The following is a 72,089-nucleotide window of genomic DNA, read 5'->3' on the forward strand; positions in this document are numbered from 1 at the left end:
GAAAAAACGCTGTAGAAATTTAATTTTTAGGAATTATATCTTCAGCATTCGCTTATAATCAGATAAGAGTGTATAGATCACGTTGGCCATGCTTCACTGTCAATTTTTCGTAAATTTGGAAAAATGTCGTCGAACGAAAAAGAGCGTCGTGAATTAATCCTGTGCACTCATTTCGAGAATCCGGAGTTGTCACATCGGGACATCGGTAAGATGCTGGGAATCGACCAATCCACGGTCAGCAGAGTACTAAAACGATACTTCGAGAACCTAACCATCGACCGGAAGGTGAAGAACGGCAAAAATGGATGCTCCGTCAGTGAAAAAGATCACAAGCGCGTAGTTAAGCAGTTTAGACGTGATCCGAGAAGTTCGGTCCGGGATGTCGCCAATAAGCTGAATTTGTCAAGTTCATTCGTCCAGCGGACCAAGCAGCGGGAGGGTCTGCATACATACAAGATTCAGAAGGCTCCTAACCGCGACGAAAGGCAAAACATGGTGGGGAAGACGCGAGCCCGGAAGCTGTACACCGAAATGCTGACGAAGCCGCATTCCCTGGTAATGGACGACGAAACCTACGTGAAAGCGGACTTTCGTCAGCTGCCGGGCCTGTTGTTCTTCTCCGCAGAGGACAAATTCAACGTTCCGGAGGAGATTCGCAAGCAGAAACTATCCAAGTTTGCCAAAAAGTACATGGTGTGGCAAGCGATCTGCTCTTGCGGAAAGCGGAGCTCCACCTTCGTGATGACCGACACGGTAAACGGGCAGGTTTACCTTATGGAGTGCCTACAGAAGCGCTTACTACCACTATTGAAGCAGCACGAGGGCCCGACCATCTTCTGGCCGGATCTCGCTTCGTGCCACTATTCAAAGGACGTGTTGGAGTGGTACGAAGCCAACGGGGTCACCTTCGTGCCAAAGGAAATGAACCCGCCCAACGCGCCGGAGCTTCGCCCAATAGTGAAATATTGGGCGATTATGAAGCAGGCCCTCCGGAAGAACCCAAAAGTTGTCAAATCGGAGGCGGACTTCAAGAGAAAATGGATTTCTGTTAAAAAAAAACAACAACCTGACGTTGTACAGAACCTTATGGACGGGGTAAAGAGGAAGGTGCGAGCATACGGGCTTGGGCTCGAAGTATGAATAAAAAGAAAATACCAAAAGTTGTTTAATAGTTTTTATTTTACTGTCTAAAATTTTCAAAAGGATCGGTCTACTGGGCGAATTTCTACAGCGTTTTTTCCGTGATGCAATTTGATGTGACACACCCTTTATAAAGCTACATACAGTACACTTTGAATCTGTGAACGAATTATTATTTTTGTAATAGTAGCGGCTCTTGTGGTTAGTTCTGGAGTGTTTTTGACATCATTCTGTTCATGAAGTTTCTCACTCTCAACACAGCTTACAAAATTGAGGTGGATGAAAAAGGAAAATGATACAATTCATCTTATACACCAGCGTAGTATCTAAAATTCTAACAACTCTAAAAATCGCAGAAACACTGCAATTTTCCAAATCTACAGCGTCAAAATGTTCCCGCAAACTGATAAGCAAGTCCCAACCCGACCGAAGTAAGACTCAAAGTGAAATATACTATCGGTAGTTGAACAGGAAGGTGTTAAGAACAATGAACGCAAACCCAGAATTATCAGATCGGCATATCGTCAGAAAATACGGTGCCACTTGAAGATGATATCTGTACCCACAATTATGAAAGAGGTCTAGGTCATTTTTTTTAAATGGGTTTATCAGTTATCTTACAGTGCATTTTTCTAAACTAAATTTATTCGATGTAATTTTCACCACATCATCGAAAATGAACAAATAGATGGTGTTGGAGTTTCAAAATTATATGGAATTTATTTAGAGTTAATTATGAAAGTTGTCCAAGTCAAAAGTTTAAAAAATGTAAAATAATATTCCAGGGAATATTATAGATTCTCATTCGATTTGAAAAAAGCTTTTCCGTATCCTAAACTTTGTGTTTTATTAGCTTATGATGAAGGAAATATGTAGGGGAAAAATCTCTAAATTGCAACGGCCATTCATCAGACAAAATTCTCGTTTTTTGGTAACTTCGGCATTGAAAAGAATACTATAACTCTTGAACTATGTTTTATACTGGTCGGTGTGTTTCATGAGCGCTAAAAAGGGGAAAACAGAGGCCGAAATGAAAGTCTCATTTTGCGACGCCTTCAAAAATGTTGGTCTAAACCGACCTCCCAAAGGTTCTGAACCGGCTTTCGTTTTTTTCAGCGATCCTACCCCCATTTGCCCGGAAATAACATGCACCCCTCATTATATAGGAATGGATGAAAGTAACAGCGAGCGGAAAAAGAATATGGGCTTGTTTAGACTTCCGGTTTGCTGATAATGATGATGACCAAGGCCCGAAATTTTCGAAGGTGAAAAATGAAGACCGACTCTATTCTCAGTAGCTTCGCTTCGACTAGAACAGCTTCTCCAGTCGCCGTCAACAAAAATTGTTAGTGGTTGTATCTAGGACACGACCGCATATTTTCGACGTAGAACTACGCAATTATATTATGCAACCTACTTGTTTACCACTTCGGATATTATTTTAGAATGCATCGAGATTTTTATAATAGATTATGTTCTTCGTTTCAAATAAATTTGATGACCGTCCTTTTACGTTTGACATGATGCCTAGGACTACCAAAATATGTGATCGGAAGAATTTTCAAACGATCATTGTATTTTACATTTCCCTCTGAAATTATTGCACATTTCATGTTTACGTAGTTCTCGAACTGCGAAAGTTTATTCAGCTCTAGTATCTGAAATGACGATTTTCCCAGGCTTCTCAGTTCAAAGTACGTTTTCGGGACACATATTCCGGTCTGCACAACGACAAGCGAGTACAAAAGTACTCAACACCAAAAAATACCCCCGACTTGCATGTATTTGCAAAACGAATTCCCCCAGGCACAATAATTTTGAAGTCTGTGTTGGGGAAACCGTAAATCGGGCCAATCAAAACTTAGCAGTTGGGACGTTTAGACAACGCTTGACATTTTACAGTCATTCAATTGTTCATCTCATGAAAAATAACATTTTATTAGCTGTGATAGACAAGATTAAATATTTCCTATCAATTGGATCAATCAATTGAAATCTTTCCGATTTGTTAAGAAATGTTCGAGTTATAACCATTCGAAATACGGGTAGGGTTAACACACAAATCGGCAGAACAAATGTATGGGAAAAAGGATGTTCTCCAAGTTTTCATGAATTTAAACCGTTTAAAGATTAGCGAATTGTAATGTATATCATATCAAAGAAATCTTACAGAATTTCTGATTCGATTGGTGTGCAAATCATGAGAATTTGTTCACAGTGAAAATAGCTTTATTTCATAACAACGTTTATTTCATAACAACCTGTTTTCTGATTTGGCACCCGTCCTTAAAGACGTAGTCCTACGGCAAAAATGAATTGATTAGAAAATGAATTGACTAGCGTTGACTAGCGAGAATGACTGATGAACTAGTGCAGTCAGTGGTTATTCTAACTGACGCGACTAATGAATGCAAATCTGCCTCTTCATTCAGCTGATTTTAATCCACATTCCAACCCCCCTAGGAACAAAATTTATACCCACGTACGCAATCTTATTTTTACGTCCATATTAAGAGGAACGAACACTTGTTTTCTGATGCAAAAAAGAAGTAACCCCATCAATGGACGGTTTATTGTCTACCCATCGCGAACAAAAAACAAACGAACTTTGACAATTATCAGGTATGCTGCAAAGGTCCTCGCGTTAGTATTAGTAAATAGCGTACAAAATAGCGCACACGCACGCTATTTTATACGTGTGAGTAATTTTCGTATACGATACAAAAAAATCTAGCTCACCTGTAGCGTATGTCAAACCACGTTGAACTCAAACATTGATGCATGCATACATAATACATGGGAGGGAGAAAGAGAGAAAGAGAGAAAGAGAGAGAAGAGAGAGATACTGAGAGAGAGAATTTGTTTTAGGGGGAAGTCTCTTCAAATACAATGAAGACAATTTTACTGGGAAGAATGAAATGAGATATCCGAGTCGTAGAGGGAGAAAGTAACTAACTGTTTAGTCGTTTTGGCGGAGAAACTGCGTGAAGAAGCCAAAAGTCATTCCCGACTGAATACGGATATAGTCAGCCAGATAGTCAGATGACTATCCTTAGTTGACTATGACTATGCCGAGCCCTGATAATGACCAACAATGATAGATACCGCCAAGTATATGGGTATTGGGTGAAAGGAAAGTCGAATATCGTATTCTGATGCCATTTTGGAAACGAACATGGCGGCTCCCGGTTAGTTGAAAACGGCACTAATAGACCGGAAATTAAGTTGAAGGGGTTAGTTAGACAAGTGTTAAAGCGAGAAAAAGAAAGTTTTAGAGCGAAATGGCGGTAGTAAAAAAACACATGCACAAACGGAAACGGAACCGGAAACCAGAATCCGGAAACCGGAAACAGGAAATCGGAAACAGGAAACCGAAAACCGAAAACCGGAAACCGGAAACCGGAAACCGGAAACTAGAAACCGGAAACCGGAAACCGGAAACTGAAAGCCGGAAACCAGAACCAGAAACGAAACCCACAACCGGAAACGGAAACGGAAACGGAAACGGGAACGGAAACGGAAACGGAAACGGAAACGGAAACGGAAACGGAAACGGAAACGGAAACGGAAACGGAAATGGAAACGGAAACGGAAACGGAAACGGAAACGGAAACGGAAACGGAAACGGAAACGGAAACGGAAACGGAAACGGAAACGGAAACGGAAACGGAAACGGAAACGGAAACGGAAACGGAAACGGAAACGGAAACGGAAACGGAAACGGAAACGGAAACGGAAACGGAATCGGAAACGGAAACGGAAACGGAAACGGAAACGGAAACGGAAACGGAAACGGAAACGGAAACGGAAACGGAAACGGAAACGGAAACGGAAACGGAAACGGAAACGGAAACGGAAACGGAAACGGAAACGGAATCGGAAACGGAAACGGAAACGGAAACGGAAACGGAAACGGAAACGGAAACGGAAACGGAAACGGAAACGGAAACGGAAACGGAAACGGAAACGGAAACGGAAACGGAAACGGAAACGGAAACGGAAACGGAAACGGAAACGGAAACGGAAACGGAAACGGAAACGGAAACGGAAACGGAAACGGAAACGGAAACGGAAACGGAAACGGAAACGGAAACGGAAACGGAAACGGAAACGGAAACGGAAACGGAAACGGAAACGGAAACGGAAACGGAAACGGAAACGGAAACGGAAACGGAAACGGAAACGGAAACGGAAACGGAAACGGAAACGGAAACGGAAACGGAAACGGAAACGGAAACGGAAACGGAAACGGAAACGGAAACGGAAACGGAAACGGAAACGGAAACGGAAACGGAAACGGAAACGGAAACGGAAACGGAAACGGAAACGGAAACGGAAACGGAAACGGAAACGGAAACGGAAACGGAAACGGAAACGGAAACGGAAACGGAAACGGAAACGGAAACGGAAACGGAAACGGAAACGGAAACGGAAACGGAAACGGAAACGGAAACGGAAACGGAAACGGAAACGGAAACGGAAACGGAAACGGAAACGGAAACGGAAACGGAAACGGAAACGGAAACGGAAACGGAAACGGAAACGGAAACGGAAACAAATACTACGACAACGCTCTACACTCAACGGTCAACACGCAAACACGAACGCCACACATAGCAGACACAAAGGATCGATTTACGACCACCTTGGCTTGTTTTAATTAACGGCATGCCGTGTACTACAGGTAACAGGTAAATTTTATTTATAAATCTTGTTTCAATCAGCAGACCAGAAGCAATTGAAATTGCCTAGTTTAGTTATTTTTCGACATCTACGAGAATATTTAACTCATTTTCCGTACAAAAATCTACCTTTCCTTTTTTTTAACATTGAAAACTCAAAACGCCAGAATGAAGGGAGCTGCAAAAAGGTCAACATATAACCATATTGTCAGTGTAGTGACACCTTTCATTTGACACTACTAAAAATTCGGTAGGTAGTACCATTCCCGAGATCCAAGCGGTGGTCGGTTCAGGGCCACCGAACGGATTAGGGCAACCTTCCCCTACGTATAAAACTTGGGTTTCCATATTTTCTAAGATTACAATGCCATATGGGATGAACCGAAAGCTTCAGGATGAGCACAGGAAGTAACATCATGCGTTTTAGTGCATATGGAGGATATAACTACATAAAAACGCGTAATAGCTAACAGTGGCACTTGTTAAGGACAAAATCGTAACATTTAGTCAGCATTGACATGGACGCAAAATGTTCGGTTTTCAAATAATAATATTGAAACAATAGACAGCACTTTATTGGTATCGAGTCATTCCTTTCTACCGAATGATAAATAAATAAATTACTTATACAACCCTGAAAATTACTGTGAACTGATAGAAAAGTGTAGAAGAAGTAATACATTTTTATTTCAACGAAATCACTAGACGAGTCAACAACAAGAAGAGAAAAAAATCCGCAGGCAAATCTGTCTCTTGACTGCAAGCACAATGGATGATATTCGTGAAAAATGAACCGCATAAAATGGTCTATAAAACTTCGTTAGATGCTCATGATTTCTACGTTTGGATCTTGCACCTAAAAGAGTAAGACACAAAATATACAGAAATATTGAGCTACCTCCTTTATACACCACCACTAGACCAGTATCGGAAGAAAAACACAAAAATATTATGTGTTTACTACCATACATTGCATCAGTTTTTCAGGAACATTTTCAAAATCTTAAAAACTCAAAGTGATGAAAATGAATTACTATTTTAGAATCAAAATCTTCAAATCTTTATTATTTCATTATTGTGTCTCATATTTCCCCCACTTTAAGTTATTCATCGGGATTTCAGTTGATTTTGAAAATGGCCTAAGTCAATTCAAACTTCAAACAACTTCATATATACTTCTGTTAATCAAGACTATTAAAATTCTAAATTAAAAGTCGCATAATGTCGAGATATTTTTGACGTAAGATTATGTCTTTCGGGAATGCGGGAACATATTGGGGGTACAAATAGAAAAATCAAAATCGGTCGCATCGTAAAAAATGTCGAATTTCAAACGCTTTTTGCTCATTTATTTCATGATGGATTGATGAGATTTTTGCGTCAATCGATTTCGACACTCCATAACAATTTTCTACATTGAATAAAATAATATATATCATGAAACTAACTATCGAACAGTTGAAAAACCTCAACCTCTATCCTAATGAAAATACCCAGTTCTAATTGGTCGAAATTGACGGCGGCTCATGTAAAGGGTCTTTCAGATTCCACGCTCACGCAACAAATTGTAATAACTTCTACAAAAGTGAACCGATTATAATTTTTTTAAACGAAAATAAAGCCTATTTTAGGACATTTTCGATGTGACCCCCTCTTTTTTAGAAAACGCGTTTTAACGGTGAACAAATTTTTTCATGCATAACTCTAACATTACGACTTCGATGCTGTTGAAAATTCGAGTTATTTCTTCTTTAAGTTCCTCCCCCAGAGGAAGTATTCGAGAGATGTTGAAATTCTTACCATAAGAGGACAAAGTTTCATTAAGGTTTCGGTTGCTCGAGTAATACGATTTCACTAAAAATAAACGTTCTTATAATTGTACATCTTGACACTAAAAACCATCCGATCAGACTGAACGAGGAGCCGAATATTATCGTCTCGAAGTGGGGAATGCCATTACCATTGACGGAGCGAAAACATTTTTTATAAGCAGATCTTCGATTTTTTTGCGTGAGCATTTAATCTGAAAGACCCTGTATATTGGCGACCAGAGTGTTGCGACAACATTTTAACTTACATAGGGACGCGTCCAGAATTTTGTTGATTGGTAGCGCTCACACGCGAAGGAAACTGCATTAAGGTTCAATGCCAATCTGGGACAGCATCATTGCAAACAGTTTGTACTCCCACTTTCTTCACTTCACTGTATTCCCAGCGTGTGTCCTGTTGACCTCATTGAGTATCCTAATCCTGGTCGCGTGTGTCGTTCGGTTTTTTATCAATCAAAAATCGATTCCCTCCATTGACTGTCTCTGTTCCGGAAACGATTTCTCTCCCTCTCTAAAAGATATGCGAAAAATAACATATAGAACAACAACGAAAAAAATCATGAGCATAATTTATTACACGCATGACGGTATTGTCAATTGACACTATGCAAACGGAACTTCTTGTTAACGCCATCAAACACGGTTGGTTCGGTTAATGGTTCTGGCACTCTCCGTCTCGTCAAATATCAAATCAAATTCGAATCGCAGGAACGCAGGAAGTGATGGGAAAATGAGTAAAAAAGGCGACAATTCCGACGATTGACGGACACATGCAGCGGCCGGCGGTCGCCCGTGGCGGACATGGGACAGACGACTCATAATTGTTGTCTGTTCGTCCCCCGCTCCTCTTCAGCTGCTGCTGGTTGATGATTTGGACGATTATTTGATTAACCGGAGTCGAGTGCGTTTATTAGATTGATTGATTCAGCTTCCGCGTGTTGATGGTTTGTGTTTTTTTTTCTCTTTGAGGGGTGCTACAAGGCACTAGATCTATCGATAGTGGTGATTTTTTATTGGCAAGTTTTAGGAAACGTTTTGAAAAATTAAAATGAATTCTGTGAAAATTACGAAGAAGTGGTTTGTTCGATTTTGTTCTAGACATTTTGATGTTGAAGAGCTTCCTTTCTTTGGTTGGCCAGTTACTGAAACAGTCGAAGAAATCTTGCAACCGGTCCAGCAAGACCGAATTGCAAGCTGTCAGGAGAAAGCCAATGTACTAATAATTAACCATGGGACAGTTTGGAATAGCTTGAAAAGGGCCGGGTATGCAAAATGAATCTCGATGTTTGGAAGAATTTTACATGGATGGAAATATTAAGTTACCAGAAAAACGGCGAGATGTTAGAGTTAATAATGGTCAATATATTAAACTTGAAATTTAAAATTGATTATCAATCGAAAAAAAAGTTGATGGGTTTGAGCCTAGGGGCACGGACGGAATCTTGACATAGGACTGTGATTGTGTGTAGTAATTGCATTTGAATTGAGTTTTTTCATTGTTCAAAAATTTTTCTCTCTTGATACATCAAATGGATGTCCTGGAAAAACTGTTACCTGTATCCTGCTTGTATACTTCAAAGGGTTAGATGGGATAACATGGTAGAATCCGTAACCACATTTTGCTCAAAAATGTACACAAAAAAACCGTCAAAGCCATTACTACTCTTTTCTTCTTTTTATTCAATTATGCAGAAGAAGACCAAGAGTCATCGTGTATCATTTTTAAACACAGGTCTAAATAGTTAAGATTTACATAAATATCATTTACATTATCATTTACATATTTACATAAATATCAGTCAAATAAATCTATGACTACAAAAATATATTATAGACAAAAATAGCATTTTCTCATTCGTCGCCACGTTGTCCGGAACACTGTTTGTAATAACTTTATAGCCCGGTGATGTATATTGAGTATTCTATGGTCATGAGCAGTGATGCCAACCTTCCTGATTTTTCAGGATTTCCCAGACTTTTTGGCTCGTATCCTGATATCCTGACAACCACTCAATTTTGCCTAATTTTTCGGGAATGATCCTGATTTATCCTGATTTTTGAGTTTTTTTTTTTACTTTATCTCAATAAAAATTATCCGTAATAAATATACCGGGATTCCTGTCAAAGTTTGCCTGGTTGAAAATAAGAACTGTCAAATACCCTAAATAAAAAAGGTCTCCGATCCTGACTTGTATGATGATTGGTCTTTCTTTCGTTATCCCGAGGCGGTTCCCGTTATCGAAAGTACAGTGTCCATACTTATTAAACTTTGAAAATAACGTGAAAGAAACATTCTTTATCAGATTGGTACACTCTAATGCAGTTTCATATTTTTATATTTTGAAAGAAAATAATGACTTGGTATTTTTTGAATGCTCAAAGCACGGGGTGCATTTATTCCACGAAAATCCATTATGATTTTTGCTTCACTATGACAGAAAATGAAGCTCAATGATGTCAACGCAAATTGAATAAAAGAACATTGAGGATAATTTTGCGAGACCTTTTTTCTCTCACTCCAAAACCCAGTTCGTGCCGCCACTGATCCACCGTTGATGAGCATCTGGTGAAGATTGTCCACGTAAATCTTTACGATATGTAAGTTCCACAGAATTTGATTGAAATACCTTCAATGGATTGTATTTCAATCTGCGACTCGCTTCAAAAACGCAACGAAAATGCCGTTTTGAAGAGTTTACAACAAATTTGTTCGGCAAAAAAACAAGATATACGCAAAATAAACAACCTTAAGCTAACCAAAAAGTCTATCTTCAGCCGAAGAAAGTCATGCTCTGTGTCTGGTGCGATTGGAAAAGAATTCTGTATAATAAGCATCTATCAAGTAACATGCCGGTAAAATCCCATAAGTACTACTAGCAACTGGACAATTGAAGGTAGCAATCCAGGACAAACATCGTAAATTAGTCTATGTTATAGGCATAATCTTTCCATCAGGCCAACGCAAAGCTTCATGTCTCGATAAATTACACAATAAAATATTTTGGAGTCTGGCTGGGAGATCGTATCTCACCAGCTAAATTAACCAACATCGGATTATCACAGGATCAGGTCTCTGCAAAATTCTTTTAAGGACAAGAAGTTCAATTCTATGGACGGTATAAAAAATACCTTGGACAGTTTTCGACGAGAAAGCAAACATGATCTGGTAGGATAGATTTTTTAAGCTGTGTGAAAGATGATGAAAGATTGTGGAGCAAAACTGTGCATATAAAATTATATAATCGTGGGTCTGCCTATGAAAATTGTGCTTTTATTCTCCAAAAAATCGACACAAACTATCCAATACCTATCCTGTTTTATTCCTGATTTTAATTTATATTTTCTCTGATTTTTTCAAAATATGGTTGGCAACCCTGGTCATGAGTGCTCTCTTGGGAAGATCGTGTAGCTGCTGTAGTGAATTGATCTCATTGGGTGCTAAGTTCTGCTTATGTATAGGAAAGGGAAAGGAAAATGGGCATGCGCATTCGAGGAAGTGAAGCGGGTTTCTTAGGAAGACATATATGGGTAGCATAATATTACGATCGCGACTACTCAAGCTATCATAATCTAATATGCGTGAGTATATCCTTTCGAAATTCTATATCAGGAACCAGTTAAATTCATTAATTGTATTTTTACATAACCACACAACATGCTCGATATTATGATATCCTGGATCACAATTACATAAATTGTTAGTAACAAGACCCACACGATAAAAACGTGAATTGAGCACGAATTGATTGGACAACACACAACATAATAACTGATAAATGCCTATTATCGATAAATGGAGAATAATTCATTATACACCCAGGTTTTTTTTACGCGGTTTTTTTACGAGGTTTTTTTACGCGGATTTTCGAATTAACGCGGTTTTTTTAACGCGGTCACCGCGTAAAAAAAACTGAGCAATATCAAATCTGTCCCTCATGCTTCCTGAGACCATATGACGGAACTTAGTGCTATTGACGGATATAAGTGCCGCACCTATGTGCCAGGTTCGATGCATCTGTAGCGAACACAGATTCAATTTGCCCGCGTTGTTCACCACCGCCTATGCCAGTTTCGATGAGAACGACCACGTCAAGTCGGAGGACAGATTTTGCAACGCAAATGCCTGACAGAACAGAAAGAATTAGACCAGAAGCAGTTAGAGTTGGAACAGAGGCAATTAGCGCTGCAGAGAAAGCATTTCCAGGAGAAATACAAGCTGTGTCGCCAGCTGATGAATCTGCAAGTGCAAGAAGAAGTATCTCGAGATAGCATAAAGCTTGTGCAAGAATGGGTTGATGAGCACACCACTGCGAAGCAGAAATCCTCCGTACGACCTTCGTGTGCAACGAAGTTTCATCCAACCCCACATAACGGCTGGGGGAAGAAAGATTCATGTACATGTATTTAAGTCCGCTCCTCGAGAGCCACACACAATGAAATTCATGCATAGCATCAATCCCATTTAGGAATGAAATAAGCGCGATTTTTGCGCGTAAACCTGAGCAACATCACTTTTCTCTCTCAGTTCATATCTCTCCCTTTCAAGCTCCCTCAGAGCGTATGCCGCACCCCATCTAGATTCTCAAGAGGATTTTTATGTGACCTTTTTTTCTTTACGGGGAGTTTCCAATTAACGCGGATTTTCCAATGAACACGGTTTTTTTTACGCGGATTTTAGAATTAACGCGGTTTTTTTACGCGGATTTTCCAATTAAGGCGGTTTTTTTTACGCGGTTTTTTTTACGAGGTACGTATCCCCCGCGTAAAAAAAAACCTGGGTGTACAGCAATTCCAAATGAAATCGTCCTAAAAATGCAGATTTTAAAAACTTGTATTTTTGATTCCAATGAAAGTGTGTATTCCGTTTGGGTTGGAGGAAATATGAGTTTTTCACAGCAATTGGGAATTTTTTGACTCAAGCGTAACTTTTGAAAATGGCGTATCGATTTGAGTAAGAGAAATCTTTGATAATTTATATCTCATAAAATATGAGTTGTACCTAAATATGTAGTGTGTTAGAAAGAGTTATAGAGTATTGTTGGCTTAATTTGAAAAAAATATACACTGAGCAGAAAAATTAGTACTCTTTTTTTATTTACAAAATAAAATTTTAATTTGCGATATCAAAAAATATATATTTTTTATATTTTTTTCTATTTCTTCATATAAAATAGAAGTCATGCAGAAAGTTTAAAAAATGGGCCCAAGATGGTAAAGCTATTTTTGACAAACTTTGTGGAACATTGAATTTTTAAGAATTTTCAAAACTTCGAGTTTTTGTTAGCAGTTATTTTCAATCACAAATTATGAATCCTGATGTTATTTAAAACAAAAAAGGTTTTTATCAATCTCCTTCTAAATGTAGCCATTCTCGAGATATTTAAAAAAATATTTGTAATTTATTGTCTTTTTAATAGTAAATAGGCCCTTTAAATATGTTCGTCGCGTTATACCATCATGTTCATGAGATTTTATGAATTCGCCTATAATTTCCAACAACTTTTCCAAATAAATCGTTATGGTAAAGACATATGTTTAGGAGTTACGTTACGAAACATTCGAACACATGTGGGTTAATACAAAACGTAGCGAAACTAAAAAATCTTTTTTATCTTAATACAAACTTCAATCAATCAAAAAAATTTTTGGAAATTATAAAAAAATTCATAAAATTTCATGAACATGACGGTATAACACGACAAACATATTAAAAGAGATTTTTTACTATAAAAATGATTATAAATTAGAAATATTTTTTTAAATATCTCGAGAATGGTTGCATTTGGAAGGAGATTGATAATAACTTTTTTTGTTTTAAATCACATCAGAATTCATAATTTGTGGCTAAGAATGATTTCTAACATACAAAAATTCGAAGTTTCGAAAATTCCTAAAAATTCAATGTTCCACAAATTTCGTCAAAAATAGTTTTACCCTCTTGGGCCCATTTTTTCAATTTTCTACATGACTTCTTTTTTATATGAAAAAATTGAAAAAAATATAAAAAATACATATTTTTTTATATCGCAAATTAAAATTTTATTTTGTAAATAAAAAAATAGTACTAATTTTTCTTCTCAGTGTATATTTTTTTCAAATTAAGCCAACAATACTCTATAACTCTTTCTAACACACTATTTAGGTACGACTCATATTTTTTGAGATATAAATTATCAAAGACTTCTCTTACTCAAATCGATACGCCCTTTTCAAAAGTTACGCTTGACTCAAAAAATTCCCAATTGCTGTGAAAAACTCATATTTCCTCCAACCCAAACGGAATACACACTTTCATGTGAATCAAAAATACTCATGTTTTGTCATTTGTCGATTTCATTTGGAATTATACGCATCAACTCACATTGTGAACTAACGCCCAAATTTAGTCAAAAAGATTGCTTGTTGCGTCGGGGAGGGAAGCGAGTGGTTAGTGCAATCGAAAGAAAACATATCCAATTTAACCGTCAAATTGTTAACTTTTTTTTATCTTGTTCACTGCTCATGTTTTGAGCAAAAAAAATGCTGGATAAATTTCCTATTTAATGATATATAACACAACATATGTCGCAATAACGATTTTATGCAATATGCGTTTGAAAACTCTTAATGATTCGTTACATTTTTCGTAGAGTGACCTTCCTATATAGAAATCAAAGACATAGTCCCAATGTCCTGGAAAAAAGGTAATGAAGATAGTCGGATTTCGAGCGACATAGCATGCGCTGCCATAACTATTTCGCAAATAGTGACGTCAGTCGTTGTGTTTATCCATGTAAAAATGCTATTTTCAGGAAGTAACTCATCAATTAAAAACGTACACTTTTGTAGAGCTTCCGTTGAAGATGAGGCTAATGTGATAGCGTGGAGTGAATACTTGTGAAATCACGTCGAAAAAGACGGATAAAAGTGATATTTCCATGTGCCATTTTCACTCCCCCACGTTCAAAGAAACAAACGAAGTTCATTATTTTACCGTTATGAAGTTGATGTTTCGAAAGCTCTCAGTGTCAATGTGTATGTTGTGAGATAATAATCGCCAATTAATCGAAATTTCACCGAAAATGTTACTGCTTTCGAGAACTAAGCATATGACTGCTCTCTGGACCTTTTTATCAAATGAATAATCGAAATAAGCCACGATATAATTGTCATCTGGTAAAAAACAACCAGTTGACTGATTTCATTAGAATTTTGGCTCAAAGTATCATGCAACCGTGAGTACTTTCAACATTGTTTTGTTTCTTCCATATACATTCCATATTGAATGCAAATAATTACGACACGATATTTTGCTTGCCAATACATATACACTGCGCCTACTGCTTCACCTCTATATGTACTTCATTGACATAGTCCTATGTCAAAATCATTTGAAAACTGAGCAAGAAACTGCGAATACGTTTTCCATGACTCTATATCAAGTTCGACTCCGCCAAGCTTGAGCTTGTTGAAAAATCAAATCTTCAAGCTAACATACTACTTCAAGTGTCATGAGTCGACCACTCGCCAAATCTGTTCCTTCCATGTCGCAGAGCAATTTATCGTCAGTTTATCGAACAGTTTCCCCTGTACGTGAACTCCGTCTTTTTTTTGCTCTCTGTTCCTTACTTCTGACACATGACCCACTAACTGTTGTTTATTGACTCGCATAATTCTCCGATCGAGATAAAGCCTGCATTTTCCCCCGAAAACCTCACAATAAAATATGATTGGCGCACACGGAAGTCGTCAGCAGTGTGGCCCAGAGGCGGGGGAGTAGCGCAGCAGCATGGGCCAGCAGAAGGCGAAACAAAAAAAAATGAACCGAAAATCTTTATCTCCGCCAGCAGATGATGAAGTAATAAAAAATGGCACAACAAACTCACATTTGATCGATTGATAGCGACAGCCCGGGCTGTGGGTCCATAATCTAATATCGTATCTAATTTTTCTCCCGGTTCCAGCATAGGAAAGAAAGGAAAAACGCCACTCGATTTGTTTGTTTGTGCAATTTCCGTTTGTACGCCCGTTATCGTCTAGTGGCGAGGGGATCAATTTATTCTGCGAATAAATATAATTTATTTTTATTTGCATTTTTATCAATCCGATCTCGTTCTTTGGGTGTTGTTCGGTTTCCTCAACTGCAGGAAGAAAACTGCTGCCTCTTGTTTCACTATTGGGCTTTTCCGCCGTCGTAGAAATCTGCATATCGCGAGAATCTGCACAGAAGCCATCCCAGCCGGAAGGAAGCGAACTGTTTTATTTTATAACCTCGGAAACTCACACTTTACGCGAGATGCCTTTGTGCTCTCTTGGTAATTCTCGCTGGAGTCAAACGGTGCTGCGAAATGACTTCCGAACGCAACACACGGCTGCAGATTTTTTTTTGTTGCGAAAACGCGGCGCCAAAAGTAACCCAACTCGGGAAATCGGCCCATTCGCATTGGCCAACGCATAAAATCCTTCAGTCAAAACGGGAAGGTCGGAATCGAGCGCGACGGGGTGCTCTCACGCTGATGTTCCTTCTGATGAGCGATTGAAGCTTCTGCTGACACACGTTCGTTTGATTGCTCATAAATATTTAATTTTTGACAGATAGTACACTTCAGTGATGCGTTTAGAGCCATTGTTTTTCCCCCGTTTCAGCCCAAAACTGAATCCCTGGCACTCGCATTCGATTGCGATATGTGCAACCGCATAGGCGCTCTAATCGGGAGGAGTTTCGAGAGTGCCATTTTTGAGGTTGATTGACTGTGTCGCACACACACATTTTTGGCATATCCTTGTCGCGCTTTGGCTTTTGCTGCTCTGGAAGCCGGTTCCGGTGGAAGGGTGCACTTATATGTATGTATACCGGCGATATTAAAAATCGAAGATGTAAATATTTTTAGGATTGATTTTATTGTTATGGTTATTGTCAGAGGCTGTCGAGTTTGGTCGAGCATGGTATGGGAGCATGGGAAGAGGGCACCGCGCACCGGAGAATAATTTATTGCTATCGAGCAAGGAATATATGCACGTTGGGATATTTTTAGGAGTTTTGCATATGCTCAGCTAAGCGATTTGATGTGTTCCAACGGAAATTGTGAACTGTTATTGCTGGTTGTAAATTAAGTTTATAACGAACAAGCTGTCGACAGTGGATCTTTTGCAGTGGTCATCGCGTTTAATGTAGCGAGTGAGTATTCCACGAGTAAATATTGTGGTTTCTAAAATCATACTAAATGTGTATATATTTGGAAAACACCCTGGCATAGAAATACAGTCAACTCTCCCTAACTCGATGTTCTGTATCTCGATATTTTCCCTAACTCGATGGATTTCATGGCACCTTCGATTTTACAAGCATTCTTCTCTCCATAACACGATACCTCCCTTACTCGATGCCTCTCTTACTCGATGTGTTTTGATTCATTTTTCCATGGATTTTCACCTCCCTAACTCTATTTTTCGCGTACATGTTTTTGTGCGTTATTACCTCAGATTTCAATTGCCCTTGAAAGTGAAGACGGAGTGTTCGTGTCATCAAACAATTTCTTTTCAAGTATGGAAAACCACGAGAAACCTTTCAAGCGAACAATCAAAACGCTAACCATTGCGCAAGGTTTGAGCATCATCGAGCAGGTCGAAAAATATGGACGGAAGGGGTCTGAAGCTGCAAATAATTTCAGTATTGCACAAAGTGCGGTATCAACACTACTCAAACTAAAGTAAAAATGGAATCGGAATGGAAAATTGTATCTAGACCAAAAGCATATAAGGTTGGTCAGAATCGAGAAGCTGGAGCGGTCAATGAATTTTTGTCTTGTCAAGCTAGACAAAATAATTTACCCCTCTTCTATTCTTCGGCTTGAGAATTTGTCCAGAAACTGGGAAATACCTAACTTTAAAGCACAACCAACATGGACGGGAGTGATATTCCGCTGGCATAATAAATGTGTCGTGAGCGATGTCGACGGTACAATACCGTTCGATTGCTCAATGTCTTTTAATAATTAGTGCAAAAAGGACCAAAACGTGATTTGCTGTGATCTGATGCCAGATACCGATATACTAGAAAGTGTTGAAAAACCTGAGAAAAACGCTGAAGATAGTAGTTCTATTGAGATGTTAATTCGAACGTTAAATCAAACCTGAAGAATATGTCCGGAATATTGAAATCAACTGAAAAAGTTCCTGTGAAACTATTCGAACATTTCTTTGTGATTGAACAGTTCCTGCGTGATCGTTACAATTCAGTTTGAGTAACATACTTAATCAATATTTTCTTTGTTAACCTAGTGCCTCGTGCAAGTCGGACTCGATTATATACAAACTCGATGAAATACAAACTCGATTATATATGATTCGATTATGTAAAATTTAGGACTCGATTGTATACAGTTTGAAAAAAAAAGGTTTTTTTTATAATTCAAATATGAATAATTTCAAGAAAAAAAATTAACCTTTCAGCATTAAGGTGAAATTTAAGTGGCTTTTATAAGTACAGTGGGTTAAAAATCGCGATTTTTAAAGATTTCGATTGAATCTTCATCAGGAATTGTTTATATCGATATTGCAGCGAAATTAAGAGAGATAGAAGTTGGGCGTCAATGAACAAATTGTAGAGAGGTTAGAGAGCTTTAATTTAATTGATAGAAACAATCAAGTTTAGTATGAATGTTTAGGATAAAATAAATAATTACAAATAAAAAAAAACTTTTAAATTTTCCACTTCAAAAATGTTTAATCCACTAATTTAGATGTTCCACTACTATCTCCTGTACTAAATTTTCTCATATTTCAAATGAAAGCAACAAAATCGGATTACGTAGCATACTTTTCAATGTAGAGTCAGTTTGAGCCAACAGAATCCGAAACAAAGAAAAAGTTCTATAAGTCTGTCATCGTTGAAATTCTAACATATGCGTAGAAGGATTTTTTTCGTGAAATATAACCGTCTATCACCTCCTGAAAGATTCTGGAAAAAATATTTTTTTTATATGAGAAAGGTGTTTTTTCACTTTAAGGGAATGAATCAAAAATTCAAATTCATACCATAATTGGGACACTTACCCTAATATATGACAATTTAAAAAAAAATTAGGAAAAAATGTTCTGTATCTCGATATCTCCCTAACTCGATGGTCCCTTTGGATATCGAGTTAGGGAGAGTTGACTGTACCTTCGGAACTACTTTGAAAAAAATTCAGTCACTTCGATCACTCATTGCTCAAAAGAATGATAGTATAATTGTTCGTTTTCATAATACGCTCATAAGGGTACCAATGAATGTATGTGTGCAATTCCAAATGAAAAAGAAACTAAAAACGCAGATTTTAAAAACATATATTATTGATTCGAACGAACGTTTGTATTCCGTTTGGGTTGGAGGAAATATGAGTTTTCCACAGCGATTGGGATTTTTTTACTCAAGTGTAATTTTTGAAAAGGTTGTATCGATTTTAGTAAAAGAAATATTTGATAATTTATATCTCAAAAACTATGAGTCGTATCGAAATAGTGTCTTAGAAAGAGTTACAGGGAAACTTCGATATAACGTACATTTTACCTCGATATAACGTACACATTTCCAAAGTGTAAAGAATTTTTTTTTAATATTCTTTTTCTGAAAGAACAATTATTATCTGTATTGTGATGCTAAAACATGGTTTGTACCTTTGATCAACCCCGAAATACAGCTGGTTTAGTGATTCCGGATTCTAAATTAATCAAGCTTTAATCAACAGTACGAAGCGAAATTTCATGAGAAAGGCTAGCTTCGTCTTCTAAATGAATTTATACATTATCTTTGCTTAAACAACAACACAATAATGTATTATAGGCTACGTTTTTGAGTTCTTTGTTACGCTTCGATATAACGTACAATTCGATACAGCGTACAATTCTGAAAGTGAAATGTACGTTATATCGAAGTTACCCTATATACACCAGTGGTGGTTAGGTAGAACCATGACGCGCGCCGCATCAGGTTTTTCATCATAGCCGCGGACCGCAATGATTTTTTCCCACTGCTGTTTCTTTTTTTTTTTTTTTTATATTACCCTCCACTGACCCCACACCAATGGGCTCAGCAGAGCCCACTGGTAGTGGACACTTACTATCATTTATAAAAAAAAAACGCGGAGAGTATAATTACAGACAAAGAAACAGTAAAATCCAAGTGGAACATAGTTCCTTTGAAGGGATTCACGAAAAAATACAAAACAAAATTTAACAATTATAACGTTTGACAAAAACTAAAACATAGGAGAGAAAAAAAAATAACTTCATGGTTGGATGATTGGCACACTTAAAGGAAATATTCGCTTACGTTCCTCTTTATATATTGTTTAAGCTTACTTTTAAAAATATTGCTGTTAGTTATGGACTTCAAGTCGTTAGGAAGTGTATTAAACTTTGATGGACCGTAGTTTATAATACGTGTAAGACCCAAGTTCGTGCATGCTCTGCTTCTCATTACTTCATTGGCATTTCTAGTATTGTGATGGTTAACTCGAGTCGAAAAATTTATGTTGTGGTGAAATTTGCTATTGTGTAAGGTATTATGTACAAACATGATTGTTTGTGAATCACACAAGCCTAAAATTGGAATGATTCTGTGTTGTATACTAGTATAGAGCGGATCTGTCGGATGTAAGAAATGTAGATTAAAGATTATTTTTACACATCTATTCTGCAATGTTTGTATTTTTTTAAGTTTTGACTTAGCAGCATGACCCCAGACAATTATTAGATATTGAAGAATGGAATGAATACATGCGTAATAAAATCGCAACAACGCATCTTTGGGAACGAAACATCGTACTCTTTTCATGAGACCACATAAAGTTGAAACTTTACTCGATACGTGGTTTATGTGGGTGTCCCAAGAGAGACGTGAGTCTAGATGTAGCCCTAAGTATTTGAATGATGCGGCTTTTTCAATTGTAAAGCTACAGACAGACGGATCAGGATGTTGGAAGATTTTTTTGCGTGGCGAATGAAAAACCATATACTTTGTTTTGGTAAGATTGATAGTAAGATAATTACCGTTGAAGTATTCAATTAGTAACGCTAAATCTGCTTCCATGTCTGCTACTATGGATTGAGTATTATGGCGAGGATAGAATAAAGCCGAATCATCCGCAAATAGTCTTGGTGTACCATGAAGCTTTAGGTTTCCTAGGTCATTGATATAGATTAAGAAAAGCAAAGGACCTATGTTACTTCCCTGGGGAACTCCTATGTCAATTGGGCGCAAGCTACTGCGAACACCGTTGATTATAACGGATTGTTTTAGATCACATAGATAGCTTTTTATCAGATCATTGGCAACTCCTCTAATTCCGTATTGATACAGTTTTTTCAGAAGAACTTCATGGTTCAGGGTGTCGAAAGCTTTTTTAAGATCGATGAATAAGCCCCCTACGATCTTCTTTTGATCAAATTCCCTTATCAATTCATCAACAAGCTCAGTGATAGCGGTCACTGAGCTTGTTGCCACAGCCTTCCCGGAAACCGTACTGATATTTGTACAAAGCATTGTTGGCAGACAAAAAATTAACAAGCCGACTTGTTAAAAGTTTTTCCAAAATTTTATTGAGGACCGATAATGTAGAAATAGGTCGGTAATTCGAAGGATCACAGGTGTCCCCGAATTTGAACACTGGCGAAACTTTGGCGACTTTTAAAGCATTTGGATAATTTCCAGTAATGATTATTTTATTGAAAATTTCAGAGATAATTTCAGAAAACCGACTTATGTTAGCTTTGATTAAATATGCTGGGAAATTATTGTAACCTTTACTTTTCTTAGAGTCCAACTGACTTATCAAGATTTTTACTTCGTTAACGCTAGCGGGCCTCAGAAAGATGGAGCTACTCATACTTTTGACAGATTTGAAATAATCGTAAGTATTGATAGATAATTTACTTGCCAAATTACTACCAATGCTAGTAAAATGACAATTGAACTCTTCGGCAACATCAAAGTTTGAATCTAAAATTTTTCCATCAGTTCTCAATTTAATTTGCTCCCTAGGTTTAGAGCGACCAAAGATTCCATTCAACTTTTTCCACACATTCGAATGACTAGAGCTATTGAGTATATTTTCATAATGTTCTTTTTTACATTTTGTCTTCAGAGTTTTGACTTTTTTTGATACATAAACTAACATTTCCCTTATAACTACATCATTGGGTTTGAGTTTCGCTTTTTTGAGATAGTTGTTTTTAATCTGTATCAACTTCCAAAGATTGTAAGTCATCCATGGACAGTGCTCATTTTTCAGGGTGTTTTAGTGAATGTTCTGGTACACTCAGTTAACATGTTATTATAATTGGAGATGAGAGTATCTAAAGTGACATCGACGTCATCAGTTACATCAAAATCGTTCAAAAAATACTTTCCACGTTTGATACTTTCCACGTTCCACAAAATTCGGCCGCAAAGCGAAAAGCCGTATAAGGAACCAATTATTCTAATACAAATTCAATCAGATCGGTTCCAAATTTGTTAAATATGTAACATGTATAAATATAAAACTACTTCTTTCTTTCTGTTCGAGAGGCACAACCGTCCATGTCCCTGGCTGACGATCGACTCCCCGATTTTATTTTTCTATCTTATCCTAATCCTTCACTGAGGATATACATCTCTCTAAAAAACTAAAACTATGATATTTGCTACCTTCTCCAGTTTTGGAATTTTCCATTAGTATGGAAAATTTCAACAATCCTATTCGAAAATCGTTGGTTGGGTTTTCCCCTATCTCTGGTTGGAATCTTTCCCATTAAAATAATCAATTCTTATTAAACTATATCTTAAGGCTTCTGTCGTAAAAATCTACCTCGGGAGAACAATACCCGCCTGTCGTTATGAGGGCACTGCAACATGGTTTATCATTCAAAATGCATTTTATCTTTTTATTTTTATTTCATTTTAATCAAAAATTTGATTCATTCAAATCAAAAATACATACGTAACATAAACAAAAAACATACAATACATACAACATACATACATAAAAACCGACAATAATCGTCAAAACAAAAGTGAAACAACTTCATGTTACATGGAAGATGTGTATGTATATGTATACATACCTAATTTGTATATTGCATAAGTTATTGTCTCGCAAATATTTTTTCACTTCTGTACGAAAGTGATGTTTGAACCAATCCTCGATTTTTTTTGCCGTTATAACGAACAATTTTAGGCCGTAAATCGAAAATGTGCCTGATTTGAAGAGGGCCGTTATAGCGAAATGCCGTATAAAGAGCGGTCGTATAGCGAGGTATGGGTGTATACAGATTTAACGGTTTTTTTCTGTGGCTCACTACAGCATTTAAATGAGAAACTATTCTGTTTTATAATATGATCACGGATAAATTGGGTGTTCTTTAATCATTAAAAAAAAATTACAATATTTATTAATTTATTTCAATATAGAAAATGCTGAAGTACAAACATACTCTCGGGGAGGTCTCCGTAGCCACATTGGTTGCGCATTCGCTTAGTAAGCTTAGTAAGCGATCGTGAGTTCAAAACGCAGGGCCCTCATTGACCATTTTTGTGTTGTTACAGAATAACTACGTCCACGCAACAATCATCAGCGATGGAGATCGATTCATCTATACAACTGCTCTGCTCTGCAAGACACATCGGGCTGCTGTTCTATAAATAACTTAACAATGATCAATCAACTGTCTAACTGGATAATGGAAGAACAGAAGGAAAACTCTTACGCCTAAATGGATACTCAGTAAATGTGTATCATATGCAATGTGGTATAAAAGGGAATACTCTAACGCCGAAAAATGGCAACTGTGTAATGTGCTACTTATAGATATGATAAACATGTGACATGTACACGATTAAAATTCGGCTCTGTTACAGTTAAAATGCTAATGAGCCTAAAATAAACAAAAGGGGTAAAAAAAACATACTCTTATGTCGTTTCGATTTTCCCTAGACAACTTTTTTGAGCCAGCTGACTGGACGTTATGCGAAGCGAATTTTCCAAATGATCGCCAATCATTTGGAATGGAATAGAAAAAGTTCCGAGGAATCTTTCTTGTGCTTTGAAGTTCCCAAATCTGTGAGAAAAATCAGCCTTCATCGCCTGGGGTGCGTCAACGTATTTCCTAGTTGACGATCTTTTTCTGTAGGAGCCTTGAACCACAGAGGCCATTAGTTTGATCCATTGAAGTGATCACCTAGTTTACGATACTTTTTAAATTCTCAGTGTCACAAAATTGGCACAATCAAATTTTCCCATTTTTTTTTTCGAACAAAAATAATTTGCTTTCGTTTTTTTTTATTTGATTGAGATGTGAATCGATTTACCTCGCAGGCCCAAGTTCAAATTGTTCAGATGCCTTGTAATGTTCGGTTATTGTCCGCTAAACTGATATGGTCTGCCTTCTTTTAAAAAATTCTCGAACGGTTTTAAGTGAATGGATGGAATGTTACCATACTGTGCGTCCACATCATCATGAAAAGCTTGGAACTCACTTTGATTCAATGCGTGTGATTTGATGTAGTTCACGATTTGAAATATGGAAAATGTAATCAAAATTTAATTTACCTCACAAATCAGAACTGCACCGGGAATTTTCTTCAACAATGGATCGAATTTCTGCTGAACTTTATTTATTTATTTATTTATTCATTTCGTCAAACAAATGTAGACTACACACATATACACTAATGTTACAATGTTTTCTTAGGTTAAATATTATTTTTGCGGTACATGTTTCTTTTTAGCTGTTTTTTATTCATTGTTGTGTCAATTATTTCGCAGTGCTGATTTTATATATGCATCATGCGATTGATAGGGGCGTTATTTGCATAATTTGTTCTGGATGTTTTGGTTAGAAACAAATTTGGTGTTCTTAGTTGACGCCCACGTACATAGAAATTTAGTTTTTCTAGTAATTCAGCTGACTGTACTCGTTGCGAAATTAGGTCATTAACAAAAGAAAGCATTGCAAATTCACGGCGTTCTTTTAGTGTTTGGATGTTTATGAGGATGCAGCGTGCTTCATATGAAGGAAGTGGAAATGAGGTCCAGTTGAGTTTACGAAGTGCAAATAGAAGAAACTGTTTCTGGACTGACTCAATGCGTTCTCCATGTACGACCATATACGGGTTCCAAACGATGTTAGAGTATTCCAGAATAGGCCTTACATATGTAATATATAAAAGCTTTAGTGTGTATGGGTTCTGGAAGTTATGTGTGAAGCGTTTGACAAAACTTAACACACTTTTCGCCTTATTTATTACAGAGATGTAGTGTTCTATGAATGTGAGTTTACAGTCCAGAACGACGCCTAGATCTCTAACTATTTCACATTTTTCTACATTTTGATTTCCAAGACATATTACAATATTTGGTACATATTTTTTTCTGCTAAATGTTATAGAGGGCCTGATTCTCGAATACACTACGAATACACTTCACGGTGGAAACGGAATGAAACGTATTGGCGTTGAAAACGGTACGGTGTCGACATCTGGATACGAGATTAGTTTCCCACTAAACTTATCATTATAATATCAAATTATCTTCAGGTGAAATTTTTGTATGAAATTATTATACCACATGAAGAAAACAAAGTTTTCCACTCACATTGAATACCAGTTTGATACGAAGAAGTTAATTTTCATTAATGATTTTTTATTTGAAAAGTGCTCATTCTGCCTGAAAACTCATCATTATCTTCGACACTTCACTAACTCGTAAAACGTAGTTCAATGGCGTGCCGTTCATTTCGTTTCCTCCGTGAAGTGTATTCGAGAATCAGGGCCAGAGTTGCACGGGGTGCGAAGATATCGATGCCTTTTGTCGTTCCTTTCTTAGGAAAAGGCAAATCAATTCTTCCGCCACTTCAAATTCATAGGATATGTCCCGAAAAAACAATACTAATTGGTTGGTTGGCGGTCGACTCGGATTGCGTCACCTGCGCTTTGGGTCCACCTTGGTTCCTTATCTTCGTTGGATGAGGACTTCAATGATCAGCTTCAAACATTCACGTTTTTTTACTAAGCGCAAGTTCATGAGTACAATCGCAGAACTGTTGATTGGTTGATCTTCTAATCGACCCCGTTGAATTTACCTTTTACTAGAAAAATTCCTAGCACTTCTACCAAAACTCATCATTACAATATCAGATTATTTTCAGACACAATTCTCGTTCAAAATTTTTCAACCTCACGAAAATAACAATTTTCTCCACTACATGGAATGAATGTTTGATACAGAAAATATGATAGAATAAAGACAGACCCCTCCCCTCTTATTCCCTTACAGAGGGGGGAGGAGTGTCTTTTCACCACAGAAAAGTTTCGTGTCCCCTAAAACCTTCGCATGCCAAATTTGGCATTTTCTTGATTAGTTTTCGAGTTATGCAGAAATTTGTCTTTCATTTGTATGGCAGCTCCCCCTTCGAGAGGGGGTGGAGTGTCTAACCACCGTAAAAACATTTATTGCACCCTAAAACCTCCATATACCTAATTTGGTTTCGTTTGCTTGATTAATTCTCGAGTAATGCAGAATTTTGCGTTTCATTTGTATGGCAGCCCCCCTCAAGAGAGGGGGAGGAGTATCTAACCACCATAAAATCATTTATTGTACCCTAAAACCTTCAACCTTAGAGAGGGGGGAGGAGTCTCAAACTATCATGAAAACCTTCCCCAGCCCCAAATAGGGGGCATACCAATTTTCATATCGATCGGTTCAGTAGTTTCCGAGTCCAATATAGATAGGATCTTTTAATATGTTTGTTGTGTTATACCGTCATATTCATGAAATTTTATGAATGTGTTTAAAATTTTCAACAATTTTTCCAAATACATCATTATCGTAAAAAATATATGTTTAGGAGTTACGCTGAAAAACATTTGTAGACATGTGGGTTAATACAAAACGTAGCGATTATGTTTTTCAACGTAACTCCTAAACATATACTTTTACCATAATGATGTATTTGAAAAAGTTGTTGAAAATTATAAGAAAATTCATAAAATTTCATGAATATTACAGTATAACACGACAGACGAATTAAAAGAACCTACTTTCTATAAAAAATACAATAAATTAGAAATATTTTTTTAGATATCTCGAGAATGGTTGCATTCAGAAGGAGATTGATAAAGAGCCTTTTTGTTTTAAATCACATCAGAATTCATAATTTGTTCACATACAAAAATTAGAAGTGTCGAAAATTCATAAAAATTCGATGTTCCACAAAGTTCGTCAGAAATAGTTTTACCATGTTGGACTCAATTTTTTAACATTCTACATGACTTCTTTTTTATATGAAAAAAAGATATAAAAAATACATATATAAATTTAAAAAAAAATCAAAAATGACAATAAATTAGGCATATTTTTTCAAATATGTATCTCAAGAATGGTTGCATTTATAAGGAGATTGATTTAGAGTTTTATTTTATTTTAAATCACATCAGGATTCATAATTTGTGGCTAGAAATGATTGTTAATATACAAAAATTCGAAGTTTCAAAGATTCACAAAGAATTGAATTCCACAAAGTTCGTCAAAAATAGTTTTACCATGTGGTGCTCATTTTTCAAATTTTCTACATGACTTCTATTTTATATAAACAAATTAAAAAAATCCTCCAATCCAAGCAGATTACAAATTATTACATTCGAATCAAAAAATTTTGTTTTTTTAATCTGCATTATTAGGACGATCTCATTTGGAATGACTCTATAGCCAAAATTCTTTAAAAAAACAATATCTTTATCTTATTCATACGAAATTCTTACTAATTATTTCCAATCTCATAAATAAACTGATATTAAAGGCAGTTAATATCAAGTGTAATTAATAATTATTAATACAGATTACAACAATAATACTTTCTACTAATATATTAGTTATTCTTATAACAAGTTGGTTCACTTATACAGTATCTTGAAAGGTTTAAATAAGAACTTGTGTTAATTGATAGGGGTATTTATAGATCTGGTCGACCACCAAAATGAGTTCCCGTTTATGTCGACCCCTGGGAAACTAATATCGACCCCAAGGGGTCGATATGGATTGCTTTGAGATCCCCTGGCTTAGATAAACGACAACAAAGATTCTCAGACGATAATATTGGAGCATGTTTTGTTGTCTACTCAATATTAGTTTTTTATTAGGAATTTATAATGATCCAAAAACCTCGAAACCAAACTCTTGAAATCGAATCCAGAACAAAAAACATTTCTTTCAATAAATGAAAAATGTCGATACATACTATGTTACGTATTGTTTTATTTATTTCAATTTATACTAAAATATTCGCTACAGTTGTGTAATGTCAACCTCATTTGCTTGCTTATCTTATCCCCAACTGGATACACCTCCGCTAACCGAGCGTCTTGCAAGTCAGAACAGGATTAGCCCACACTCTTGACCATAGGTTCCTCAAGACTATGCTGACGGTTCCACTGCTGGAATCTGTAGCGAAATAAACAAATAAACGGAAACAAAAAATTAGTATCACATTCACGAAGCATCACTGCATTTGCTGCAAACAACAAACTTACCGTCACTTCTTTCACAGGAACGCTGCATCATTTGGTGGCGCACGCCAAAGCGGTTCTCGCGCCAGACTTCGGCTTGTGCCACACGCATTTCCGCATCCAGAAAACAAATAAACTTCACTTTATTTTTTCGGAGCACAGTTAGTACGGGTTTTAAGTTTGAATGGGTGAAACTGATCACACTTCAATACACTTTGCGTAAGAGGTAGTACAGCTTGTTGCACAGCAAACAGCGGGTTCGCGTTGGATTATCTGTTGGTGATAGAAATAAAGCAAGAACTTCGATAAGCCACCTGGTCGCGGAGCAATATTGCTTATTTGCTTTGCAAAACTTACTTTCTTGGGCGTGACGGAACAGCATCTCGTGGAAGGCTTGCACCAAATGATAGCGGTTGTGGTGAACGCTAACTTGGGTCATCGTCGGAGTTAGCGGTGGAGTTGGCGGGATCGACTCCGCTGAGGATGTAGGACTTGTAGGACTCGGTGGAGGCGAAAATTGTTGCTGCTGCTGATTGATGATTTGCATCATTTGCTGCTGATGTTGCCTTGCGATTGCGTCGTCAATCGCTGGGATATAGAAAGCGATGGCCATTTTTGGTGCACTCTTTTCGAGATTTGTTCACTTCACTACACAAAGTATTGGCTGAGCGTTAATACCGAGGCGAGAGTTTTTCACTCGATTGTTGTAATTGCACAATTAAGTTGTTAGCTGTCAGAAAACACGTCCGTTCGCAAGGAGCGCTAATGTTCAACTGCTCTCCTGGAGGCGCAGTCGTTCTATAAGTCTAGAAGGGATACGAAAAAGCGAGGGAAAACGACGCCTATCGGCGATCTCAGCGCTGGATAGGGTACCTAGTGGGTAGAGTGGTAGTGGTTTCCCTAGCGAGGTTTCCATGATCCATGAAAGGGGCACATTTTGTGTTTGTGTGTATGTATGTTTTGATCCATTAGGCACAAGTGAGAAAGAACTTCTGTGGACGCAACATATCGCGCGTCGCGTACAAGCGTAGCCGTTTGTTTACATCGGAACCAGGTCTGCTTTTTTACTTTATTTTGTTGCTTTCTTTCGTTTATTATGATATGTTCCTTCTTGTGATTTCTAGTTTTCTTTTTTTTCGGTTTGGGTTCGGAAACCAAACACCAGATTGAGGTGTTTCACATGATTCGTACTGATTGCGAGTTGTGGCATTGGTTTTTTTTCCCCTATTTTCGGTTGCAGGGAGCACCTGAGCTCTTCTATTGACATCAGTTGAAATATTGCCGAGGATTTGTTCATTTTCTCCAGATTGATGAATAATAAATTTTTGGAGACAGTTCCACTTTTATAATGCTGTTTTTGTTTTGTTTCAGATAACCAGAAAGGCTGAAATCATGCCGCACAGAGAACTGTTTTAATTTTAAATTGTTCAATAGTTTGTTTTAAAAAATATAAAATTTTCTTTATTGTAATAAGTGGTAGAAACATTTCCGTTCAATTGATGCAAAGGTGTTATAATTGTTAAAAATTGTTACCTTTTTCTGTAAATGTGTGAATATGTTTCTTTTTTTTGTCATTTTACACTTTATACCTTCCTGTTGAACTTAGTCCTACGTTAAATTATGACAAGCTTTTTTTTTTTGAGATTTCAAGTATGCATTTCTCACAAAGTTTCACTGCAATCTGAGATGATGCGGCCAATGGCCAGTCGAGTTGGCATGAAATCCGTAAGGTGTCAACTTGTCGATATGTCTAGTGACGAATATGCAACAACATTTCACAATTATTAAAAAATATGTAATTTCTTTTGAGTATCAGCACATTCGATATGTGAAGTAAACGCAATGTAAATGTCACTCAGATAAGAGGTTTTCGTTCAAGTTTTATTATTTTAAAATTGGCTTCGTGCCTGATAGAGATTATAAACCCAAATTACGGGCCCAAATTAAAAGTCGCCACCAGTCGACAACACTGTACCACTGTCAATGACCTTCGGGTTGAAATCCCTTTGAATACAAGAACTGAACAGAATACAAAATTCAGTCGCACTTTAGCCAGCAATGAGCTAACATGAGAGTTTATTTGGAAATATAATTGCTGTACCTATCGCTCGCGCCGCTCAGTGAAGAATCGATTTCACACTTGTCACGATGCATCGCGATTAATATATTAGGTTGGGTAAAAAGTTATCCTTTATTTTGGGTGAGATTCAAAACTATTTTTAATATGCTTCTGATTGTCGGATTTGGGTCTAATATACACCGTTTTGTTGCAAAATTTGTTGCCATTTTAAAGGTAGCTTAATAATGTCTCTATTGTAGAAGTTGGCTCTATTGGCGAAAAACTGTATCAACACATTTTTACTATCTTTTCTTGATTCCAATTTCTTATCACTCTGGTGGTAGCCGCTTGGTGCCAGGCCCGGACTGTATGGTGGATGCATTAAAACATCCCAATCAAGCTCTCGGAATTGTGTGCCCTTGCGTTGTCCTGATGGAACACAACGTCTCGTTACATTATTATTTATTATTATTTATTCATCTGACTTTTTGTTGTCTTAATGAATTAAGATGGGGAAAAACCAAAAAGAGAAGGCCAAAACCCCATATCTTTTCATTCACATGCAAAACATATATAAGTATAAAAAAGTAGCACATTTTGAACACAACAAATATAAAAAAGTAAATAATAATAGGCGTCAACTGTGGTCAAATCATAAAAAAATTACAAAAAACTGATTGGGAACTGGGCCCTTGTCCATAGTTAATGTCGTTGTCAGTGGTTCATCCTATTCAGTTCTGTGAGTCTGTGTTTGAATGCGGACGCAGTAGGGCCAAAATCAAAGTGAGCGAAAACTTCATTGAAACTTGCCGACAGAAATGCACAGGGTCATGGAGGCCGTACAAAGTATTTCGGGGCTCAAGAAGCAGAAAGTTTCGTTGGCGAAGCAGTCGTTCAGGAGCGTAGATGTTAAGTTGTCCTAATAATTCCGGTGCGTCAGCTTCTCCGTTGAAAATTTTTGCAACAAACACAGCTTGGTCAATACTCCTTCTCTGTTCCAGTGTCTGCAGTCCCAGCAATCTGCATCGATCTTCGTATCGGGAAAGGTTCAATGCTTCTCGCCACGGAAGACGTCGGAGGACATATCTAACGAATTTCCTCTGTATTGCTTCGACTCCTGCGGTCCATGTTGACTGGTATGGGCACCAAACTACAGAGTTAAATTCCAGAATCGATCGCACCAGAGTGCAGTATAGAGACCGGAGGCAAAGTGGGTCGTTAAACTCTTGGGATATTTTAAACATGAATCTCAGCTGGCGGTTAGCTCTAGAAATAATGTCGTTGTAGTGTGATCGGAAGGTGAATGCTGAGTCTAGGATGATCCCGAGATCATGAACTTGATATACACGATCGAGAGACTGTCCATCAATTGCGTAATCGTATTCTGTCGGATTGAGCTTGCGGTGGAACGTGATAACGTTGCATTTATGAATGCTTAGCGTTAGCATGTTCCGTGTACACCATTCAGTGAAACGATTCAGCAGCCGTTGTATAGCGTAACAGTCCTCAATACTCCTCATGACCATGTAGATTTTGACGTCTTCAGCGTAAAACAGTCGATAGTTACTGAAAAATCTTGAACGAGAATTGTGTCTGAAAATAATTATGTATTGTAATGCCGAGTTTTGGTAGAAGTGCTAGGAAATTTATAGTAAAAGAAAATTGTAAAGGATCAATTAGAACATCAACCAATGAACAGCTCTGCGATTGGACCCACGAACGTTCGTAAGAAAACGTGAATGTTCGAAGGTATTGATAACAAAAAAAAAACATTTTGGGCGGGACGAAGTTTGCCGGGTCAGCTAGTCGGAATAAATAAATAACGTTGCATTTATGAATGCTTAGCGTTAGCATGTTCCGTGTACACCATTCAGTGAAACGATTCAGCAGCCGTTGTAAAGCGTAACAGTCCTCAATACTCCTCATGACCATGTAGATTTTGACGTCGTCAGCGTAAAACAGTCGATAGCCCGGTGGTAGTATGGAAGATAGCTCATTAATAAATATTGAAAATAGCAAGGGACCCAGATTGCTCCCTTGTGGCACGCCAGATAAATTCGAGAAATGTTCCGAAGCTACCGACCCAATGCTAACAGTGAGCCTACGATTTAAGAGGTATGATTTGAACCAGCTGATAATATCCGCGGAGATACCGATTCTCCCTAATCGTTCCAACAGTATTCCATGATCAACTCTATCGAAGGCAGATTTCAAGTCTGTGTAGACGGTGTCGACTTGGGCACCAGCATCAATGTTTTTTATACAAAAAGAGGCGAACTGAACTAGGTTCGTGGTAGTTGACCTTTTCGGATAAAACCCGTGCTGATCCATGGCAATGTAATTCTTGCAAGAGTCGAAAAGTAGGTCGTTCATAAGAATTTCGAAAACCTTGGAACAGGCGCAAAGCGAAGTTATTCCTCTGTAGTTCTCAACATTCTGCCGATTCCCTTTTTTAAACACAGGAAACATGATAGACGTCTTCCAGCTTGTGGGAAAGCAGCGTTGCCTTAATGACAGATTAAAGATGGACGTGAGTGGAGAAACCAACTCGTCACAACATTTTTTAAGGATGTAGGTAGGTATTCCATCAGGACTGGATATTGAGCATCTCAATTTGTTTATGGCGAATTTCACTTGATTCGGTGTGATCTCGAGGTTTCCCAGATGGCACACATCTCTTGGATTATCTCTACAAGCATCCAAGATTCTTGACGAAATCGTGTCGTTGAATGCGTTGAATGAACAACCTCGTTGCCCAGAAATATTTCCGCCGGCAACCCATTGTTATCCTTCCGTTTTGACTTCACGAATTTCCAAAAATGTGCAGGGTGTCTACGTAAATCTTCTTGAGTCCGTATGCTGTAGCGTTTGTATAAATAGCGGTTTTATATTCGGTAACTGTCACTAGCCCGCGCGAAATGTTGCTTGGTATATAAGCACCGGGATCGGCAATAAACTCGAAGCGCCTTCGATCTTAGACATTTTAGATGTCTTAGGTGTGCATTTCCCCAGGGTGGCTTAGGAGACGGTCTGCGCAGTGGGATGAAATCAACCAAATGACTTTTAAGCAAGCTTGTAAAGCAATCAACTGCAACGTTTATATCGTCAGCGGATTCTAAGAAATGCCTATCAGTTTGGCGAAGGGCTTCTAGTAAGCCTTCAGTATTGGTTCGATGAAAGTCAAGTCCAGGTTCATCCGGAATGTTTACAAGTACGATGGACTGTGAGAGACTTACTGTCAACTCCAAAGCAGGATGGTTGGAGTCAAGAACGGAGAGCGGTTCGGCTGCTTCTTCGAGAAGGCATCGTGAGAGCGTAGCTTCATTCACCAGGGCAAAATCCAAAATTCGTGCATTCTGATTGGTAATATGGTTGATTTGAGATAAACCATGCAAACTGAAACCGTCTAGTAACGAAGCACAAGCGACAGAAATGCTAGATTGCAAGGCATCAACGGAAGGACGATCGTTTCTTGGAGTGTTCCAGACAAGTCCCGACTGATTGTAGTCACCAAGCAAAATGGCAAGATCATTATCTCCAAGGCGGGAATAGACCGCTGCAATTGACTCAATATGATCACTAACGCTTGCTAAATCATTTTTGCGGTCAGGTGGTAGATAAATAGCACCGATACTCATTGAGCAATATTGCAGCTTCACCTTGACCCAAACCTGTTCGAGTGTAATATTTACAGATGTGGGATCGATGTATCCGTTGAGGTTATTTGAAATAGCAATCAACACTCCACCGCCAGTTGATTTGCGACTGTTGACTTTGCTGCGATCTGTTCTAAGAACTGTGTACGAATCTCCAAAAACTTGCGATGAAAAAATTTTATCGTCGAACCAAGTTTCCGTCAGCATAATTACATCATAATGGCAGGATGAAATGGCCAAGAAAACGTCGTCAATTTTTGTTCGCATTCCCCGACCATTCTGGTAATAAACCGTTAATTCCCCAGAAACAATCAGCGGAGACGGTGATGAAAGATGTTCTGTTTCGATGATTGGTGACCGACAAGCAGCAGAATCGACGGATATGTGCAATATTTTTTTTGGTACTAAAATTTTTGATGAAATTTTTTTTTTGATAATTTTTCTTGATACACCGTAGTAAGATGCACATTCAGTATTTTTTTCAAATTTTTATCTCGGATCTTTTGAGGATGGCGTGAAATAAACGAAAAAGTACGTTTTTAACTATAGATTTTACGTCAAACCACATAGGGGTTTAAATAAACCGCCAAAATTTCTTATTTAATATCCTTTACAATATTTGCCATACAGCTAGTGATTTGGTTTGGGGGCACTTTTTACACCCTTACCCGGCCAGGCCCTTTGTTTCATTTGCTTGGTTAATTCTCAAATAATTCAGAAATTTATGTTTCATTTGTATGGCAGCCCCACAAGAAAGTCACCCCCCGCCCCTTTAGAGAGGGGGGAGGGGTCTATAAAAACGGATCGCCAAATGTATTGGTAAGCGCAAAACTCGATGAAGGAATACTCTTTTTTTGAGAAGTCATCTTTTTATTATATTTTCTGTATCAAACATGTATTCCATGTAACGAAGAAACATGTTATTTGCAAGTTACTGAACAATCTTGAACGAGAATTGTGTCTGAAAATAATTATGTATTGTAATGCCGAGTTTTGGTAGAAGTGCTAGGAAATTTATAGTAAAAGAAAATTGTAAAGGATCAATTAGAACATCAACCAATGAACAGCTCTGCGATTGGACCCACGAACGTTCGCTTAGTAAGAAAACGTGAATGTTCGAAGGTATTGATAACAAAAAAAAACATTTTGGGCGGGACGAAGTTTGCCGGGTCAGCTAGTCGGAATAAATAAATAATTTGGGCTTTTGATATACTCCGTGTTTGGCCGGGTGTTGAGATTAGTTACATTGTCTAGATAACGGATATTTACCTGATATCCGTTTCATTTCAGGTTAGACCACAAAACAAATCAATGATAGTGGACTCTATACTCGAACGATTTTAAATTACATTATTTTCACTAAACGTGAAATGTTTTGCCTCGCGGTATGCACATAGTAGCGTGATTTGTTCGACATGTTTGCAAAACATTCCGTGAAAATAACTCTTTGTGGATCGTATAAAATCGTAAATGAAAAACGAATTTCTATTTTCGCCACAAACGAGCCATTAAATTTCGGTAACTGTTTCGCACCAAACTAAGATTCGAATCACTCCACGTGCTGCCAGCCTTCGCAATTGCCAAGATTTGATGCGTTTGCGGTGAACAATCTCGTAAACAAAAAAAACCCAAACGTAACCTTCCCCATTATAGCACCCAGTTGCGCTAATCATGGGCGTGAGGCCACGAAGGGCACACGCCAAGAACCCGCTAATCCGCCGGGCCGTTTTCCTGCTATACCACATTTGAGTGCGCTGAAGAAATCGCAAGCCCCCGCTTTGCTCGCTTTAATTACTCTTGGCTCCCCCAACGGGGAAGAAACAGTAACACACTTGAAAATAATGAGTACTACGGAGAGAGTAGTTAATCTATCATACGCCTATCATGGGGAACCCGATGCGATGCGAGGTTGCAAACAGAAATAGAATCATAAATCGAAAACGCATGTTGGGCCGCGGCTAAAGAGGCGAGAGCTCAAGAAAACACGACGAAGGCAGAAAGTGGGTCTTTGGCCCGGCTGCCCTTCCGAGTCCCGTTTGGTTGGTCGGTCGGTCGGCGGTCGGTTCGCGTCGTCCACGCAGGAACAAGGAGCAAGTCAAGACAATTGTAAACAAATTAACGTTTATAAATAAATTTGTAGCGCTGAGCTGCTCGAGCCAGAACTGGTTCTAGAACTAAGTCAACCGCTCCGTTAGAGTGCCGTTCGTGGCGCAAACTGATGGGGACTGGCTCTGGAGATTGGAGCATTGGATGCGTAGAGATAAATAAAGGACGATAATTGCTACTAGCGCACATAAAATTGTGTCGTCTGTACGGCCCACACTCCGGTCGTTTGCCGAGCGGAAGATTAGAGGGGCTGATGCAGATGTGGAGTCTATTAATTCTGGACTAAGTGCAACTAGAGAGCTGCAGGGCATGAAAATGTGATTAAAATTGCACGTTATGAACGAGCAGGATTATACAAAGAAGTCGAAAGCTTACAATCTAAGGAATTGCAAAGCCGATACGATTTGAGCGCACATCACGTTATTGACCTTCCCCCATGCGAGCTGTTAGAAATTAATGCAAGCAATCAATCTAGGAGAAAAATTTCATTTTTCGATGTGCCAATCGAAGCTCAGTCCTCGTCACACAAACGTTGGGATCCCTTCGTGTGGAAAGTGCACCAGCGCACGAGTCCGCTGGCCTCAATCAAACGATTAAATAATAAGACGCAGTTTGCAATCGCGCCCTCGTCGTCCAACAAACCGGTTTAACACTTGGAAGATTGTCTTTATGACCCTCTTCTCCTTCTCTCTGTCTCTCGTCTTTCGATCTCGGACTCTCGTTCGATAAACTGGACTCATTGCGCGAACTGGCGTATTGTTATCTTGCGGACTCTCGGCAGCTCCAGCAGTGCAAACGTAGCACAAGCCCAAGCCCTCTCCTTATTCCACCGAAAAAAAAAGAGAAAAAACAATTCTTTCGAACCTGACCCCGGGAACCCTCAGTATCTGCAGCATCAACGGTTCAGGTAACAGCAACAGCAGTCAGCAGTGATTAATCGAAAGACCAGTAGCTTCGTCGGTTGAGATGCACCTTCTCTCCCTCCCCCTCTCCATGCTTGTTTATTGTTACAACTTTTTATTATATATGATTTTTCATTTTTGTTCTCTCCCTTATGGCCCTATTCTCGGACGCTGCTGCCTGTTTTATGATACTTCTTTCAAATCATCGAAACATAAGCTTAACGCATGAAAACCGTGTGCCCTCCGGCCTGCCACCACCTTAGGGCCTCGGTCTACCCGGGAACCAGTAATCCGTCCACACAGCACACCGAGGTTCGGATGTTTATTTTTTATTCGATCAGCTCTCCTCGCTCCGCCCGCACTGGTTCCGCCCAAGCGGAGACGAAAGCAAAATTAAACCACGAAACGAAAGCAGCAGCCACTGACCGACGCGGATGAAGATCAAAATCCAAGACTGGTAGCCAAAACCACATTCGCCACGGCATCCCTTCGTCCCGAGAGGAGGACCGAGCGCGCCCGGCTCTGATGGGTTTTAGCCGCAACCGTTTCGGTGAGTGCTTCACCCAATCGATTATTATGGCCCAAGTGATTTTATGGTTTATTGCTCAGGTAATTTGATTTTTTTTTCCCGTTGTTGGACAGTTTGTGTGTCCCATCCCTCGGCCACAGACCGTCTCAACCGGGAGCGGAACTTACACTCCTTTTGCGTCTCTGGGTGTGAAGAACGGGGCGCGGACCGTTGATTGACTTCTGGTAGCCCGCGGTGTTCCGCAGCGATAATCGAACCCCGGGAGTACCATGAGACAACAAGTCTCTCGATGTAATGTGTTTGGGTGGAATAAGAAAGGATTAAGAGCTGAAACGATGAGATAAAACGGGCAGGTCGTTTTGACATAAGCTGGAGATAACATGAATGTGTTATATTCGACTGATTTTCTGCACCGGATGATGTACAGTGTCGGAAAAGCTTGAATTTTTAATAACCGATGTTTATTAAGAAACGTGAGTTCAAACTTTGTATTTGCGATTCCTGATTGTAGCGTTTTCAGCTCTGTAGGATCATACTAGCATAAATTGATATCGGAAACACTTCAGTCCCATGATTTCACCATCTAGGAGAGAGTTTTGTTTGACTGAATTTTGTGCAATCGAGATTGTCGTTTAAACTCCCGCTACACATGAAGACAAGACATTATATTGAACTCGAATCTGATTATTTTGTACTTCTTTTCCGGTTAAAAAATAGGTATTCTTACATTGCTTAAAAGGTCGGATGAATATTTAAGGTGAAGGTGGAAGCTAGCCATTGTAGTAGTATAGGTAAACCCTCGAGTAAAAATGGGGTAATAGTGTTTGTGAGAGAAGAGCAAAGCACACGTAAATAGATCAATTTACTTATTAGACTGTTTTTTTTTTTTTTTTTTTTTTTTTTTTTTTTAAGAGGTGAGGAACGCTCTACCAGCCTTACCTGGGAAGGGTTAACCCAGACGTCGAGTGGGGATCGCACCCACAAAAACCAAGCCCTCTACTCGTTGCCTTATTCCCCCTGGGACCACATCTAGGCGACTACTTCAGGGGGCGGCTGTGCTCATGCACTTCTCGAGTTTTCAACGCTAACTAGCGTTGTCCTTCCCTTTTTCTCAATATTTTTTTCTTTTCATTCGTTATTAATTCCACTGCGCTGATGTCCTCTTCGCAGGCATTTTGAATTTACCCGTCGAGACGTGAACCGATTAGGAATTGCCCTCCTACTTGACGCGCAACCCGTCACAGCCACCCTCGCGGGGTTTCTCACCTGTCGAGACGTGAACCGATTAGGAAGCGCCCTCCAACTTGACGCGCGCCCCGTCACAGTCACCCTCGCAGGATTTCTCTTCCCAACGGAGCGCCGATTAGGCAGTGCCCTCCAACCTGACGCGCACTCCGTCACAGCTACTCTCGTGGGGTATTCACCATTTTGATCGTGGCTTCATCCTTGATGCTCGTTCCTTCGAAATGTTCGCGGTGTTCCTCCATCCAGGCCACGATCAGGCGTTGTCAGGTAGGCCTTTTGCTGTTCTCCGCGGCAGTATCCGTTTACCTGTCGAGACGTGCACCGATTAGGAAGCGCCCTCCAACTTGACGCGCGCCCCGTCACAGTCACCCTCGCAGGATTTCTCTTCCCAGCGGAGAGCCGATTAGGTGGTGCCCTCCAACACAACGCGCACCCCGTCACAGCTACTCTCGTGAGGTACCATCTCTTGCAACAGCCGTCGCCGTTGTTCACCTTTCACCGTCGAACGTTGTCAGCACTTTGGTCAGCCCTCCACCTTCGCTGCAGCTCCGACATGATTTGTGTGATTGCACTGCTCACGGCATTCCAGATTATCTCGTCGCGACACATCTTCTCCACAATATTCTCGACATGAAGTGCAGGCAGCCCCTCGCGCCTTTCGGTGAACCTGGGACAGACAAAAACGACGTGCTCCGGTGTTTCCTCCATATCTCCACACTCCGGACAGAGGGGTGAAACTGCGTGCCCGAACCGGTGTAGATATTGCCTGAAACAGCCATGCCCAGACAGAAACTGCGTCAAGTAAAAGTTAACTTCACCGTGTTTCCTGTTCAACCAGGTCGAAAGTACCGGTATCAGCCTGTACGTCCATCTACCATTTTCTGCCGTATCCCATTCATACTGCCATTTGTCCAACGACTCCGCTCTCATCAATTTCCGGATACCTCTGCTTTCCCGTCGCTTGTAGCACTCGCTATCTTCCGCCAGAGTGATGCAGATGGGAATCATTCCGGCGATTACACACACAGCTTCTGTCGAAATGGTCCTATAAGCACTTACGACTCGCATGGCCATGAGTCGGAATGTGCTGTTCAGCTTCCTCCGATTTCGGTGGGTTTCCAGAGCCGCCAACCAGGCAGGGCCACCATACCTCAGTATCGACGAAGATACACTTGCCAAGAGACGCCTCTTGCTGCTGCTTGGGCCAAAGCTATTTGGCATGATCCTCGCCACCACGTTGATGGCCTTTGACGCCTTCCCACATGCATAGTCGACGTGCTGGTTGAAGTTCAGCCGGTCGTCGATCATGACTCCGAGGTACTTCACCGCCCGCTTCGAAACGATGGTATGTCCTCCGACCGATACCTCTGCCCGCAGCACTGCCTTACAATTGCTCACTAACAGCACCTCGGTTTTGTGATGTGCCATCTGGAGCTTTACGCTGTCCATCCAACTACCGATCATGTCTACAGCCTCAGTCGCCAACATTTCCACCTCCTGAAGCGTCTCGCCGATTACCGTTGTTACGATGTCGTCCGCGAAGCCCACGATCTCCACACCTCTGGGTAGCTTCAGCCTTAGAACACCGTCGTACATCGTGTTCCAAAGCGTAGGACCTAGGATGGAGCCTTGTGGAACTCCCGCCGAGATATTCTTCACTATCTGTCCCCTGTCTGTGTTGTATACCAGGATCCGATTCTGGAAATAACTCCTCAGTATCCTGTACAGGTAGCTAGGGACCTTCAATCTGTGTAGCGCCTCGGCGATGGCCTCCCAGCTGGCACTATTGAAGGCGTTCTTCACGTCAATCAAAATCACCGCGCAGTAACGGTCGCCTCTTCGTTTTTGTTTAAGCGAGACCTGAGCTTTCTCGATAACTGTCCGAATAGCGTCCACTGTCGACTTTCCTTTCCGGAACCCGAACTGCATTTTCGACAATCCGTGGTCATCCTCCGTGCATTTCACCAGTCTGTTGAGAATAACCCTTTCCAAGAGCTTTCCCAAAGTATCCAACAAACAAATAGGCCTATACGACGCTGGATCTCCAGGTGGCTTTCCTGGTTTCGGGAGCAGCACCAACTTTTGTATCTTCCATTCCGCAGGGAAGAGACCGTCATCCAGGCATTTCTGCAGCACCACCCTGAACATGTCGGGGAAAGCAAGGATCGCCGATTTCAGGGCCACATTGGGGATTCCGTCGGGGCCGGGTGCTTTTTTCAACTTTAGACCTTTTGCCACCGCGATGAGTTCTTCGTTGGTGACTTGTGCGTTCTCTGCTTCGTCCTCACCGTACAGTGTGGGTGGCCACGTCGGTGGGTCGTGCTGCGGAAAGAGTCCATTCACAATGACCTCGAGTTTTTCCGGACATAATTCCATGGGAGTCGTTGAACTACGGAATTTCGCCATCACGATTCGATATGCTTCACCCCAAGGATTTGCGTCGACGTCTCGACACAGCTCCCTATAGCAGTTCGATTTGCTCCTACGTATCTCTCGTTTCAAGGCGGCTCTGGTCGCTCGGAAAGACGCGCGGTGCTCCTCTCTCTCTACATCGGTTCGTGCCCTCTGGACTCTTCTTCTGGCTCGTAGACAGTTAGCGCGGAGGATGCTGAGTGTCTCGTTCCACCAGTAGGCTGGACGTCGTTCATTCGTCGGGTTCAGTCTTCTCGGCATCGCTGTATCGCATGCCCTCACCAATGTTCCTGTCAGCCCGTCGGCGCTCAGATTAAGAGTTCTGCTGTCTATGCGTAGTGCTTCGACGAAAAGCTCCTTGTCAAAAACCTTTGTCCTCCACTTCCGCTCAAAGGTTTTTGTATTCCGTACCGCTGCGGGATTCCGTTGGCCGACACTATACAGGATTGCCTGGTGGTCGCTGTGTGTGTATCCCTCCGACACTCTCCACTTCGTATTAGCCGCCAGTGATGGACTGCAGAAAGTTACATCGATGATGGATTCGCGGCCGTCCCTTCGAAAGGTGCTGCTAGTGCCTTCGTTCAGAAGTGTGACGTCTAGTTTTGCGAAGGCTTCTAGTAGGCTGTACCCCCTGGCGTTGGTGCATCTGCTTCCCCACTCCTCAGCCCAGGCGTTGAAGTCTCCTCCGATGATGACTGGTTTGCGGCCGCTGACCTTATCCGTGAGTACGTCCAACATCTCGTGAAACTGCTCCGCTGACCATCTTGGGGGTGCATAGCAACTACACATGAAGATTCCGTTGATTTTGACGATCACGAAACCTTCCTGTGAGCTTTCCACCACTTATTAGACTGTGTGGCGCTTCATTGACACGAGTCTTTGAATACATTTGAAAAAAAAATAACAATTCAATACTAAAGTTAAATGTATGAACGATATGTTCCGATGAACAATTGCAAATATAAATATATATAGAAGGTACATTTGCATATGAAGCAAAATTCTGATTATACGCGAGACTACTTCCATGGAATGATGCGACCAACCTACCGCCATACCCTGACAGATGCAAGCTCATGGGATTGGAAGCATTATCAGCCAGACGAATTACGATGCAGCGGTTACTTATATTCGATATTCTTGGAGGTTCTATTGACTGCCCTGAATTGCTTGCACAGATCCCGCTCAACATACCTCCCAGACGTTTCCGGAACTCGCCTTTCTTTGCAATACCATACCACAGAACAAACTACGGCTACAACAATCCGTTCGATTCTTGCCTCCGCCAATTCAATCTTATTTGTGATGTGTATGATTTAAACTTGACTAAGAACGCTTTTAGAAATAGGATAAAATGTCTATCATAGGTATAAGCAAATTACAGTCTGTACGACTAGTCGAAGACGGTGTAAATAAATAAGTAACATGAGCAAATTTATAACACATGCGAATTGGGGGTCTTTTGGTATTAATTTGGTTCTTCCGCATAGTAACTCGATGTTGATAATTCCTTAATATTTTCCTTCGTTGATCGTATTGTTTTCACATATTCACGTTGGAGAGCCTTAATTTTGATTGAATGTAATACTTTTCCGTTTACTGTTTTTGAGAGCATAGGCAGCCGTGGCAGTGTTCCGAGCTCTGCGATACAATTTTCTTACCCAATGTTAAAGTTGCTAAAACATACATTATAGACCCATTAAACGTAAAAATAATAATTGTATTGAAATCAACACAATTTCATTCTATTGATTTTCATGACATGAAACGCTATGACTCACAAATAACATTTTATTGAGTGGTTTTTATAGCTGTTTCGATGATGTTGTCTGGCATCAGTGTCGAAAAAATAACGATGCTTTCACCAATACAAACAAAACCATTGCGAAATTGAAAAACGAAAATTTAACTTTCAGAGCACTTGCTAGAGTTTTCCGACGTTTTTCACTATACAGTGCGACAGCAGATGAAAATTCAACATCTTGTAAGTAATCGATTAGAATTTGGTTGATATTACTTGATGGGAAGTGTGCGAAAACGATCATTTTCTTCACACTGTTTCGCAAAATTATTGATTTTCGGGCGAGAGGTGAGGGAGGGAGATGAATGAAATGAGCGCCATTGTGGTAGCCATTTGTGGCTAGCTTCCACCTTCACCTTAAAGTAATCAAAACATTTTCTATTTTCAAATATTTTAGTGATGTTCTAGAAAAATAGATTTAAAACTTTTTCAACCATAGATTTTTCTAGATGTTTTCTCCAATTATATTTCATGTGCATTATAATAAAACAACTCATTCAATGCGGTTTAGAGTAACCAATCTTGTGATGAATGCCTGTATTTGTAAAAATTCAAATCTATTTATTTGTTCGAAGCTGGTGAAAATGTATTTCGCAGAACAAATCACGAACCGAGGAATCTAGTAGCGTCTTGTTGTGTCAATCCACGGAAATACCGCTCAAATTGTTAATCCAGGGAGAACAGGGAAAGAGTAATTTCCGAATGAAGATTGAAATCTAATTTTTTCCATGATTTCATGCAATATTACCCGCTTTTGCCAAAATACTTTTGAAGCATTATAAAACTAATTTAAATTATGGGAACTCCAATACATCTTCGAATGTTACCGAAGTTATCGAATGTGTTTGAATAAACAAATGTTAACTCTTTCGCTCCGAGCGTCGCCTATAAGCGACGACAAGGTGATACGGTGAATTAAATTATTAAGAATTTTAATTTGTTATTGCAAAGTGTAGTTTTTAGGATAAAACAGCATATACTTCTGAGCTAATGCTAAAAAAACGCAGAAACGGCTTGCGAACAATGTTCTAGAATTCTGCGAGAAGGAAGTTTAGGCGCCTAGCAGTCCCGATATCAATCCCTTGGATTATTTAATGTGGGGCGTCGTTGAACAGGACACTAATGAAGCTCCTCACACAACAATTGGATCGCTAGAGTAAAAAATTAAGGAGGTAAAGACGTCACTAAATCACGATATGGTAAAACGAGCTTGCAACAGGTCCCGGAAGCGTTTTACAACGGTCAGTGACAATTAGGAAGACTTTTGCAAATAAATCCCTTTCAAAACGCTTTATTGCTTGAAAGAAAATAAATAAAGTAAATCAAAGTACATATACGATTTTTAAACGCAAAATTACCATATGCACCCTCTAAAGCTCAATTTTTATATTAAAATGCGATTTTTTTTAACCAAGTCATGATGGGGCAAATCGTCCCACTACGAAGAGCTAGTTCACTGTCAGTGTTACCAAATAACACAGACATTTTCTGCAATTTATTTGTGCATATATCCGGGGCCTTGGCAACCCTATCCCAACCAACGCAAATTGAGCGTAGGCAGCATAACGCTAGGGCTCGCGTGGGGCTCTCGCATTGTTCACGAGTCAATCACGAGTTAATATTGATGCAAATATGTCCAACATTTGCAATGACCTGTAGCCAATGATTACGTTGGATAGTTTTTAGTAGTTTGAGTATCCATCCGGAATGTTTATATGCGATTTGCGAATAAAATACTGCAGCAGGATCGCTCGAAGAACTGTTTAATTTTAGGTTATGATTTCTATGCTGGCTACAAGAAGGCGGGAATATTAGCAATCTCTTGTATATAACCGTTTTCTTATACATCATATTGTATTATGTAATAAAAACTGGAACAAACAAAATTATTACAATGTTTCGCACTACTAAAATCCATCCAACAACCCAATCATTAGAATCAAAATAAAAACTCATGCTTATAAAGATCGAAACACTGCCAGCACTTCTTTGTACAGCGGCACGTAGGGATATCTTTGTGAACAGCGGCACGGGGGTATTTTTTTCTTTATTATAGTGATTTTCAACACATTTCGGCTGGTTCGTCACTTTTACTTCCATTTTTGGAAGAATGTCGTGTGTGAGAATTGAACTCGTGATCTCTGCTTGAGAGGTATGGATGTTACCACTACGCCAGATCGCCTCCACAAGGCACGGGGGTAGTACACTATGGAAACATGAAATAAAAATGGCTTTAAATGTTCTTTGGGATGTCTGCTTTACTCCCGGCCAAGCGCACTCAGCGATGTAGCCACTTTTGCCTCGATCTTCCTCTTCAGCACCCTTTGGAGCTTCTTGTCGCTCAGGGATGTTGTCACATGCCGAAACGGGCGTATCCGGCGTCCACAAAGTGCCGCACGATGTCCGTTTACGACGCGGCGAGGTATCGTTCTTTGAACGCGCACACTTCTGAACGGAGTAGCTTCACTGTTTTCGCCATCACGGTTAGAATTCGACTGATAGAGCTGTCATTTTTTTTTCTGCTGACTCATGGGTAGTTCCGTCAGTGCGTTTGAAGGTAAACCATCCGCAATTTTTGTCCATTTTTTTAAATACAAATGTTAAATGTGAAGCTAAGGCGTGATAACTTACTGGAAAGATGCTTGGGAGACTTCACACAAAATGCACACGAGAGGTTAAATGCTTGCATTTGGTCGATGTCTACAAAAACCATTCACCTTTTAAGCGTTGAAGGACAGTTTTATGGTCCAGGGATTGCAGACTGAACATACGATGTAAAATAAACGAAATAAATGTATACTTAATTTAAAACGCGTTATTCTAGAAACCATGTATTGAAAACCGGTGGGAGTTCTACCTCCGGAACGGTTCATCCGATTTTGATGATTTTCTTCCCAGATTCTCAACTAAATTTCCGGTCATGCTTTTTTTTTTCATATTTTGAAAAATTAAATTTTGGTGAATGTTTTTGTCTTGATTCTTGAGGCAAGATCGCAATTTGTGTACAAAATATTTATGTCGCAATTTCATCAAAAATCAATATTTCGAAAAAATTCTACGTACGATGACGGGAAATATTTCCAAGATTACGTAGAAAAAAATCGTTGAAATCGGTTCACTAGAAAAACTTGTAGAACTCCCACCAGTTTTCAAGGCTTTGGCTGCAAGGATTTAACAAACTGGAAACACCAGTTACCAGAGATATCGATAGAGTTTGAATAAACAAATGTTAAAAAATCATGTTTATACTAAAATGCGATTTTCTAATCCATCTGATAAGGCGGCACATTGTTTCAGTATGGAGATAAAAATAAAGCTAGTGTCAGTGTTACCAAATCATTCAAATATTTACCGAGATTGTTTTATGTCCAAATGGTTTCTGAAAAGTATAAAACCATTTTCTCGTATCTGTACTTGTATTATGTGACGGATTTCGCGCCAACTCGACCAGATGTTGCATGACCCTATACTTAGTTTTCCGAACATTTATCTAGACTAACATATGGAAAGGGCCAAATATTTTTGACCATTTTTTTATAACATTTTTTACTCGAAAATGGTAAGTCCTACAAAAAAGTGATATATGGAAGTATGTTATTGGAGATGATTGAATTTTCAGAAAAAAAATTTTGAAAAAAATATTTTTTGATATCCTACACTGAAAAAAAATAATAAAAATGTTGAATGAATGAGATCTCTATATTTGAAGTCAAATGTAATGAATCTTATTTTATTTTGGGATCATCTACCGAAATTGAGAACCTTTTAACTGCGATTTTAAACAGGAATAAAACAATGAAATTTTTGTGTTCCCGATATTGTTTTCGCGTGATTGAATAGTTCCTCAAGCTCACTCGCCTTTTTTGTATGCTTTAGATTTGCAACATAAATTCAATTTGTTATCATTATTATTATCCAGTGCTGTTTGGATTGTGTTTCCGTTATCTCGGTCAAGACATGCTCTCTTTGCCATTCGTTTTAGAGTCCCTACTATTGCACCACAGGATCCTTTCCTGTGGGAGGTGGCAAGGAAATGCCATTCTGCCTCTAGTCCGTAAACTTTTTTGAAATTACACAGACTGGCGAAATTCTTTTTGTTTCTTGCAGTGTGCTGCTGCTCCATCGGATATGAAAGTTATTTTAGTGAAATCGACTATTTTTCTGACAAATTCTATCAATTTTTCTATAAACAACTGCACTGCCACAAAGCTTACGTTTTCTAGTTTACCATCTTTTTTGTAGTATATTTCAAATGGGTGAATGGTTATTGAATTATGAATAATTATTGAATTATGAATAATTCTCTGAAAAATCACAAATTACTATTATTTCTGCTTGCGTCAAAGGTACTTTTTGTTTCGCAAAAAAGAAGAGTGCTGTTTGTAAATAAAGTCATGCTCTATGAGTTTGTCTATCAACTAAATACGGCACAAATTCATCGATTGGTTTTAAAATCGTTTCCAAATTACAACGGTCTGTGGTCAGCCATTGTTGAAAAACCATTTCTTCTTTTCCACTTTCCTCTAATAGAAAAGTTGTTTCTTCATAAATTGTTGTTTTGGAAACACAATCCATACATGCACGAAAATGGCAATCTGTCGTCCGTTTTGGAACACTACATAGCATTTTCCATGACTTCTGTATGAAAAATCATTCTCAAGTAGTTATCTCTTAATTTTACATGTTCATGGATGGTGCATACACAAACATTGTGAGTCCCTGTACTATCAAATAATATACAGTGCTTTGGTCTCAACTGCGTGAACAGTGTGAACCCAACATTTATATTGCAAGTTTTTTGTAAAATCATGAACAGCTCTTTGAGAGACATTATCGAAAGGCGCTTCTGGACATGCTCTCTCTTACCATTTCGAAGCTCAGATACAAAATCGTTAGTTCCTGGCCTTATCCTGCTGATATCATCAGACTTGCTGAAAACTGTGCCTTAGCACCCAAGGGCCACTATAAATCAATTTCTACCTGTTATTTTTTTTTTATAACTGTACATAATACAACATTTTCGTGAAAAAATCTTGAAAAAAATTTTGTTAGAAAAACTTTTTTGCCTTATATATGCATAAGTTGCGATGTATGGAAGAGTTGTACACATATTCACATATTCATCTACCATTTATCTACCATTTCATCAAAATCTGAGATGACCATTTTGAGAAAATCGACTTTTAGTTTTTGAAATCGATTCAGTGTAGGATATCAAAAAATAGTTTTTCAGTATTTTTTTTTCTGAAAATACAATTATTTTCATAAAATTCTTCCATAGATCACTTTTTTGTAGGACTTACCATTTTTGAGTAAAAAAATTATATGAAAAAATCGTCAAAAATAAGATTTTTTGGAAAACTAAATATGCCAAGTTGTTTAATTGGGTAAGGCTTTCACGCCCAGAAAGTTTCATTAGGTTCTGAGAGGGTCATGCCAATCCCATAGACGAGTTGGCGCGAAATCCGTCATGTAATGAAAACCAGATTGTACAAGATTATTTCAATATTTCTGACTCATAAAATCCTTCCATTATTAAGAATAATTTGTGAACAGCGGCATATATTAATACGTTTGTAAACAAAAATATTGGATTCAAAATTCTTCGGCGTTTTCGGCGTTTGACAACAACAATGACTCGAAAATTCGATGCCATCCGACGATTAAAACTGAGAGAAACATATCGGAAGCGGAAGAGAATCAGCAGTGAAACAGGATTATCCAAAAGAAACGCTTCGATGTCGTTTAACATTTTGATTCGTTGTGTAGTGCATTTCGGACACGCATAGAGGCATCTTACTTCGTTTATTTAATTTAACTTTCCTATACTCGAGCATAGGTCTGACAGGCCGAGATTGAATGAGGTGGCTAAATTAAATGACTATTAAAACTTAAATCTGCCAAGTAAAGTGCGATTCACATAGAACATCCACGTCACGTTCACGTTCTGTCACGTCACGTTGCATCAATTATTCTTCCATGCAATTCCTATAGAAGCATTCACATACACCTGCAACGGCAAGTCGAAGTTGCCGTTGCCGGTGAATGTGAATGTTTGTATAAGAACTGCTTAGAAGAATAATTGACGCATTGTGACTGAAATCTTTCTCAGTAAAATACAAAAACATTTCGATCTCGTCCTTTAATTCAAATGCTCGATTTAGTACATAACCTTTAGGCAACTAGTGCATAGGAGTGTACAGAACGAGAAATACGTGATCCAAATTCAGTTTTTTACACAAATCTTTGAATAAATGAGCTATAAAAATTTGGCGCTCATAGCACACTTTTAAACATTTTTTTTGCCATTTTGACTATACACTCCCGAATTGCTACCTTGGGACGAGAAGACTATCAAACTACCTTCTGTTTACATAGACCATCCCGGCCAAGACATCTCAAAGGCCCTTTATGGGACAATCAGAACTGAAAGTTGGTTATTCAAGCAGGATTTTCTCTCCAGTGAACTACGCTCATGGATAGCTTGGAATTGTGAATGGATCTATTATCCTGCTTTTTGGCCGATCTTGATAGATCGATTTTCTAAACGACGCAAGGATCGATTCGGGGGGTCTTCGTAGCCACTTGGTTACGCGTTCGCTTACTAAGCGATCGGTCGTGAGTTCAAACTCAGGACCCTCAATTGACCATCTTTGTGTTGTTATAGAATAACTACGTCCACGCAAACATCATCAGCGATGGAGATCGATCCACGGTCGAAATTAGATCGATTCATCCATACAACTGCTCTACTCTGCAAGAAACATCGGGCTGCTGTTCTATAAATAACCCAACAATGATCAATATCAACTGTCTCCGCTGTCCGGTCTGCTGTACAAGGAAGAACAGAAAGAATACTCTTAGACGATTTGCTTAGGTGGCTACTACTGTGTAATTTACCATAATGTAATGGAACAGAAAACTTAACGCCTAAATGGCTACTACTAACTACTGTGTAATTTACAGTTTATAGAAACATAAACGTATGTACATGTACACGATTAAAACCCGGCTCTGTTACAGCTAAAATGCTAATGAGCCTAATAAATAAATAAATGGGATAAAAAAAAGTATCGATTCACTGATTAATTCGGTACCAAAGAATCGATCTTTCCTGAATCGAATGCCTTTTTTTCAATTTATTTACTAGTTCTATATGAGTACTGTCTTTTCTTTAAACATGAAATAAACAAATTACATTTCTATTCAAATATCAAAGGCATTTCAGTTTGATTCTCAGAATGATAGTAAGAAAAAAAACTTGAAAGCCCAGAAAAATAAAATATTTCCTGGGCATTCATCTTGAACCGTCATGTACTTTTTTAATTAAATAAATTAATTGAAAATTATTATTAGAAATACAACAACTGATATTCATCCAAAATTCCGCTGACAGTAATCCCGTTGAATCTAATCGTATCATACGCCTGGCATTTAGTCGAAATCTTGGTAGAAATCCCAGTTCTAGAAAAGAACGCTTCATCTGGACCTGATGTCATCATCCCGTCTCGTCTCAGTTTTCACTGTGATGGTGTAAATATAACTTGGGACCACTGGTTTTTGTAACGACCAAACTTACAAAACTGCTAAGTTTAGGGCCACTAATTTGACACGTTCTTCACATCCGACTTGAATTGCGCTGCACTTTGACGCCACTTTTAACCTGGAAACAATGCTAGAATTTACGAAAATTTATGATCGGTCGGAAAAAGTCGCCAATAAATCATTCACAATTCATCAGTCATCCTGCAAGCGATCAGATGACAGAGGCAGCAAGGCTTCCAAATGGCATTTCTCAAGGCCGAGTGTTTAAGTCAGTTTTTCTAATTGAACTTTTTTAATGCTAGAGGAGAATGAACCGAGGGAGTCTGAGAGCCTTAGAAAGCGTCTATAATTCAAAACATCATCATCATATCACCAATAAATCGAAACACACTTCTAAATCCACAGAAGTTTTTTTCCAGTGAAAAAAATGGCTCATTGACTACGATAGCTCAATACAAACTGAGGTTAGGACGATTTGAAATGTTTTTGAGCTGTATAAAATAGTTTTTGGATCAATAAGCAAAAAAACTTCGTTCATACATCTTTGATCTTTCGAAAGTAATTATCATACCACTTCGTTCAGCCGGCAAAGAGATCCTAAACTTAACGCTGTCGTTTTCGAAATTTGAAATTTACACCCCAGTACAGATGAGGTGGTGCAATCTTGGCTGCTGTCCGGTAATCTTGCAACATGCCCTGCCCATCGCACTCTTCCAGCCTTGTCGACATTCTGGATGCTGAGTTTGCCGCGGAGTTGTGCCAGTTCGTGGTTCATTCTCCTTCGCCATACTCCGTTTTCCTGTACACCACCGTATTTTGTTCTAAGCACTCGGCGTTGGAAAACACCAAGTGCTTGTGAGTCCTCTCCGAGAATCGACCATGCTTCGTGCCCATAGAGAACAACCGGTCGGAACAGGGATTTGTACATGGTACACTTCGTACGGGGTCGGAGTTTGTTGGGCCTTAATAATGGAGTAAATCTTTGCATACTGATTTATTGAGTGTAGAAGATCTACTGACAGTTGCGTAATTTCAATCGAGGCGCATATATTTTTAGAAATATTATGAGTAAGTACATACAGTGGTAGACATTCGTTTAGCCGCACCCTATTTTTCCTTAATATTTTTAAAAATAAGTCATTTCCTTGTACAGTTTTGTTCATAAAAGACTATTACTGTTTATTTTCATCGAATTCATTCTAAAAAAAGTATAAATTCACTTTTTGTTTTCTAAGTAATTCAAATATGTGGAATCAGGGTGAAGCCGCATCCTAAAATTTCAATAAAAGAAAATTTGTGCGTCAAATTTCGAGTCCAATCGGTAGCTAATATTTAGTATGTCCACCTCCATTTCGGATCACTTTGAAAACTCGATTTGGCATCGAGTCCTTTTTAAGTGTTGCCATACTGATTATAGCCCAACACTCCTGAATTACTGCCTTGAGACTAGAAATGTTGTCAAATTGTCATCCATTTGCATAGACCATCTCGGCCAAGATTCTCCATAGGTTCTCTATGGGATTGCAATCGACTGCCAGCAGGTCATTCAAGAAGCGGAATGTCCTTCTCGGCAAACCATTCCTTCGATTGCTTGGAAACGTGGATCTATGCATAATCTTGCTGAAAAAACGACTTCCTCGGTAGCGTTATCCTCAATATGGCCAAACAAAACGTCCTCCAGTAATTGAAGATACTTTTCGGAGTTCATTCGGGTGAAAATGAAACAAATGAGAAGCTTGCTGTGATAGGAAACGGCTCCCCACACTGTCAAACTTCCGCCCCCAACGTTTCGCTTCGATCTCACGACATGCCGTTGACTTAAATTGTACCAATAGCAACTGTAACAGTCCGGACCATCCAAATTGAAATTTTTTCGCCGGAAAATACAACATTTCTCCATTCTAGTTTCCATTCCATGTAGGGTAACATAGGGTGATTTGGACCACCCCTTTATCTAAAAAATTACGGCTCAACTTGGATTTTTTATAATGTCATTTCCTTCTATTGTTGAACCGTATGTACCTAAAGTAAAAAAAACTTTGGTAAAACTTCACAAGTAGAGGGAAACGGTAGCATAACATGCATAACATGCAACATGCTTTGATCGTCAAAAAATGTGAGTTTTCCGATAGTGGCTTAAAGGTTTTTTCCCACTAATTAAACAAACTTTTCGTTTATTGTGCAGTAAAGTTCTGTTCGTCTACAGAAGAAGAACAATTTGATGCAGCGAAACTGTCAGTTTGATAACAATAAATGAAATTGATTGCATCTTAATTTTTGCGTGTTGTGTGGGGTGACATGGACACGTTTCTGTGGGGTGAATTGGTCCTACAGGTTTTAGATTTTTCTTTGGTCTCATTGATTCCAGATACCGCTGAATTACAAAAATAGGATGGACAGACAACGTTGGAAGAAGGAGGAGATTGAAAGAGCAACGCCGGCCATCTAGAACGGATTTTCTTTGACCAAGCATCAAAAGTGTTTGAAAATGCTCGACCAACAGTGAAAAGATTCATGCAGAATTCGAGATGGTTGCAATCCAACTTGTCTGGTCTGGAATCTGGCCAAGACACCTGGTATCGATCCCAAAACATTGTTACTGATTGTAACATTATCCCAAAATAGTTTACATAAACATGAGTATGTTTTTTTCGATGAAACACACACTGGACCAAATCACCCCACAGACGGTCCAAATCACCCCGCATCAAATGTTAATGTCCGAAAATCATCTCTTTTATTTTATGATATGTTTGGTAGATTGAAGCTTTATATAATTATTAAACATCATTTATTGAGAGAAAACAAGTGTAGCTCAGTACACAATGTGACATTTCTTATTTAGACTGTATTGGTTTGGAAATATTAGACGATTTGCTTAGGTGGTCCAAATTCCCCGCTTTTCCCCTATTGCCGGGCGAAAATGAGATGGTTCTGCTTATGGGTGGTGGTCAGTTTCAGCTTCTCTTGAAGTTTCTTCCACATGTTGTTTGGTGACTCATTCAAGATGCGCGAAAATTAAAAAACAAATCAAAATTCTGAGAAAACTAGAGAATTATTTCATAGTAAATTGTATTGATAGTAAAACGTAATAGGAATACTAGGAGAATGCATGGTTTGTGATTCTTTTCTTGAGTTTGAGACTAAAATCTGCAAAATGAGATATGTTTGATCTCCAAATCCACGTTCACCAGGAAGATACAGTCTATGAAAATCACTCAACAGTTTGATTCTTCATTGCTATCTCTGAGTTATCGGTCAACTGTTGTGGCTTGTATAGTTAAGATAGAACAGATACACAACCCCTGGGGGACTGTTGTCGACAGAGTGTAGGCTCGGTATTAAGAATCACAACGATTCGCTGGAATATATTAACCCTGTTCAACAACAACTTGTTTGTGGTTTACAAACCGATATCGGTGCAGCAAAACGACCGTCCCAGCCGTAGGAGTTCAAGTTTGCACATGTTTATTCTTGAAAATTAGTCTCGCTTGCAATTCAAGTCACATATATAGCATAGAAATTATTGGTTCAAGGTGCACTGGCCGCCACGCAGCATTATGTTGCTTCGTGTGCTTCGAAGAATCGCTACAAGCGAGAGCTGACGAAGCTTCTCGTTGCAATCGATTCGCATTCAATCGCTAATTATTTCATCTAAGTGCTGATGATATGATGGCTGGTCTGGTAACCTCATTTTTGTTTTTTTTTCTCAACTGCTACCGAACCCTTAATCGGCAGCCGGAGTCGGATAGAAAAAAAAGCGTTGGTTAATTGAGCTTGACATTATGCGTTGATCCCGAGTTCACACATGTTTCACGCAGAACATACGCCCGCTGACGCGCACTGTTTCCCAAGTCATGAACAATTAACGCTGCTATATCTCCGTGAAAAAAACAACAACAACACACGCCAACAATATACGCAGTTGCAACCGCGGCCAGCCCAGAAACCATCCATAAACGTGCCCTGCAGATATAATTTACAGTAATTTTATGCATATTCCCCGTCTGGCTGACGATGGCTTTTAGTTGTTGCTTCTGCTGCTGCTGCTGCCGTTGCTGCTAGAAAGTGTAGAATCTCAACTGTCAGCCGTGGAAGGAACAAGAGTTGCAACCGAACAGCAAAAAAAACAAGACCCAACAGATGAAACGAAACATAAAAAAATAATTTACGGCTCGAAAACGACTTGTGTCACACACTTGCTGTCTTGCTGACCGTCCTCTGACTTACTTTATCTCTTCAGAGGCCCTAGAGGGTCTCCCTGAGGTTTACTGCACAATGCGTTGTCAGCGATAATCTTTGGCTGATTTACTATCGTGGTCTTGCTGTTGTGAGGAAAGAAAGCAAGTAGCGTCTAGCAGTCTGTCTCCGAAACGTAATGGACCAACAAACAGGTTCTCGCGACCTGGTGAGAGTCATAAAATTTCGCGCCAAATGTTAAGGGACGGAAAAGAGCAGTGACTGGGATGGAAGGATGGATGGACAGTGGTACGGGGAAGCCTTTCTTTCGGGGGTCAGGTTTCGAAACGCCTAATTTGGGGGAACAGCACGGCGTGTGAGGTGTACAGTTTTTGTGCAATAAATTCAAAATTGTTTAAAAATCGTCAAATTGTTCTGCTTCAACATATGTAAACATAGACAATGAACAATAATATTAATAATATGGAAAATAACATAACCATACGATTAAATAAACCGAAACTAAGAAAAAGTTTTTTTTTATTAAATCGTTTATTTTTACAGGCTCAGTTACATAGGTTTAAAGGAGCCAAACTCCTATCTGTATTGTTACAAGTAAAGTACACCGGGGCAAGTTGGAACGATTTTTTCGAAGTTTGTTACGGTTAGAAAAACCGCAACAAAATATAACCATAAACCATATGGTAATACGGACCGAAGAGTGAGTGTACCTCCCATAATTATACACCCTACTAATACATGCCCAAATCCCATCATCACCTACCTACCTGTAAGGCATTGCATGCTGCCACGCGAATTAAAAAAAAAAGAATCTTTGTAAAAAAAACTAACAATGTTTAACAATGATTCCTTACAACCTATGAGGAATCTTTAGTCCTAAAGGACGAAAAAAAGGAGCAGAAGATTAATAGGAGGAGAGAGAGAAAGGGGATAGAGAGATGGGATAGAAGAGAGAGAGATAAAAGGGGGATTCGAGCCGTAAAGGAAGATTGGAATGGCTCGAATCGGTCTTAACTCACGGACCGTCGAAGAAATCATACCGAAAAATCGTCAAAATTAAAGTTGTACTTTTTGAGTGAAGTGCGAGTGACAATAAGGGAAGAAGGAGTTGCACGTCCTAGGAACCGCACAAGTCGGGCGACATTCACCCTCCTCGCTGGATTCAAACGACGGAAGAGGTACCTCGGAGAAAACGCCGGTGGTCAGCGAGCCCCCAACGTTATCGCTGCTCCACACGTATACGGGTAGGTCGGTCGAACGTTTCGGAGGTTGCAGTGCGATGAGGTCTGGTCGAGCCTAGCCCCCGCTCATCGTCACTTGGACCGATGAGACCGATCCCCGTGTACGGGCACCGTGAGTAGAAAAAAAACCCACAGAAACCCTCTCTCTATTATCAACCAACATACTCACCTGAATTCAACCTGTTCCTGTTCGGCCGCAACGATTTTCTAACCTACTAACCTGAAAAGAAAGAAAAAAATATATAATAAATTTTAAAAAATATACTTACCATTCTGTTCTTATTACGATCATATTCTCATCATATCCATCACCAACAGCTTCCGTTGTATTCGTGAGCCCACCTCGTTCCTAGGTAAGAGCCGACCCTGAGGTAATTATACATACAAACCAGTACCACTGAGCTAGCCGAAACTTACAATTGGCGATCCGCGTAAAGAAAATATTCTGAATCCATCTGATTCAGAATATTTTTAACCAGTTCGGGGGAGACTCACGAATATTGCTTAATCTTCGTGATTGAATTCAGTTATCAGTTGAGTGTAAAGAGGAAAAGATCAGTTCGATCGTTTCGCGAAAAGGCAGAAGAAAAAACTGCTATCGGAAAGCAATCCGGTGAAATATATTGTTTTCAGGCAAAGTGCTACTCTAAAACGAGTCAAATTGCGTGGTTCGATACGATATTACGATTTTATGCATTTTTAAGCATTGTGAAAACTTGTGAGAAGCAGTAGAAATCGCATTCAGTTGCATAGCGAGATAAAAGTGATTTTTCTTTGGTGTGTTTCTAAAATACCCAGATCAGCGTGATCAGTGTGAGTTCATTTTCAATATTTTGCCTCCGTATAGTGAATTATAGCGATGGAGAGCAATAAAAAGATCGAAGGCCTTGGTGATTTACAGGCAAATTTTAGTGATCTTCGAGTCGAGTTTTTGAACGAAGATGAATTAAATTATGAGTTACGGATAAGAGAAATAGTTTGTGAAGATGGCGCCCAAATGGTTAGAAAACGAGGAAATCTCAGAGAAGCTTTAAAGCACGAGCGACAATCGAATACAGTATGGCAGGTAAAGTACAAGTTTGATCCCGAAATCGATTATTCTAACTGTGTTGAAAAATTTAACCAAGTGGTTAGCAGTTTGACTGGGGCACAAACAGCTCCTCCGCGTTGTCAGTCAACGTTATTGCATTTAGGTGTACGAATTGGTAGATTATTCCCACACGTAGATGAAGTGAATCAGAGCAACTTGAATAGAATGCTCGAAAAAGTTTGTGAAATCTTAAATAATTTCTATTACGACAAGCGTGACCGTCAAAGGACACTGAGTTTGGGAAGTGATGTGATCTTAGCAGATTTCCTAACAATTCCGGTAACTACAGCAAATTCACTTCCAAATATAAACGTTGCTCATGTACCCGTACAGAATCCACCAAGTGAAAATGAAAATGTAATCGCGTTATTAGATCCCGAGGATGATGATCTAATACAGTGTTTGCAAAGATTAGGTTGCATTGATCCTTCCAATAGTTCAGGTGATGTGAAAAAGGATGTTCGAGATGCCATGTTAGCGTTCGAGCATGAACTTTATTTGTTGAGAACCTACAAACAGAAAAACCAAGCGAAGCTTATTGCTCAACCGATATCCACAATACCTACAACACAAGCGGTCAGTGTAACCACTACTTCTAATACTCGAATAGTGAATTCACCCACTACTCTGGTGAATGTCTTGAGTGATCCTAGAGTAACGACATCAGTTAGCGTTCAGAATCCTCCAATAGCGAATACGTTTCATCAGCTTAGCATTCCTGCAACCACAGCAAATATTTCATTTCCAATAGTTTCGATTCCGTTCACAGCACCCAATCACTTCGGCAGTTATATACCTGTGACTTCTGTGTATGGTTATCCCACTCCAAACTCTAACGCTTTTTGTTTGGCAAATTCAAATCACACAGGAAATTATCATAATATATACGGATCGAATTTGGCGGGATTTTACAATCCACATTATCAACATTTTCCATATTACCCACCGCAGGTACCGCAGACTATGCCTATGTCGATTAGTTCGGCCACACCGCAAGTGTTTTCTGATTTACCGATTTTGAACCCAAACCCAGTTGTTCCAACAACACTGATTCCGAATATTCATCCGATTCCATCATCTTTGCCTCGTTTGCCGATTTCATCTCAGTCATCGTATAGCCACAAATCGTTGCCTGTTTCCAAATGGAAAATAGACAAATACGCGGGAACAGATCAAGGCAGCAATTTGAACGAGTTCTTAGTGTTGGTCCAGCAGCTTTCGCTCGCTGAGAGAATCTCAGAGCAAGAGTTGTTCGACTCTGCCTTTCACTTGTTTACTGGTCCAGCTTTGAACTGGTTCATGTCTGTGAGTTCCAAGGGTCATCTGAGAGACTGGACTCACATGGTTGAAGAATTGAGGAGAACTTTTGTTCATCCGGAGTTGGATTCTCTAGTGCGGTCAAAAATATACCAACGTCGACAACAAAGAAACGAGTACTTCCAAGATTATTATTACGACATGGAAAAGCTCTTTAGGTCAATGACAACACAGATGAGTGACTTTGAAAAGCTTGATGTGTTGAAACGTAATATGCGGGGCGACTACAAGAAATATTTATTGTGGAAACCCACTGAGAACCTACAACAATTAGTTGATGCAGGTCGTCAGATTGATTATTCAAATTTTTCCCTTTACAACAAAATGTTTGGCTCTGAAAAGTCAACCAATGTTGTGCATGAAACTAAACCTGTAAAGCAGGATAATAGAGATCCAAATAACTCACGACCGTATAATAATAAGCAGTCAGAGTTTAGGAAACCAAAACCTCCGTTCAACAATGATACTCCACACAATTATAAGAACAATAACAAACAAAATAAGGATCAATTTAAATCAAATACGAAACCAAAAGTTTCGTATGCTAATGATTTTGATTCGAAAGCTCCAGTAGGTCAAGAAGATCCTTTAGAAGGAAATTCAAATAACATTCGTTCGTTATCCAGATTGATTGCAACTCATAGACCGCCGGAAATGAATCAGTGTATTTTTTGTAGATTCACCAACCACACCATTGATGAGTGTAGGTCAATTAGAGGTCTTTTTTGTAGAATGTGTGGATTTAAAGGGTTCGACACCCAGCACTGTCCGTATTGTTTGAAAAACGGTTTTCAGACGATCGAAAGTCACCAATCCTCAACTTCGTAATCGTAAATTCATTGGATCCCCCTCTGAATATTGAAACCTAGCAATGAATTAAATATATTCTGAAATTGTCAGATTCCGAATTACGAATTATTTCGAATTCAGTTTCTAATTATAATAGGGCGTATGCTATTTTTAAATTTTTCTAGCTGCAAAACGTCAATATGGTCTTAGGAACCATCATTATTCAAAACATCTTGAACCAGTTCAGATTAAATTTGGCCATCATAAATAAGAGGCATAATAAAAATATAAAACAACCGAGCACACTTTAGAATTGCAATGCTAAATATGTTCGGATAAAATCAAAAACATAGTTCCTCATTATACGAAATCGAGGACTTGACGAGAAATTATCTCATGTAAAACCCGGTTATTTTATCAAATAACGTGGGTAAAATTTGTTGCGTTTAGCATTTGGTGGTCTGTCTGAACAATTAAAACGTTCATGACTAACATAGAATCCACAACTCTTCAAATTCATTGAGTTTTCACTCATGAATAAATTATGGCCTTTAGACAATTGTGTCTAAAGCAGCATTTTTCCAATTTAGAATAATTAGGTTCTAGATTATATCGATTGTACAGTTAGTAGTAAGATAGGATTAGGTCTAAATGCGAGTTTGTATGAATGGGATAGGATTAGTAAAGGGTACCCGATTGAATGTGATGATGAATGAGTGAAGATTTTCGGTTAGGTAAATTGGATAGAAATTTCTGGAGCAATAGATATACTCCAAAGATGTTCCTCACATATTGAGGGAGTACTAAAATTTTCTTTGCTGTAAAGCAAATTCAGAAACTGGTATTCACAATGCATGAAAATGTCGAAATGGTATCGTATCGTGAATTAAGCTGAAAAAAAAATTATGATTATAAATATTTCGAGCCTTAGTATCCATTGATTTCTGATAAATTGAAAATAAATCATGAAGATTGACGGAAAATTGAAAAAAAATTACTTTTCATAATTTTTTTTCTCCTGAGAGTGGGATAATTGTTACGGTTAGAAAAACCGCAACAAAATATAACAATAAACCATATGGTAATACGGACCGAAGAGTGAGTGTACCTCCCATAATTATACACCCTACTAATACATGCCCAAATCCCATCATCACCTACCTACCTGTAAGGCATTGCATGCTGCCACGCGAATTCAAAAAAAAAGAATCTTTGTAAAAAAAACTAACAATGTTTAACAATGATCCCTTACAACCTATGAGGAATCTTTAGTCCTAAAGGACGAAAAAAAGGAGCAGAAGATTAATAGGAGGAGAGAGAGAAAGGGGATAGAGAGATGAGATAGAAGAGAGAGAGATAAAAGGGGGATTCGAGCCGTAAAGGAAGATTGGAATGGCTCGAATCGGTCTGTTGGAGGCGAATGAACTGCAAAGTTTAAAGCCTCTTAAAAACAAAGAAACGAATCGAATCGGTCTTAACTCACGGACCGTCGAAGAAATCATACCGAAAAATCGTCAAAATTAAAGTTGTACTTTTTGAGTGAAGTGCGAGTGACAATAAGGGAAGAAGGAGTTGCACGTCCTAGGAACCGCACAAGTCGGGCGACATTCACCCTCCTCGCTGGATTCAAACGACGGAAGAGGTACCTCGGAGAAAACGCCGGTGGTCAGCGAGCCCCCAACGTTATCGCTGCTCCACACGTATACGGGTAGGTCGGTCGAACGTTTCGGAGGTTGCAGTGCGATGAGGTCTGGTCGAGCCTAGCCCCCGCTCATCGTCACTTGGACCGATGAGACCGATCCCCGTGTACGGGCACCGTGAGTAGAAAAAAAACCCACAGAAACCCTCTCTCTATTATCAACCAACATACTCACCTGAATTCAACCTGTTCCTGTTCGGCCGCAACGATTTTCTAACCTACTAACCTGAAAAGAAAGAAAAAAATATATAATAAATTTTAAAAAATATACTTACCATTCTGTTCTTATTACGATCATATTCTCATCATATCCATCACCAACAGCTTCCGTTGTATTCGTGAGTCCACCTCGTTCCTAGGTAAGAGCCGACCCTGAGGTAATTATACATACAAACCAGTACCACTGAGCTAGCCGAAACTTACAAGTTCAACTTGAAAGTTGAACGTTGAAAGATCGCTAGATCACTAAATTGAAATCTGTTTGCAGCATATACAAGGTATGACCGATGACTTCCGATAAAAAATAGGGATTCACACTGGATGCTTTGAAAATTATCAATTTTGAAAATGTTTTGTTTTCATATGCATTGTTTCCCGTTGTCTCGTAGTGCGGGGTAAGTTGAAACGCGGAATTATCATGAGTTTAATGTCCGATTTTGCTTCTCAAACTATCTACAACTAATTTATGAAACACTAAATTGAAAGAATTACATATAAACATTTGGAAAAAAAAGGGTTTTGGTACACGTGAGATGTGGAGGAGTAGTCTACTACACACAAAATGGACACAACATACTAGGAATCAATATACGAAACAATACCATCAAGAATACTATTTTAGACGGTCATGTCAGAGTAGAGCCACTCGAAACGGCCACTATTGAGGTTTATGGGATCATTCAAATATTCAAATATTACATAACGCACTCGAAAAGGGAGGAGGGGATGGCTTGTCGAAAATTGTTTAGGAATAAATCCAACAAAATCTAAACATTTTTATGCGAACGACGATTTGTTTCATGTTGTGTATTGAAAAGGAGTAAAAAATTGCGTTACGTAATATTTGAACGACCTCTAGTTGCAAAACTAACAAATTTTACTTGTATTATGTCCGTGTATTCAGAAGTTATGTAGAACATACTGAGGAACGAAATATAAATGATTCATATTTTTTAAATTTACTATCATTCATTCATACAGCAATCATCGACAAATAATGTCCGGAATCTGCAGCAATGCTTTAAAAATAGTCGATTTTCACTGATTTCAACTTACCCCAGGATTGGAAAAAACATGGGTCGAGTTTAAATGCTCAGAGCTATACGGAAAAAGATTTTTCAGTTTGGTTTTCAAAGCCACTACACTTGGTTATCCCTATTTGATTACCTGACGTGCGATTTGGGCGGTATTTTTGAAAAAAATCAGTGTTTTGGACCGATTCAGTCAGCGCGCAAAAATGTTTGGTTTGATTTCACAGATCAAGTAAGAGTAAACAAAGGCGCGGATTGCGTTAATGCATTTCAATATTGTGATCAGTGCTTGGAAATATCTGTATCACATCAATCTTTTCAGCTGAATTTCCGGCCACATTCGATCATTATACCATTGCATTCGGGATACCGAAAATGAACCAACGCCAAACCTCACAATCACAGTAAGCTCCTCACAGTTGATTCATCCAGTTTTGTTGATTCTGTTTTTCGTTCTGTTCTGCGTTCACGGAATGTGAGCAAAACAAAATATCCCTAGTTTTGTCATTCATTGACATTAACATACCAGTTCATTCACTATCAGCATCGTTCTCGGACACTGACGAAACGGAGAAATTCGTTGAGGATAAGAAAGTACAGAATGCTCATAATAGTGACAAGAAATTAAATTGTTCAAGCATGCAAGGTTTCCGTCTCAGTTAAATTGCTTTCATTTTACATAGTGAATATGCAGTTCCAAATCCACTTGTCAGAAATGCTTCAAAAGAAGAATTCCGATGTAAAAAATACCGTCTTGACTCAAATTTCAAACATTTAATTTTTTTTAAATTGTGAACACACGAACATAAAATGGTGGTGTCCAAGACACGACCGCAATGGGAATATTTCGAGCTTCCTTTTGCAAACGGATCAAACTATGCTATAGGATTAGTGGATGAAATTGCCAACATCCAGCTTTGGCTGACACAGTTTGCATTCGCTGGTTGGATCGATTCTGCAGAATGCCCCCTCGCCGTCCAAGCCTAAGCAATCCTTAGCTGTGAGTGTGCATGCAGATCTTGCTCTTTTGTTGGCATTTCCGCTTGCGCCACCGATTTGCGTTGCCCTTTCGGAGTAACTTCAAAAACAACTGAATAAGCAAGGCACTGACTCAATGAGAAAATCACACACATATCGGATACTGAAAATGAACAGTCACAACATTCCTGACAATTCAATGGCCATGAATAAATGTGAATGAATTCTCATGACTCGAGCTTTGAGGAAAGCTCAGAGAGCACAGAATGAATATGAATGAACACAGTTGTAAATTTGTTTGCCGTCGAATGAATGACAGTAGCATCGACAAGCAAAATAAACGCGTTACACTGATAAAAATATATTTTCAATGTAACATAATAAGCTCAATATTTCCAAGCTCTGATTGTGATAATGGCTGTCATAAGGTGGGCTGAAAGATAATTTTTACTTTATAGATTTTTATCGTGTCAATCCATCATTCCTAGTGAAAGTTATGATTTCCGTTTTAACTTACCCCGAATTTCAACTTGCCCCGGTGTACCTTATATATAAAAAGTTACAAGAAAATGAAAAGGAGAATATAAGGATATAAGGACAATCACACACGAAGATCGATAACTTTTAGAAACACATATATTTGGGACATGTAATCAAGGTCTAACCGAGCCAACACATCTCTCACCGGCACATTGGGCTGCCTTCCTCTGGCCCGAAGAGAGTTCTCTATACTCGATCTGGCAACAAGATACCTCTCGCACGACCAAACAACGTGTTCGATGTCGTGGTAACCTTGGCCACAAGCACAGATATTGCTATCGGCAAGATTAACCGGCCCAATTCATCTTCATTCCACTTGCGTTGCCAGTTAGCGATGGTATTTTTGCGAACTAAAGAATAAAATTCATTGAAGGCGATTTGACGCTGATATATATCGCTTTCAATTGCACCTACCTTTGCCAATGAGTCAGCCCTCTCATTACCCGGAATTGAGCAATGTGAAGGGACCCAGACAAAGGTAATGACATAACAGCGTCTGGATAAAGCACTCAAAATTTCTCGTATTCTCTCAAGGAAGTACGGCGAGTGCTTTTCCGGCCTCACTGAACGGATAGCTTCGACAGAGCTAAGACTATCCGTTACAATGTAATAGTGTTCAACAGGTCGTGAGGCGACGCTGTCCAGCGCCCAGTATATCGCTGCCAATTTAGCAATATAAACTGAGCAAGGATACTGAAGACTATGTGAGGTGCTAAAAATACGTTGAACACTCCAAATCCTGTGGACTCATTCATAGAGGACCCATCAGTAAAGTACATATTATCACAATTGATACGCCCATACTTTGCATTGAAGATCGTAGCAACGATCCCCGAACGATGGTAATCTGGAATTTCATGGATTTTCTCCTTCATGAACAGATCAAAATATACAGAGGAATTGATGTAGTCAGGAAAACAAACACGGTTGGGAATATACGAAGAAGGATCAACCTGCATGGAGATGAATTCATGATAGCCAGAACGAAAATTTAGCTCGATCGATTTTCGATCACCACCGGATTCATAACCTTACACCGGATGAGGAACCGAAGAGATAGTAAATTGAAGCGATCTTTTAATGGGAGTGCGCCTTCCAAAACCTCGAGACTCATGGTATGCGTTGAGGGCATACATCCCAACGCAATGCGGAGACAAAAGACCCATTCCAGCGTGACGTGACAACTCTCTGACTCACTAAAAACAGGGTTTTTTCTTGTTTTCATGTATAAATCACATGATTTCCAAATGGTAAACGAATTTAAAGTGAAATTGAGGAATTTTCCTATAAGAATCTTCAGTTGGAGAATATTTTGCAGTTGAATTCGCTTGTTGCCAGCCCAATACTTTTGTGACGTGACAACACCTGTCTTTTTGCGGGCTCCGACCTTTGAACAGTAATGTTGTATTTTCAGTTCCGTTTCAAAACATACAAATAAACTTTGTTCTATGATTTGTCAATGAAAGATAAACGTTGATTTCTGTATACTCAGTTTTTCAAAAAACTCGCAAGAACATGCATTTTGACGGCATGCATTTTGTGACGTGACAACGCGCTCTGTGCGAATAAACAGTCTCCACGAAGCGTTGTCACGTCACACAACTAATAAGCTGTATTAAAAAAGAATTTCACCGTATTGTAGCAAGCGATATACTATTTTTTATGTTTTTTATTACTCTGAATACTTCTTACTCTCCTCTAAGATCTCCCCTTCCCCTTCCAAAAGTCCATCCTATAGGGTAAGGTGGTCCTAACGCAACCGGTGGTCCTGAACCTACCCTCCTTTGTAAGGAACAGCGCTTCCTACTGAATTTTCAAAAGTGTCAAATGAAAGATGTCATAACGCTGACAATTTGATAATATAGTGACTTTTTCTGGCTCTCTTCATTCTAGCTTTTTAGAGCAGAGATGAAATATAGTCGACAAAAATGCAAAATGAGTTCTATGTTCTTTTAGATTGTGAAACATTGCGAAACAAAATAATTTTAATTGTTTATGGTATGTTCATCAAAATAAGCTATATAAATTGAATCTACCTGTTACCTGTAATACACGGTATGGCTTTAATTGGGAAAAGTTGGGGTGGTCCTAAATCGACCTCCAGTATCGTGATTGTTTAACACGTTCACTCTAGCGCTTGCCATCAATGGCTAGCACAATCCTAGTTCATCGAGCGGCGCTCACTACAGGGGGAACGCATTTGATTTTGCTATCAGAAACTTTTGATAAACTCTTTGACGTTGATTTTGATCGTTGATCGTTGATGTTTGCGTGTGCATTTGTATGTGCACTTTCTTTGTATAACTCCACACACGCCGCTCTAAGGCTTTTCAATCAAACATTATCTCCCTCTCACTTAAATCCTAACGCTCACTATCAAACTTTTTTTGTTATTTCTCTTCGCGCACCCATGGTTATATGCCAACATTACCATTCACGATCGTATTGTGGGATTTCATGCCATCAAATTGGTATTGGCTGCATCCCTCCCTCTGAAAAAACATCTCATTTTTCCTTCTGTTTGTTGCTCCCTGTTTACAGGTTTCCCTCCAAGGAAAGAGACTCAAAAACCAAAAGTAATTATAACTTGGTACAAGTAGAGATGAAAAGCTCACATCTAGAGGACGAATATAATCCAGAATAATTATCGTCAATTGAAACAAAGATCAGATCTATTCGAATAATGATCGTCATTATTCGTACCTCGAAATTGTTAACCTCATGACGAGTGACCAATATTATCGTTGTTAAATTAACTGCGCAATATTTTATGTAAAACAAAAATAGTCTGATTTTTCTTTGTTTGTGAAACTCCGAGTTTATTGACGAGATAATATTGATCGCGCGTTGGCTTCCTTCACAGCAAAATGTATGCTTGTTGGTAAAAGACATAAATAGATCATAAATCACCATCAAATGCAAAAACGACCCATCCATTGCTTCCTTCATCTTCCCCCCGCATCCGACTCCACTCTGTCAGGTGCGTCAACGAAGCGGGAAGAAATATTTTGCTCACTGTCAACCCATCCAAGATGCAAAGATCTATTCTTGGCATTGCATCGTCAAGTCTTTATCTGCTGCGTTTGTAAAAACGCACACAGATCTGTGCCACCCAACCCAGGCCAACAGGATCATTGCAGGGGGCAAAGGCGTGTATCCGTCAGCTTCGTTGGGTAAGACGATCGCCGTATTATTCCGCTCGAAGCTTGTTCTTTTTGCCTGGCAAAACAAACAAAAGGTCGTTCCGTTGTACCCAATTACCGTATTTATCACCATAATGCACCGTCCCTCGTTCCGTTCCTTTTTTTTCCTTTTATTTTCTCCAGAAGATGCCAGTCAGCTTTGGATGCTATTTTCGTAGGAGCATGCACACAAACAAAGCAAATAAAAAGGAATTTTGTTACAGTTGAAAGATAAGATAAATGATTTAGAGCTCGTTTTCCCAATATTGGCCTCCGCTCGAGCTAGATTGGAACCGAGAAGTTTATTATCTCCAGCAATAACAACAAAAAAATCTGGAAGCACCCGTGACGTGGTTTTACCAACTACTAATTGATCTTTTGCTGGTGTTCATTTGCTTTCACGTTTATTCTGTTTACCATCAGGAGTGCAGTGAAAAGCTAGGCTTGAATGCACTTTGGCCTGGACCTCTCCGCGCCTGGGAACACAACAATAATACCTCGCTTGTCATGGCCACACTTTGTAAGGTTTGAAATCATCATCATGATTCTTGGGCCCTAGCCTCTGGGTGATGTGATCTGCTGATGGGTTGCGCGGAGATAATGTTACTTGTTGTCACTGTTGGCTTCGGCACATCTCGTAAGCACTTGTTTTACGAGATTTTATAGTAGTAAGGAAGAGAAAGGCGATGAGCGGTGGATGCGAACGGTGGATTACAACTGGGATTTTTTTGTGAAAAAAAACAGGCGGAGGTTTGTCTACTTGCTTTTCCTTTTTGCGTTTTGCGTTTTGACATGTTTCGATTAGAAATATTCTTCTTCAATATTTCAACTGAGACCTTCTATATTTGATTTCATTCGAACCTTGATTGGTCAAATTGCATATTTTATGCTATTTAAATTCGATTTGCAAGACTTTTTTCAACAACACTCGGTTGATGATCTTCTTTTTATCGTACTCAGAGTTTTACACCTATGCAGCACTCTTCAGTAAGTACTCCATTGGGACATTGAACATATCACAGGGTGATCAGAAAAAATGAACATCAAGATTTGTGCTTAAACAAATATATCTTTGTTCAAAATTGTAAAACTGTAAAATTGTGAAAGGGGGTCTTCGTAGCCTTATTGGTTGCGTGTCCGTTACTAAGCGAACAATCGTGAGCTTATAACTCAGGGCCCTCAACTGACAATCTTTGTGTGTTGTTCTAGCTACTTCGTCCATGCATCAATCATCATGTGATGGTGATCCTAGCCTCTCACTCCACATACGTTCGATCTACTGCATCGGTAATTGGTGCTATTTATAAACACAACAATGGAAGCCTCATATCAACAGTCCCGCTGTGTCCAACTGTGAACATTCTAACAATAGAAATATTCTTACGCCGAAAAATGCGACGTGTGTTGTGTATCGATAGAATAGGAATACTCTAACGCCTAAACGACTAATATGTAATAGGTAAAAATGTGTATCGATGAGATAGGAAAATTCTCTTACGTCTAAATGGCTACTGTGTAATATACAACATGAGAAAAATGTACACGATAAATTCGGCTCTGTTACAGCTGAACTGCTAGATGAGCCTAATAATAAAAATGAACATATGGGATAAAAAAGGCTTTGAAGTTGTTTTTGGCGATTCGCCGCGCTTATACCATGATCTTTTTCAAACAATATTTCTGTGTTTTACACATTTTGACGTAGAACTACGTCTTTCAGGAAGGGTGCCAAATCAGAAAACAGGTCACGTTTTTGTGAAACAAAGTTAACGTTAATAACTATTTTCACAGCGAACAAATTCTGATACTTTGCACACCAATGGAACAGGAAATTCTCTAAGATTCGTTTGATATACTATACAGTACAATCCACTAATGCCTAAACAGTTTAACTTAATGAAAACTGGAAGCATTCTCATTTGTTCAAATTTAGACATCACTATTTGTGTGCATTCCCGAACAGAGCTATCAATAACGAGCTTCTGATACATTCGTTTCTGCCCGTTTTCAACATATTTTGTTCAGATAAGCCATCCGCGATTTGAAGCCACACCACTTCTCGTTTGGTGGTCATAGAAGCAACATGGTTGCCGCAGAACGTCGAGCGGGAGAGGATTGGTTTCTTGTCTGGTGAAGGAGGAGTATGGAATAGAGTTTCTTTCAACAAGGGCCCTTCTCAGGGCTACAGGCGGAAACCAAAAATAGAATAGAATATAAACACAGATGCGAGTGAACTAAGATAACACAACGAGCGGATATCATTCATGCCTGGTGCTGATTTCAAACACATACGTACACAGCTTGATACAAGGAGGGAACATCACATCAATCACATCTCAAGCGGAATATAAGAGTAAAAGGGTTCATAGTCTGTGATACTTTCAACTGATTCTAATATTTTTTTGACGTAGAACTACGTCTTTCATTAAGGGTGTCAAATCAGAAAACAGGTCACGTTTTTATGAAATAAAGTTAACGTTAATAACTATTTTTGCCGCGAACGGATTTTGGCGATTTACATGCTAAACGAATCGGAAATTCCGTAAGAGTTGTTTAATATGCCATACATTAGAATCCCCTTGTTAGTAAATGGTTAAAATTCATGAAAACTTTAAGTGTTTCTATTTTCCCATACATTTGTTCTGTCCATTTGAGTGCTTTCCCGAACAGAGCTATCAATAACGAGCAACTTATCGACGACCAACGGAGGGGAAATCGTAGGATTTAAAGTCTCCGTGAACAAAGGAAAAGAAGAAGAATGATGGGGAATACTTGCCTAGAGTATAAACAGTGGATCTCGCTGAGGCAAACTTTCATTCGGCATCGGACTGTTGAGTAATCCAGTTCACTTTGCTTTCGCTGCGCTTCGATCTAAGATTGGACCCCACCAGTGGTAATCCAACTTGGAAATCGTCGTTTGATTTTTCTGTTCGTTTTTCGCGTTATTCGTATCGTGTGTTCTTCTTTCCGCGTCATAAATTGGACTCTTCGCGTAGTGTGTGATGAGCGAATAGCGCTCGCACTGAACTGAGCCTTCGCGAATGTGACACCGCACCGAACAACAGCGAAGTAGGCGATTTCGGCGCGTCGGTCGAAAATGTAAACGCCCATGCAGCAACCAAAATCAAGCTCCCCCCGCTGGTGGTGAAGGCGGTCGCTCTTGACAAACTCATCAGCGAATTCGCATCGATGGGTGTTACAGCAGAGTACAAGCTGTGTGGCATAATTCGGGCTTTTTCCAAGTTAACATTGTTTATATTCCGTCTTCATAAGGGCTTCGTTTGTGCCTTTGAGAATGCATCAATGCATTAAACTGACGTTATGGCGAAGCGGACGTTAAGGTTGTGCACCAAAAAATTATTTGGGAATACTAAGCATCTTGAATATCTTTCTGGAATGTTATAAGTTATTTGGGTTCGCGTGCCAGACGCAAAACTACCTTCAACTAGGATTGCATTTGCGCTAATATTGGTCATAATGAAGCATTGCTACTGTTTTCGAGTTTGTTATTAACAAAAAGAGTTTATTTCTCTTGTTTAGTCATCAAGAAAGTAAATGTTCTGGAATTTTGTATGTGATAAGGTTTTGCTTGCCAGTAGCAAAACTTCCTCCACTAAGGGAGACAGCTGCGCTTATCTCGAGCGTGAGAAAGTAATGCAACTCTTTTCGAGGCCAGTAATATTAACAGAAGCGTTTCTTTTGAGAATAGCGCAAAATGATGAGAAATGTTTATATTGCTAGTAGTTTCAAGCCACCAATGTATGGCTCTGTATGCATGCTATGGTGAACGCTTGTGTGGCGCTTGGTTTACGCTTAGTTTGTACGAACGATATCTAGAGGTGCGATTCCTTTGAGGCAATACTAAATAACATGTAGCATGATATTTGATACTTGCAAGTGTTGTCATTGTTGTTGTTTACATGCGGTGCCAAAGATATATTGATGTAGTTATGAGATAAATTTAAATAAAGGTAAATTTTCAATGCATTGACATGAAATAAATTGCGACATACGATTGTTTTGCGAGTGCAAGAATGAATCATCAATCAATTATCGTCAACTGATTCTGCAATGAAAAAATCATTTCAGAGATTATTCTACTAAGCAGTTGTTTCTAAAATTTCACAACATTATAGAATAATATCCGAAGATATAAACAAGCGACTTAGTTCTACGTCGACAATGCGGTCGTATCTTGGACACAACCTCCTATAATTTTTTGTTTGTTGCTGGACAATGGCTAATTGACTGTCTTGGAATTTTTTTTCTTGATTGTGATGTGAATAAATAGAATTTGAAATGATTACGAGCTGACCTTGGGCTTTACCCGACTTTACTTACTTACGTGCAATAATTCTGGCCTTGAGCTAAACTCGGCGCAGTTCTAACCAAATATTGGCTTGGGCTGAACCCGACTAAGTATGGTGAAACTATAGATTTTAATATTCCTACAAGCTGGCCTTGGGCTTTACCCGACTCAACTGTTCTGCATGCAATAATTCTGGCATTGAGCTGAAACTCGGCGCAAATACAATCAAATATTGGTCTTGGGCAGAAACCGACATTAATAGTATTTAATATAACTAGAAGCTGTACTTGGGCTTTACCCGTCTCAACTATTGTATCCTAAAAATAATCTGACGTTAAATCCAACTCAGCTGTTCAGTTCACAAGTTTCTTCGTTTTAACAATAATATTCATTTTCTTGTTCTATCTTTTATGACATTTTCACATAGCCAAACATATAGTTTGAGAAATTTGAAAACATGTTTTCTGTCATACTAGCACCACTTCCAGGAAACATCGAATGTCCTCTAGCGCTATCATTGCTGTTTTCAAATAACTTACCGGAGGCAGAAAAACACAACAAACACTTTTTGAAAACATATCACTTTCTCCATGCACGGTTTATCATGGCAGGATCGCCAATGTGATATTCCGTAAAACACCGATATGTCTTTCATGTAAATACGCCTAACAATAACTCACATTCTATCTTTTTGACGTATCAATCTGAACTCTTTTTTGTTTACCATCCCTCATCAGAGCTATACTCTCATTCAGGATACCACAGATGCATTCTAAAATAATATCCGAAGTGATAAACAAGCGGATTGAATAATTTAATTCCGTAGTACTACGTCGAAAACTGCGGCCGTGTCCTAGATCAACCCGGTACAATTTTTCAACACCCGTGATGACTTGCCTTAGAAATGAGTTGATTTCTTTGCGTCTTAGTAAAGCATGGCTCGTGAAAAATCTTTTGGGAACATATTGGGGGTACAAATTGAATAACTTCATCGGGTCTTGTTCAAATACATACAAAATGCAGCAAATATGGTAACGAACATATCCTACGTCAACAATGTGATCATGTCTCGGATACAACCCAAC

At 39.0% G+C, this 72,089-nt stretch overlaps 1 protein-coding gene across 1 annotated transcript; it reads right to left on the reverse strand.

The window, feature by feature from the left end:
• Window positions 1-27,896: 27,896 nt before the first annotated feature.
• LOC129762677 (uncharacterized) lies at window positions 27,897-28,947 on the reverse strand. The gene is made up of 3 exons (XM_055761163.1): window positions 28,512-28,947; window positions 28,179-28,427; window positions 27,897-28,089 (listed from the first exon to the last, which is right to left on the reverse strand). Exons 1-2 carry the CDS (start codon window positions 28,765-28,767, stop codon window positions 28,360-28,362), a joined length of 324 nt encoding a protein of 107 aa, XP_055617138.1. The 5' UTR covers window positions 28,768-28,947; the 3' UTR covers window positions 27,897-28,089; window positions 28,179-28,359.
• Window positions 28,948-72,089: the final 43,142 nt, after the last annotated feature.

The sequence above is a fragment of the Toxorhynchites rutilus genome, chromosome 1, assembly GCF_029784135.1.
Source record: "Toxorhynchites rutilus septentrionalis strain SRP chromosome 1, ASM2978413v1, whole genome shotgun sequence".
Lineage (NCBI taxonomy): Eukaryota > Metazoa > Arthropoda > Insecta > Diptera > Culicidae > Toxorhynchites > Toxorhynchites rutilus.

Coding starts and splice junctions, on each gene's coding strand:
- LOC129762677 (XM_055761163.1), bottom strand. CDS start 28,767: ATGGCCATCGCTTTCTATATCCCAGCGATTGACGACGCAATCGCAAGG. Junction 28,428..28,511: donor GTTCCGTCACGCCCAAGAAA/GTAAGTTTTGCA, acceptor TATCACCAACAG/ATAATCCAACGCGAACCCGC.